Consider the following 72,089-nt stretch of genomic DNA (forward strand, 5'->3'; position numbering starts at 1 on the left):
CCAGCAGAGGGTTGAGTGGGTGAAATCAACCATTTTCATCTCTGGTACAAACAGGTTAAAAAGCTATGGAGTTGGAGGCAGTAACAATGCAGTATTCCTGTGATTTATCATCAGAATCTTGTGGCATGGCCTACACTGGTACAGTAACTGTTTGTATTCACCAGTGATCTTCGATCAATCATAGGCTTGGTACTCTTGAAAGCCTTCAGGCTATCTCCGGTGTATGGGGATGGGTTGCGTACAAGGTAAATATGTCAGGAAAAGTAAGTTGGGGCAGACGCTTCACGGAAGTTAAGGGACAAAATAAAGCTGAAGGTAATAAATAGGGATCGCTACCAATAATTGATGTTTTTTCCAAATATCGCTCTCTTTCTCTCTCATTCAAATGTGCAGTGTTGGGCGGTCATGACGGCAATGGCGGTCACAGTAGAAAACCGTCAACTCACTCGGACACAAATACGGCGGCAGGCATTTCAGAAGTGACGTATTTGGTAGCCATGAATATACTGTATATTCATTCACACAACACCATACCCACACCGCCGCGGCATGCCACCCTTTGTCCCTTATTTGGTAGTGAAAAAGTTGGCAACCCTAGTCAACACTAAAAAAAATGAGTTTGTGATACAATTCACATTGAGCGGGAACAGACTTCAGGGCCCACATAAAGTTCTAGGCCCCATACAGGCAGTTTATGGACTGCATTTATAGAGCACTTCTCTGCAGAGCACTCAAAGCGCTTTACAGTTAATGCCTCGCTTTCACATATACTGATGGCAAAGGCTGCTACAAGCCAGCTCACTGGGAGAAGTTTGAGGTTCCGTGTCTTGCTCAAGCACCCCTCGATATGCATATGCAAAGTATGCAATACACATCAAATATTACTTTTGCATTAATTCGCTTAATTCCCTTGTAGGGTCACAGCCAGGGACTGGAGTGTAACCTGACAGCATGCATCCCTGGACAGGTTGCAGGGCTGAACATACATGAGCCACAACATTGTTATTCATACCTGAATTGAGAGTCAGTTCAATTTGTGTAGACTTTGCATATCCAGAAACTTTTGGATATGCAAAACATGTGTTTGCAACCACAAAAACTCCAACATGCAAACTTCACACACTGAATAAGGTCAGGCATGAGGCAACAGTGTTAACCAATGATCTAGTTAGGATTCACTTTTCCGAAGATTCATGCCATTACAAGGAGGAGGAAAAGTAAAGAAAACATTGAGAGAAACAAAAGAAAGATAATGTACTTTATTAATTCCCGTAGGGAAATTCTCTGCTTTTAACCCATCCCAACACACACACACACTGGAAGCAGTGGGCATCCATGTAGCTAGGAGCAGTGGGCAACTGCCGTGCAGCACATAGGGTCCAACTCCAGTTCTTCTTCCCTGTTGCCTCAGTCAGGGGCATAGACAGAAGTATTAACCTATGCATATCTTTTGATGGTGGGGGGAAACTATTACCCGGAGGAAACCCATGTAGACATGGGGAGAACACGCAAACTCCACACAGAAAGGACCTGGGACGGCCAGGGGTTCGAACCCAGAACCTTGCTGTGAGGTAACAGTGCTAACCACTGAAAAAAAGTGCTGGAAGGCAAAGAGATCAAGAGAAACAGAAGAAGAAAAGGGAGGCAGAGGATCAAAAGAAAAAAAGTGCAAGAGAAAGAAGAGAGGAAGACACAGAAGAGAAAAAGCAAAGAAAACAACAGAAGGAAAAGCAGGAGGAACTCAAGAAGAAAATGCAAGCCAAGAAAGAAAAGGAGTGAAAATTTCTTGAGCAACTTATTTCATAAAAGGGTAGAGCAGACATGTTGACCCATGCTATCCACTGGTAGTGTTTAATCTTCTACACCATTTCTTAAACAGCTCACCCTTTTCTGCAAGACCAACCAATACAGTGGTGTGTTGACCTTCATAGAACCAAGGTTAGCATTCCTGAACTTGTTCAAGTTACTTCATCACATGTAAAGCAGCAAGTGTTGTGAACAATGGAATCATCTTTCATTAGCTTCTCTGTCCCCTCCATAACCAGCAATATCATGCATCAGCATCATCTAGACATCCCTACTACTACTTTCGGCTGCTCCCATTAGGGGTCACCACAGCGGATCATCCATTTCTATTTCTTCCTGTCTTCTGCATCTTCCTCTGTCACACCAGCCACCTGCATGTCTTCCCTCACCACATCCATAAACCTCCTCTTTGGCCTTCCTATTTTCCTCTTCCCTGGCAGCTCCATATTCAGCATCCTTCTTCCAATATACCCAGCATCTCTTCTCCACACATGTCCAAGCCATCTCAATCTTGCCTCTCTTGCTTTGTCTCTAAACCGTCCAATTTGAGCAGTCCCTCTAATATAATAATTCCTAATCCTGTCCTTCTTCGTCACTCCCAATGAAAATCTTAGCACCTTCAACTCTGCCACTTCCAGCTCTGCCTCTTGTCTTTTCATCAGTGCCAGTGTCCAAACCATATAACATAACTGGTCTCACAACCATCTTGTAAACCTTCCCTTTAACTCTTGCTGGTACCCTTCTGTCACAAATCACTCCTGATACTCTTCTCCACCCACTCCACCCTGCCTGCACTCTCTTCTTCACCTCTCTTCTGCACTCCCCATTACTTTGGACAGTTGACCCCAAGTATTTAAACTCATATGCCTTCGTCACCTCTACTCCTCACCATTCCGCTGTCCTCCCTCTCATTCACGCATAAGTATTCCGTCTTGCTCCTACTGACTTTCATTCCTCTTCTCTCCAGTGCATACCTCCACCTCTCCTGGCTTTCCTCAATCTGCACCCTACTCTCGCTACAGATCACAATGTCACCCGCAAACATCATCGTCCATGGAGACTCCTGTCTGATCTCATCTGTCAACCTGTCCATCACCATTGCATACAAGAAAGGGCTCAGAGCTGATCCTTGATGTAATCCCACCTCCACCTTGAACTCATCTGTCATTCCAACCGCACACCTCACCATTGTCACACTTCCCCCATACATATCCTGCACCACTCCAACATACTTCTCTGCAACTCCCGACTTCCTCATACAAACCACACCTCCTCTCTCAGCACCCTGCCTTATGCTTTCTCTAAATCTACAAAGACACAATGTAACTCCTGGGCTTCTCTATACTTCTCAATCAACATTCTCAGAGCAAACATCGCATCTGTGGTGCTCTTTCGTGGCATGAAACCATACTGCTGCTCGCTAACCATCACCTCTCCTCTTAACCTAGCTTCTATTACTATTTACAATATCTTCATGCTGTGGCTGATCAACTTTATACCTCTGTGGTTGCTGCAGTTCTGCACATCGCCCTTGTTCTTGAAAATCGGTACCAGTATGCTTCTTCTCCACTCCTCAGGTATCCTCTCGCTTTCCAAGATTGTGTTTAACAATCTAGTTAAAAAACCCCACTGCCATCTCTCCTAAACATCTCCATGCCTCCACAGGTACACTACCGTTCAAAAGTTTGGGATCACCCAAACAATTTCGTGTTTTCCATGAAAAGTCACACTTATTCACCACCATATGTTGTGAAATGAATAGAAAATAGAGTCAAGACATTGACAAGGTTAGAAATAATGATTTGTATTTGAAATAAGATTTTTTTTACATCAAACTTTGCTTTCGTCAAAGAATCCTCCATTTGCAGCAATTACAGCATTGCAGACCTTTGGCATTCTAGCTGTTAATTTGTTGAGGTAATCTGGAGAAATTGCACCCCACGCTTCCAGAAGCAGCTCCCACAAGTTGGATTGGTTGGATGGGCACTTCTTTGAGCAGATTGAGTTTCTGGAGCATCACATTTGTGGGGTCAATTAAACGCTCAAAATGGCCAGAAAAAGAGAACTTTCATCTGAAACTCGACAGTCTATTCTTGTTCTTAGAAATGAAGGCTATTCCATGCGAGAAATTGCTAAGAAATTGAAGATTTCCTACACCGGTGTGTACTACTCCCTTCAGAGGACAGCACAAACAGGCTCTAACAGGTACTATTTAATGAAGATGCCAGTTGGGGACCTGTGAGGCGTCTGTTTCTCAAACTAGAGACTCTAATGTACTTATCTTCTTGCTCAGTTGTGCAACGCGGCCTCCCACTTCTTTTTCTACTCTGGTTAGAGCCTGTTTGTGCTGTCCTCTGAAGGGAGTAGTACACACCGGTGTAGGAAATCTTCAATTTCTTAGCAATTTCTCGCATGGAATAGCCTTCATTTCTAAGAACAAGAATAGACTGTCGAGTTTCAGATGAAAGTTCTCTTTTTCTGGCCATTTTGAGCGTTTAATTGACCCCACAAATGTGATGCTCCAGAAACTCAATCTGCTCAAAGAAGTGCCCATCCAACCAATCCAACTTGTGGGAGCTGCTTCTGGAAGCGTGGGGTGCAATTTCTCCAGATTACCTCAACAAATTAACAGCTAGAATGCCAAAGGTCTGCAATGCTGTAATTGCTGCAAATGGAGGATTCTTTGACGAAAGCAAAGTTTGATGTAAAAAAAATCTTATTTCAAATACAAATCATTATTTCTAACCTTGTCAATGTCTTGACTCTATTTTCTATTCATTTCACAACATATGGTGGTGAATAAGTGTGACTTTTCATGGAAAACACAAAATTGTTTGGGTGATCCCAAACTTTTGAACGGTAGTGTATGTCATCAGGACCAACTGCCTTTCCACTCTTCATCCTCTTCATAGCTTCCATCACTTTCTCCTTGCTAATCTACTGCACTTCCTGATTCACTATCCCATCATCCAATCTTCTTTTTCTCTAATTTTCTTCATTCATCAGCCCCTCAAAGTACTCCTTCCACCTTCTCAGCACACTCTCACTTGTCAGCACATTTCCATCTCTATCCTTGATCGCCCTAACATGCTGCACATCCTTCCCAGCTCAGTCCCTCTGTTTACGAATCGGTACAAGTCATTTTCTCCTTCCTTAGTGTCTAATTTCTCATATAACTCACCATACGCCTAGATCATCTAAACATCCCAATTTATTTTATTGGTAATGCTTTCAAAAGCACTTTCCTTAGTCACCTGTTTACATAGACTGCATCTATCTTTTTAGTAATATTTGACACTGCTATTAAATCGAGTGTCACTGTAATCACAATCTTTAACTGTTTTAAAGCTCAGGCCCAATGGCTCTTAAATATACTATGGCCAAAAATATGTGGACACCCCTTCTAATATGAGTGTATTTGGCTATTTCAGCTACATCCATTGTATCCAGATCCATAAACTCAAGCATACAGCCATGCAATCTCCATAGACAATCAGCCAATAGAACGGGTCATACTGTAGAGCTCAGTGGCTTTCAACCTAACACTTTTATAGGATTCCACCTTTCCAACAAGTAAGTTCATCAAATTTCTGCCCTACTAGATCTGCCCCAGTCAACTTTAAGTCTGTTATTGTGCAGTGGCAAGGTCTAGGAGCAACAACAGCTCAGCCATGAAGCAGTAGGCCACACAAGCTCAGAGAACGGGACTACCAAGTGCTGAAGCGTGTAGCGCGTAATAATCATTTGTCCTCGATTGCTACACTCACTACCCAGTTCAAAACTGCATCTGGAAGCAACTTCAGCACAATAACTGTTCGTCAGGAACGTCATGAAATGGGTTTCCATGGCCAAGCTGCTGCACAAAAGCTTACGCATCGGATGGAGAGGTGTAAATCACACCACCATTGTGGAGTAGCAGAAACCATTCTCTGGAGTGATTAATCAGGCTTCACTACCGGGCAGTCTGATGGACAATTCTGGGTTTGGCGGATGCCAGAATGCTTCCTGCCCGAATGCGTAGTGCCAACTGCAAAGATTGGTAAAGGAGGATAATGGTCTGGGGCTGTTTTTCATGTTTGGGCTAGGCTTCTTAGTTCTGGTGAATGGAAATCTTAATGCTAAAGCATACAATGACACCCTACAGAATTGTGTGCTTCCAACTTTGTGACAACAGTTTGGGGAAGGCCCTTTCCTGTTTCAGCATTACAATGCCTCCGTAAACAAAGTAAACTCCATGAAGATATGGTTTGCCGAGTTTGGTGTGGAAGAACTTGACTGGCCTGCACAGTGCCCTGACCTCAATCCATCTAGCACCTTTGGGATGGATTGGAATGTCAACTGCGTGCTCTTGTGGCTGAAAGAGAGCGATTTCCCACAGCCATGCTCCAAATCTAGTGGAAAGCCTTCCCAGAGGAGTGGAGGCTGTTTTAGCAGCAAAGAGGGACCATAAAAATCCATATTAATGTTTATGGTTTTGGAATGAGATATTCAACAAGCATATACCAGTGTGATGTTTGGGTATCTGCATTCTTTTGGCCATGTAGTATAGTGACACACTTACACCCGGTCATACAGTATACAATTATCAAAGGATGTAACTCGACCTCAAATCAGGTTCTTTAGAACTTGTACTAGTTGCTCTCTATTCTTAAAGGTGTTTCAAGTGTCTACTCACCGAGTTTTTATACCTAGCATAACAGGTGAACAAATTAACTGCCTGTCAAAATAGAAAACCAGCAGCGATGTAGGTCCTAAGGAAACAGACTGAGAACCACTGGTTTACATTATAGCTTGTTAAACAAGGTCAAGTTTAAGAGTCAAAATATGGCATTACAATCAGCAAGTCAGAGTAGTTATAATTTTTGTACTATTGAATTCAGTTCTGAAACCTTGTTACAATGAACTGGTGAGGACAATCTGTTTAGAAAGGGGTCTTATAGCAGAAGTTTTCCCTTGAGCAGATTTGAATTACATCCAGTCTCCCTGCCCTCGCTTTGTAAGTCACTTTACTTTAGGGAACTAGGGCTGTGAGTAGGCAGTACAAATGTTCTTAGGATCGTGACAGATGTAAAAATATCAGCAGGGCAGAATAGAGAAAACTGACACTCAGCAAAGGACATGATATTGATATTTGAACATTTTATTGAACAACTTCATAAACTTTTTCCATAAGTGTACTGCTTTGTTAACTTTTATCCAATCAATTGACTGAATCAGTGCAGGAACCAATGCACACACATGGTCTCAAGCACAGGCCACTTATTGGTCAGATTCGTTCTTTTTTTTCTTGTTGATATTCGCACCAGTTTGACCACAGCAGCTGATCATATGTACTAACAAGCAGTTCCATTGAATTATACACAATATTCAATATTCTTGTCCCAATTTAAAATATATAGAAGGAAAAACAAGTAAAACATACAAAGAAAAAAAAAGAGTAAAAATCAAGTTGAGATACATTATCAAATCCCCAGAATGGTGCCGAGTGAATAAAGAATGAATGAAAGTCCAGGGCTCTTCGTTTCAGTCCCTCGGCTGCATTTCCGTAGATGCACATTGGTTAGTTTTTAAATTAACTCTAAAATACTATGAAAACAATATGAAAGTCACACACTTGAGCAAACAGGTCTTGACATCTGATCTGAAATTCCATCTAGGGAATGTAAGGTAAGGACAGAAAACTGGCAGGGAGTTCATTATGGGAAAACAGGGAGTAGAGGTTTAGTGGACAAAATTAATTTATGCTTGGTTACCTGACAGAAATGATGACTTTTTGATACATGTGACACAAAAAATGTTGCTCTAGACGTTTCTTTCATTGTACACTTTGAAAAGACCATAGCACAGACTGCTTACACAGCCAAAAAGCGGGAAAGTGGAAAGCCAAACTTATTGCCACGTTGGACAGTCTTTTGTTACCACTGAGACGACGAACTCTTCAACAAAGTATCAATGCTATATCACCGGACACATAATTCACTTAATTTCTGTTGCGCTACCAAGCATAAAATAACCTTTAGGAAGGGGGGGGGGGTATTTCCCCATGAACTCCAGACCAGATGAGGGGAGAGGTCAGTTTCCCTAGTTAGATATGACATTACCTGGGAACCTTAATCCAGAAGACCTGGGGAAACTGCTGATTCCCTTACTGCATTTCAAATGTATGAAAAATTCGAGGATGACTATCTTTTTTTCCTCTCTTACAATTGACATTTTTACACGATTTGAATAAGGGGGGGGGGGTAAAAAAAAACACAAGAACTTCTACTTCAAATATTGGAACCTTTTTCAAATATGCTGTAACAAGTCAGCTGCCCAGGTGTTATGACCAGGTGTCTATGATCAAACTGAACAAAGCACTGAAAACAACAATAGCCAACAGATTCCATTAACCCTCATTTCAGGTTTCATTTAGTCCACTTTTTTTTGTTTTGTTTAAATCCATGTTTGGAGGAACTACCAAGGCTATTAAGTCTTAACCACAAACTTGTTTACTCTGCTGTGCAACTCCAAGGCGGATTGATGTGCGTGTGTTTGTATGTGTGTGTCTGTGTGTGTTTGCTTGCTGGCACCCACAACACTACTGGTGGGCACACTGCACCCCTGGACCGTGGTGCCCACCCTCCTCATCTGAGCTGTCGTTGTATGCTTCTCTGCGGCCCCCAGATGTTGAGCTCTGGCTGACATCGTAGTCCTGCAGGTCAACCTCCTCCGTGTCACCACTGATGACTGGTACCTCTGATCGAGAGGGCAACAGGTCTTCCAGCTCCTGCAGGGGGTTCAAGGGTCAATATAAAAGTTTAAAATAGTGGCCATCTCAACATCACGGAATTGCATTTACTGACAACTGATCACATTAGAAATAATTTTTCCTTGTTCTTGTAATAGAACTCAATCTGATAATCCTCATGACATTGCCCTATGGTTATCCCAGAAGTGACAATAATCACTGGAACAGAAAATGGAATGTGTATCTTTTGGTTATTCTATTTTCCTTTCAAAAACAGAAATAAAAATTCATTCTAAAATCCAAAAATGAAAATATGGAAAAAGTAATTTTGTCTTCCTGCTCAGAAATGACAAGACCAAAATTTACAAAGGCCTACATCCTAGGATGCAATGGGACACATCATCAGTGATATTTCCTGAGGTCCTCAGGTGTTTTGGGTCTTTCAACATCATACACCCTCTCTCAGGCGACCCAGCCATGGTTGATCAGCCCCAGGCTTGTGTCCCAGCAGCATTGGCCCACAGATCACTCTTTCTGATCCAAAGCCATCTGGAGCTCCTCTCTGCAGCCTCCATGAAGACTTGATGGCTTTCCTTTAAGCAGCCACAGTGATGCCAAGTAGAGTGTAGAGCTTGCACAGTGAGCAGCCAGCAAAGCATCTACACCCCACTTAGATGGGCTCACAACGTGCCTTCCAGCCTATCCTCTGACAGTGATCAACCAGCTCCTGGTACTTGGACCACTTCCGCTCATTTCCCTCCTCCATCCGGTCCTCTCAGGGAACCGTCAGCTCCACAAGGAGCACCTGTTTTGAAGAGGCTAACAATAGCTGCCTCTTGTAAACAAAAGAACACAAAAACTAGCCTGCCCCCCCCCCCATTTTCTTTAATGCAAAGCTGTGGAAGCCCCACATCCACAAAGCCTAAAGGTCTACATAAAACTAAAACAACACAAATGCCCAATCTCTTCGCAATACGACTGACAAACTTCAAGCCCATGTACGTTTCCAACACGAATTTAGAGATACCTGTATTCTGACTGTGACAGAGACATAGCTAGCTGAGAGGGACTTCGACATGGAGTTGTTGATAGAAGGGTTTGGTGTGTCCTCATGCACAGATTTAGATGCCCAAATTACTGGCAAAACAAGGGCTGGTGGAGTGTATCTCTACGTTAAAAGAAAGATGGCGTAAAACTGTTTTGGTTAGGGAGAGATTGTGCACCAAGGATACTGAACTGATAAACTATGATTCTGATAGCCCCACATTGGCCCAAGAAAACATGGTTTTCATGAAACATGAAGATCATTTCTCTTTTGAATAGGAGACCATGGTGCTTCTCCCTGTATGCAAAGACCTGTTGTCACAGGCCCAGGGCCAGATTTGGCACCTGTGCCTTGAAATCTGGGATCTGTGGGCCTGGCCCCTGAAAGGGAGAAACTGATTGTATTGTGTCAGTGACATTGGCAGGCAACCCAGTCACTGAGTGCCAGAGCAGCATCCACACAGGGGTTAAATACACTTAAGTTCAAGATTCTTTATTTGTTACGTCTCATTATAAAAGTATAAGAGGGTAAAATTCTTGCATTTCGGCTCCTCAACACTGCAGCAACAATAGCAATTAAATAACAACAGAAAAAAAGCAGTAATAATAATAAATAGTGTGTGATGTATGTAAGGTACTGTGTGTGTGTGTGTGTGTGTGTGTGTGTGTGCCCAATGCTTATTCGATGCTTGGTGTCATGAAAGGAATACAGTTCTGCTCCAGAGCTCTGTGGTGGCTATTTTGACATTTCTCCAGAAATTATTAGAAAGAGGCCTTTCCTTTTCCACTATTAAAGTCTATCTCTCGGCTATCTTTGCTTGCCAGGTGGGAACTGATGGAAAATCCCCCAGCTCCCACCCTCTGGTGATGCGTTTTATGAAGGGCATACAGCGTAAGAGGCCGATGCGCAAAACCATGATTCCCCATTGGGATCTTGCTCTGGTTCTAGATACACTGTGCAATGCGCCTTTTGAGCCACTGCAGTCTGGGCATGGATATGACTTCATATAAGACAGCGTTCTTATTGGCCCTGTGCTCAGCGAAGCGCGCGGAAGACATCCATGTGCTCCGTTCATCCTTCATGTTTATCTTTTGTTGTAGACAGCTTTAAATTGACACTGTGTCCTAATCCCGCATACACCCCTAAATTACCTGGCTTGTAATACAGAGCATTATCTTTTGAGCTGACGCCCCCCCCCCCCCATTTGCATCGACCGAACAATGGTGTCTGCATAACCTATGCCCGGTATGTGTGCTGCGCGTTTGTTGAGCAAACATGGGATTGCCTGTACTGACAGCCCAGGATGTCACACTCAGTCTGTGCTCAGCAGGTAGGTGATGTGGTTGATGTCATCACTGCTGCTGTGTCAGGGCCAGTTCGTCTTAGTCTATCTGCAGGGGTGTTTTGCTACATCCCCATACTTGTGTTGTATCAAGTGTACTGACAGTTTTTAAATCTGTCAAAGCACACAAAGCTGCTGGCCAAGACGGTATCCCATCTCGTGTCCTTAAGACCTGCTCTAGTCAGCTAGCAAATGTTTTTACAGACATTTTTAACCTGTCATTGTCACTATGTGTGGTTCCTACATGCTTTAAGAAAACCGTTATTGTGCTTGTAACCCAAAAAAAATAAAGAAAAAAATAATATGTATCCTGTCTTAATGACTACAGACCTGTTGCTTTGACCGCAGTAATAATGAAATGCTTTGAAAAATTAGTCAAGACATACATAAATCTTAACATTCCTGCCAACCTTGATCCACTAGTTTGGTTAAATAGATGCCATGTCATTGGCTCTGCATACTGTGCTGAAACACCTTGAAGGAAAAAAAACACCTATGTCAGAATGTTGTTTATTGACTATAGCTCTGTATTTAATACCATTCTAACATCTAAATTGGTGTTAAAGCTTAGGGACCTTGGTCTATATAATTCCAACTGTAAGTGGTTATATGACTTTCTAACAGGCAGGCAAGACATTGAGGCAGAGAGCAGGTACCAGCTACTCATCTACCATTGTTCTCAAAACAGGAGCACCGCAGGGTTGTTGCCTTAGTCCCTTACTTTACAGTCTTATCACACATGATCGTGTTGCCAAATATAACAGCATAGTAAAATTCACAGATAACACCACAGTAATTGGACTACGGATGCCCCCCGAAACCCGGTTCTAAACGGGAACCGGTTCTAAATTAGTAAAAACCGGAGCATTTTTAAGATCCGACGTTTTCGGTTCTGCTATCGGTAGTCGGTAGGTACTCGAGAAATCATGGAGTGAGATTTATATTGTGGCAATTGTGTTTTTCGAGGAATTTAAACGTCGCGAACATAATCTTGTTTGCCGTTTTCTCCATCTCTCTGTCTCTCTCTTACTGCGCGAGGGGCGGGGCTGTGCTGTGCTCCACACACTCGCTCACACGCGCACAGACAGCTCTGCTCAAGCGCTCATCATGGCGGAGAGAACTAAACGTTCAAAAGTTTGGGTATATTTTTCAAAAGTCGATGACAACAACGCTCGTTGCCACAAGTGCAACAAATCATTTGCCAGTAAGGGTGGCAATACAAGCAATCTGTCGAAACATCGTTTATCGAAACATGGTATTAATCTGCAGAAATGCGGCGTTTTCCACTGCTTTGCTCGTAGTGTTCCATCCACGTCCACTGCAGGTAAGCCGTATGAGCCATAGATACGGAGTTAGCTAGGCTAATAACGAATTATTACGAATAGGCCAATAAATAAAATATAATTGCTTAGCTAATTGTTTAGCTACAAATATATAAGCCATAGATACGGAGTTAGCTAGGCTAATAACGAATTATTACGAATAGGCCAATAAATAAAATGTAATTGCTTAGCTAATTGTTTAGCTACAAATATATAAGCCATAGATACGGAGTTAGCTAGGCTAATAGCCGGGGACACTATAAGTCAGGAGAGATCACGACTCCTGCCGGAGAAGGTAGATATATTGATTTTTCTGCAGAAGAACTGTTAGGATAATGTTCTAGGTTCTTGTTTGTTTGAACTTCCGTTAGCCTTTTGCTGTAAAAATTTATTTTTAATATTTTTTTTCTTTATCTACTTTTATTTTCTTATCTTATTTGTTGTTGTTGAATGTTGATTATAAAGTCTATAATTCAGACGCATTTAAAACATTGCTGCTGCTGTTGCTGCTTAATAAATAATATTTGTTTATATTTATATAAAGTTATATAATAGAATAATAAAGCAATGTCGATTCTGTTCTTAATTAAGTGTCTTTTTTTCTTGCATAATAATCAAAAAGAACCGATAAGAGTATCGATAAAGTACCGAACCGATAAGCAGTACCGATAAGAGTAGTAGTATCGATAAAATCCTAACGATACCCATCCCTAAATTGGACTGATAAATGACAACAATGAAGATGCCTATAGGGAGGAGGTGAGGGACCTATCCACTTGGTGACAAGATAATGACCTCTCCCTAAATGTTGAGAAAACAAAGGAGATAATTGTTGATTTTAGGAAGTCCAAAACAGTTAAGACACCAGTTTACATCAACAATGTCCCTGTTGAAATTGCCAAGAACTTCAGATTTTTAGGCATTCACATCTCGGACTCCTTTCTCCTGGTCTCTTAAAACCAGTTGTATCATTAAGAAGGCACAATAGAGACTACTTTCTGAGATGTCTTAAAAAATCCTGAATGTCCACAAAAACCCTGATCAATTTCTATCAGATTACCATAGAGCACATCCTTACTGGAAGCCTACTGGTGTGGTTTGGCAACCTGACTGGACAGGACCACAAAAAAACTGAGAAGGATAGTAAAAACAGCTTCAAAAGTCATAGGAACAGCACTGCCACAGCTTCAGGACATTTACACCACCTGTTGCAGAAGGAAGGCCCTAAGTATCATGGAGAACACCAGCTACCCAGCACATGGTCTGTTCTTACTCCTTCCCTCAGGACAACGCTTACAGATCACCAGAGCTTGGACCAGCCTTCTCAAATACAGTTTTTACCCCCAGGCGGTCACAATAATGAACAGTAGGCACCTTACATAACTTTCATTGATTTATTATTTTGTAGGATGCCTGATTTATTTGTTGTTATTATTTCTTTATATATCATTTTCAAGGCGGAGAGAGCCAGAGCACATGCATTTCATTGCATTTGAGGGTACATAGTACTTTTTTTTATGCATATGATAATAAAGTGAACTTGACCAAAAGGCAACTGGAAGTTATGCATACAACTAATGTTCCCTGAGGGAGGGTAACGGGGTATAACATAGGTCAGGCCCTCACTGCCCTTTTGGCTCGGTGAAGTGCAAAAATATGGAGGCGCAAGGGCTGCACAGGGTCTTTTGTAGCCTCGAGGGGGGGGGGGGGGACTTCCTCTGCCTGCGACAACCTAATTGGCCTTGACAGGTGTTTTGATAAAGGTTCTTCAGATTGGTCTCGCGAGGGCACAATCCCCATACTTGTGTGTTGTACCTCATTACCCTCCCTCAGGAACATTAGTTATATGCATAACTTCCAGTTTCATGTTGACAGACCCCTGATGGCTCTTTTTACAAATCCTACATAGAATCAATTGTATCTCCCCTTCATCTGTTGGTATGGTAGTCTGAATATTAAATCCAAGAATGCACTGGCTAAAATAGTGAATACAAGCTGCAAAATTATAGGTGCCCAGCAAAGTAGCCTGTCAATTCTGTATAACAGCCAGGTGGTGAAGAGGGCAAATTCCATCCTGTCTGATTGCATTCACCCTCTTCCTCAGGAGTTTCTTTTAGTTTTTGGGACCCCCCCCCCTTTCTCCACAATTGTATCCAGCCAATTACCCTTCCTGGTCGCTGCTCCACCCACTCTGTCGATCCGGGGAGGGCTGCAGACTACCACATGCCTCATCGGATACATGTGGAGTCGCCAGCCCCTTCTTTTCACCTGACAGTGACAAGTTTCATCAGGGGGATGTAGCACGTGGGAGAATCACACTATTTCCCCCAATCCCCGCCCCCCCCGAACAGGTGCCCCGACCGACCAGAGGAGACGCTAGTGCAGCGACCAGGACACACACCCACATCTGGCTTCCCACCCGCACACAGCCAATTGTGTCTGTAGGGAGCCGGAGGCAACAGCGGGATTCGAACCAGGATCCCCATGTTGGTAGGCAACGGAATAGACCACTACACTACCCGAACGCCCCCTCATAAGGAGTTTCAATCCCTACCCTCTGGCACCTGCTTTAGATTCCCTTCAGTCAAGACAAAAAGATACACTCATTCATCTTCACAGCCATTACCCTCAACTTAGGGAGAAGAAGGTAGCTTGCCCGTCATGTCTATGTAGGATGATGTTTACATTGATTTCTGATTATGTTGTCGCCGCCATTGTATTTTGATTGTAATGGTATGCTGGTCATACTTTTGTATGGGGATGACAGGAGTCATCATTGTATTTCTCTTATTGCTGTTCTGGTGATTATGCTTATGCACTGATGTAGTGCTGATGAGCCTGCATTACTCTGTCTAATATGATCTTATGTTTGTTTTCTTATGTTGCACCTTACACAGCAATATTAATTGCCCTTCGGGGACAAATAAAGTTTAAGTACAATTAAAGAACTTATTTTCACTTAATACTGATGTACTTGGAAACATCCAAGTCAGAGACATCGACCCTGGTGCTTATCTTGACATTTTAGCACAATCTATATGATCTATACACAAAGAAGTGAATTTCAGCTAAGTGCTGATTATGTGGTTATCTGTTATTACAACCATGGACTGTCATGGGCTTGGCTATGTGATACGATACAAATCACAACCCTTTGGCTACACCCTTCCACCGTCTAATACAAAATTAAAAAAAAAAAAAAAATTCTGCCATTGAGGAGCAGCATTTTAGCAAGAGGAGTATTGAGTGAGTGAGAGAGAGAGAGAGAGAGAGATACAGTTAGAGGGAGACCAAAGCTACATATTTTTGCATTTTTCATTAGTTGTAATTTGATAGTGGATTTTATTTTTTGCATCATTTGATTTTCTAGTTGTTTATAGAATTAGCACTCTCGCTTCCCTCCATGTTTACTGTTGACTTGAGCGTTGCCCAGAGTTGACCAAGCTATTCCCAAAGGTAAAAAACAAAAACAAAAAAAAACTGTGGGCCATGTTTTCATTCTGGCATTTTTTAAATCTTAGATGAGGCTGTGGTCCATCTAAACTGGGGTGTTTTGTTGACCTTTAATTTACCAAGCTATAGCCTAGTAGCCTTTATATACTAGTATGGAAGGGAAAAAGGTACTGTTGCCATCTAGTAGGTGCATTCAAAAGGATTTATAATCATACATTTTCCCATAAGGGCACTTCGATTGTGCATCAAAAATCGGAGAATTTTAATGAATCAGAAAGAAGAATAGATAGGATGCAACAGTATGGGTACATATTCTATGGATAAGATAGAAAAGCAGAACTTTTTACAGAACTGTACGACAGTGGCGGTCCTCTTACAATTGCATTGAACTAAATGGTATGAGAAGAGCATCTCTACAGTTGTATTGTTCCATTTATCTCTCAGAATATGAAGGCATCTAGACTGTAGCCAGCTAAGTTTGGCTTTTTTGGCATTCATGCTCGCTTTTGAGCACGTGGGCCTCCCATAGCTTCCAATTTCAGAAAAAAGGGCTATTTTCCTTTGACTTTATTGTAGTTGTATATTGCCACTTGTTTTTTATTTCTAATTTATGTTTCTGAAAGGAAAACAGAATGACCAAAAGATACACTGACTTAGGAAGACAAATAAGAGACAGTACTGTAATAAAAAAATGTCGAGTTCAGATGAATTGGGGGGGGGGGGGGGGGAGACGTGTTACTGAACCACTGTTAAATGTTAAACAAGCTACACATTTATAGCCAGAGAAAGTACTTATCAAACCAATCTCAATTCTTGGGTTTTGAGGTAAAAAAAACAAAAAACAAAACAAAACAGAAATTTAAGTCAGTTAACCTCAAGGCACAGCGTTTTCGGTTTTTATTTTTCAAAGCCATCCAGCATGCCGAATTTCGCCACAAGAGGACGCTGTTACATAACCTCACATGAACAGGAACAACGTTTGGATCCGTGGAAACATAAAATCCGGGTGAAAATCAGTTTAAATTGATTTGCTCCTTTTAAAGAATCTGGGTATTTTTCAGTGAAAATCAGTAAAAACTGAAAACGCTGAGCCTTGGTTATACTTGATACAGTGGGCAAGTAAACTGATCAAGTGATGAAAAACATTCAGCACAGCCTAAAACTGTTTAAGCCTTTACAAATTCTCCGATACATAGGTTAAGTAATTAAAATGAACTGTAGTTAGTTCTGAAGGAATATCTTGCTTGACTACGCCAATAAATACAGATGAATATCTTCTATAAAGCGAGACTGTATGTTTGTATGTTCGCTTAAAACTCCAGAAATACTCACTGTAGAACAAAAAGAAAAGTCTCTTTATAATCAGCACTTTCCAAGGATCGCACAGTTTGAAAATATTTCAAAAAACAAGTATAAAATTTGATTTATTTGCGAAATTGAGTTTATTCTGTGGCAAGCGCTAGCTCTTTCTTTCTGGTCATCTAAGCCTCTCTCGATTACCCAGGTTTGCTATCTCATGAACCACAGCAACACCTACAGGTCGATGATATATATATATATATATATCTTATTTTTATTATCTTTCCATATGTATAAAGCAAGAGTATGTTTTTATGTTGTTCAGTCATGCTTTTTCCAACTCAAGCTAATCTCCAAAATTAGGTCATTTTTATCAATTGCCGATTTGCAAAAAGTTGTACACGCTTTTATCTTTTCTCGACTTGACTACTGTAATGCACTTTATTCTGGTATCAGCAAGGGCTCACTCCACTGTCTGCAGTTGGTACAAAATGCCGCTGCTCAGCTCATTACAGGAACAAGGAGGCATGACCATATCACTCCTGTGCTTGCCTCCTTACATTGGCTCCCTGTTATATTTCGAATCGATTCTAAAATTTTACTGTTCACTTTTAAGGCTTTAAATGGTATCGCTCCTTTATACATTTGTGATTTATTGACTTGGTATGTCCCCCCTCAACCATTAAGGTCTGCAGATGGAGCCCTGCTAGTTATTCCCAGGTCTCGGTTGGTTACAAAGGGTGATCGGGCTTTTGCTGTTAGAGCCCCTACACTATGGAACGCTCTTCCTGCTGAGCTAAGACAAACTAAGTCTGTAGCTTCTTTTAAATTTCGTCTTAAAACTTTTCTTTTTATGAAAGCTTTTACAAATGTTTGATATTTGTTTTTATTTTTACTGTTTTTAATTTTACTCTTATTTGATCTTACTCTTATTCCTGCTTTGTCTGGTTTTAGCTGTATTTTTTTTTGTGAAGCACTTTGTAACATTTTTTTAGAAAGGTGCTATATAAATAAAATATAATTATTATTATGTTCGCTCAAAACTCCAGAAATCTCTTTGTAGAACAAAAAGAAAGGTATATCTATCTATCTATCTATATATATATATATACACACACACACACACACACACACACACACACACACACACACAGTGGGGAAAATAAGTATTTGACCCCTTGCTGATTTTGTAGGTTTGCCTACTTACAAAGAATGCAACAGTCTATAATTTTAATCATATGTACATTTTAACAGTGAGAGACGGACTCCCAAAGAAAATTCCAGAAAATCCCATCATATGAATTTATAAAAATTAATAACCACCTGATTTAGAAAAATAAGTATTTGATCCCCTACCAAACAGCAAGTATTCTGGCTCCCACAAACCAGTTAGTTTTTCTTTAAGATGCACCCCTAATCCCAACTAATTACCCACATAAAATATACATGCATCACCTCGTTACCTGTATAAAAGACACCTGTCCACACCCAATCAATCAGATTTCAACATCTCCACCATGGGCAAGACCAAAGAGCTGTCTAAGGACACCAGGGACAAGATTGTAGACCTGCACAAGGCTGAGATGGGCTACAAGAGAATTGGAAAGCATCTTCGAGAGAAAGTAACAACTGTCGGTGCAGTTATCAGGAAATGGAAGGAACACCACACCACCGCCAACCTCCCTCGGTCTTGGGCTCCACGCAAGATCTCGCCTCGTGGGGTGTACCTGATCATGCGAACGGTGAGGAATCATCCCAGAACCACAAGGGGGGAACTGGTTAATGACCTGAAGGCAGCTGAGACCACAGTTACAAAGCAAACGGTTAGTAACACACTATGCCGTCATGGATTAAAATCCTGCAGCGCACGCAAGGTCCCACTGCTCAAGAAGGCACATGTACAGGCCCGTCTGAAGTTCGCCAATGAACAACTGGACAACTCAGAAGAAGCCTGGAAGAAGGTGATGTGGTTGGATGAGACCAAAATAGAACTTTTCGGGCTCAACTCAACGTGTTTGCAGGGTGACGAACACGGAGTACAACCCAAAGAACACCATCCCCACCATCAAGCATGGGGGTGGCAACATCATGCTTTGGGGGTTCTTTTCAGCCAAGGGGACAGGACAACTCCATCGCATTGAGGGGAGGATGGACGGGGCCATGTACCATGGAATTCTGGACCAACACCTCCTTCCCTCAGTGAGAGCGCTGAAGATGGGTCGTGGATGGGTGTTCCAACACGACAACGACCCAAAGCACACCGCCAAAGCAACCAAAGAGTGGCTGAAGAAGCACATCAAGGTTCTTGAACGGCCTAGCCAGTCTCCAGACCTGAATCCAATCGAAAATCTTTGGAGGGAGCTTAAATTTCGGGTTGCCAGGCGACAGCCTCGAAACCTGAATGATTTGGGGCTGTCTGTAGGGAGGAGTGGGGCAACATCCCTGCCGAAATGTGCACAAACCTTGTCAGAAACTGTAAAAACCGTTTGACATCTGTGCTGGCCAATAATGGCTTTTCTACTAAATATTAACATAATGTTTGTCCAAGGGTTCAAATATTTATTTTGGACCAAAAATATGCAAATAAATTCATAAAATTCATACAATGTCTTATTCCACTTTTTTTGGTCATATTCTGTCTCTCACTGTTAAAATGAACCTACGCTTAAAATAAGACTGTTGCACTCTTTGTAAGTGGGCAAACTTACAAAATCAGCAAGGGGTCAAATAATTATTTTCCCCACTGTATATATATATATATATATATATATATATATATATATACGTATATAAAGCTAGAGTGTATGTTTGTATGTTCGCTTAAAACTCCAGAAATACTCCTTGTAGAACAAAAAGAAAGCATCTTTACAATCAGCACTTTCCGAGGATTGCACAGTTCGAAAAATATTTCAAAAACCAAGTAACATTTTTTATTTATTTGCGAAATTTAGTTTATTTTGTAGCAAAATTTGGCGTCGTTTTGATATTCGATGCCATACGTTGTTATGTCATATCAATCAAAGGAATTTTTCAACCTCGACGCCAAGCTTATTAGTGCAGATCATCACCCTGGATTCAAGGTTGCAAGAGTGACAGTGGTGAGCACTCTTAACTTATCACAAAGCACGTGACAATTTTTTGTTGCCACAAGACATGCAACGTGGTTTACCCTGAGGCGCTTGAGCACTGGGCAATTAATACACACATTGGCAAAGAAGCTTGATGAATGGATTGAAAATTATTTGATAATTTTGATAATTTTCCTTAATAACATCCATTTATTCGACATTCGTTTATCACATGTATCATATCATAAATTATGCTATATTTCATCATTGATTATATCGTAAAGATCAGATCATGTTGGCTGTTTTGGTGAGAATATTTTTCCCGGGCAACGCCGGGTACCTCTGCTAGTTATTAATAATCATATGCTTGTCAGATTGAGAATAGACTACTACTCTTCTGGTGATATTTAAAATTGTATAATGGACTTGCTCCAGAAACATCAATCAGATACTGCCAAAGTATGCACTTGGGAGAACACTCTGAACTGCAAACTCTTTTCTAAACTTATTTCTTTAACAACTAAGACACATTTTATTCATCTCTCATAGGCCATTCTTTTATACATATCTTGTATGTTGCACCATGTATATTCTATGTATTGTTCTTAATCCAGGTTTATTTCCATGTATTTGTAATAAATTATGTAAAATGCATTGCCCTTATGTAAAAAAATGTGCTATGTAAACAACGTTTAATTGATATGTTACCAAAACACTTGAGAATTTATCACATAGGTAAAACTATGGCAAAGAGATGAATGCAATATTTCAGCCATTTTAACTTAATTTACAAACTACATCCAGCCCATTAGAAAGACAGTTAATTTTTTCAAAGTTGGTGATGTCATACCATGAGTTTCTCGGGGCTGATCCAGTTGTTGTCAGGGAACTGGACCTCAAACTTGATATACAGATCTCCCTTTTCAAAAGGGTTGCGGTACTGGGGCATACCCTCCCCTCTCACCACCCTCACCGAGCCTGGGAGGGAGAACACAGTTTGAAAAAAAGATTCAAATACGTATTTCCATTTGAAAAAAAAAACTTGACATTTTCCTTGTGAAGATCTTGACAGCAAAATGACAGAATGGAAAACGTGTCATGTGAAAGGGGACAGACTGTGCTTGTTTAGTACCATTCTAGCACCAGTGCAACTGCTGAATGGCCAACAGTGGAAGACCAGTTGTCACGGGCAGCAGAAAGGTGCATGCAGCCCCTGAATCGATAGCTATAAGTTAATAACATGTTCCTACAAAATCATTACAGGCTCAGTGTTAAAGTCACAAACCTGAAAATTGAAATCATAAATTTACTGTATTAAAAACATTTGTTTTTTTGCCAAATTTACTACCAGTAATTGTGATACTAGCAATTACCTTAGCATTTCACCACTTCAAATCCCAGGAAAAAAACCCAAAACACTTGAAATGATGAGTCACCAATGTAACTCTACCACAAGTGTGCTAACACTGCAAATTGGAACAGCGAGGATGAAAAAACAGGTAACAGATTTTGAGCTAAGAAATGGTAGCATATTTGTGCTGCAAAGTGAGCGAAAAACATATAGGACCCTTTTAAAAATATTAGATATGAATAAAAAAAAAAAAAAGAACACACGACCAGTGCCCCATTGTTCATATGTGAAATTTAGTGACACTTCCCCAGTACACTCAGCACACAAGTTTGCTTCAGCTTCAAAGTTAATTTCATTGCACCTGAAAAGATAATGTTAAAAAAAACTCTCTCTCTCTATACATATATACACATACACACACACACACACACACACACACACACACACACACACACACACACACACACACACACACACACACACACATATTAGCACCGTCTAAATTAACACGTTGATTTGTGATTAATTTGAAATATTTAACACGTTAGCAAGCAAGTTTATTTATATAGCACATTTCATACACAGGGCAATTCAATGTGCTTTACACAAATAAAAACAGAAAAGGAACAACCTATGAAATATAATTAAAAGAGTAAATAAAAAAAAAAATAGGAACATCCATCAATCCATTATCCAAATCACTTAGCCTGCTCTCAGGGTCGTGGGGATACTGGACACAATCATATATAAAATAAAATTAAAAGGGTACAAAGTACATAAAATGTACTTTGAATTAGTAATTAAAAAGAGTAATATAATTAAAAGACAGGTACTATAAAAAGAAAACACAAAGTAAAAATAAAATAAAATAAATAAAAACACAAGTCACTTCCCTGCCAGGAGTGACTAGAGATCTACTTCCAGAATTAAAATGCAGTTGGAATGAGGTGCAAGTTTTAACGCTCAATCATAGGCACAAGAAAAAAGAAAGTTTTTTTAACCTAAATTTAAAAATTGCTATATTTGGGGCACATCTAAGATCTTCTGGTAGTTTATTTCAGTTGCATGTAGCATAACAGCTAAATGCTACTAGAGTTCAAACCAAACCATGTTTGGTTTGAACTCTGGGCTGAACTAAGTGACCTGGGTCCATGGATCGTAAAGCCCTACCCGGTTTATATTCTTCGAGAATGTCAGTGATGTATTCTGGGCCTACACCATTCAGTGATTTGTAGACAAGTAGCAGCGCTTTAAAATCTATTCTGTAACTAACTGGAAGCCAGGGTAAAGATTTCAGGACTGGAGTAATGTGCTCTGGTCCTGGTTAAAACTCTAGCAGCAGCATTCTGAATAAGCTGCAGCTGTTTAATTGTCTTTTTGGGAAGACCAGTTAAAAGACCGTTAAAGCAATCAATTCTACTGGAAATCAAAGCATGGACGAGCTTCTCTTGGGCCATTTTGGGATACCAGACCCTTCATTCTGGCTATAGTTTTAAGATGATAGAAGACTGTTTTAGTGATTGCTTTGATATGGCTGGTAAACGTGAGATCTGAGTCTATTAAAACGCCAAGATTTCGGACTTGGTCTTTGGTTCTTAGAGTTCGAGACTTGAGTTGTTCATTTACGATAGTTCTCTTCTCTTTGTTGCCAAACACAATAATCTCTGTTTTTTCCTTATTTAATTGATGAAAGTTTTGGCTCAACCAATTATTTATCTGTTATCCGTTAAAAAAATGAATGCAGCTGCGTCTTGTGGCAGCTGTGCGAGACTGTCAGGGATTTGGTTGTGTGCTCTCCCTCCTGCTTGTCGGCACACAGAGAGCTGTCTTTTTCCTCCCTTCACTGGACTGTTAGTTTGTAACCTTCATCTCCGGTTTCTAAAGCAGTAGGGTTTATTTGTTCCCAGCCCTCCTCCCCTCATGGAGAATATTAGATATTCTACTATGCTGTGCCATTGGGGTGCATATTAGGATTGTCAATCTTCCTCTACAATTCTATTTGAATTTATTTATTATTTTTAATATTTCAATTATATTTGAATTTTTAATGGTCAAATTTAGCCTATAATTAACATTAACTATGTACCTATACACAATGGTGGGCTGTCAGGGCCATCAGGGCCTTCTCTGCTGGCCCTGTCAAAATCAAACAAGTATTTGTTTTTCACAGTTAAATTGAAGTGTGCCTGAAATGTGTCTGAATTCAATCGTTTTCTCCTGGGGCTTAGTAGGGATTTCTTGTGTCATCTAAATGCATCACAGCTTCTTGGACCAGCACTAGCTTGTATCGCTAGCCTTTCGTTGAAGGCCGAAGCTGCAAACTGGTTACAATTTTGAGTGACCGTATCATCTACCAATCAACTTTTGATGTGTAGTGACAGAACACCCCAGGGCCCTGCGACGTGTCGGTGCCAACCCTGGTGTCATCAACTTTGAGCTTAAGCCTTTGGCGGTTTGTGAGCAAACCAAGAGCAATGGCTGTCACATTGACAGTAACTGACAATCTTGTTACTGATCTACTTAGTGGTTTTTGAGAATCTGGTAGGATTGTCTGCATTTTTTTACACTTTCTCCCAAATGGACCGAATTACTGGATGAATTTTGTGAGAGAAGGCTGCCACGAGTCTCTCAAGTGAGGTGGAACTTCAACTCCAGGTTGGTGTGCACATTTTTCTTACTGAATTGAAGGTGGTACACCGATAATATTGTGGAATTGAAGGTGGTACACCGATAATATTGTGGCTATACTTTATTTAATCTGTTGAAGTTGCGTGAGTGACCGGTGAACACTACATCAACTGTGAAAACTTATTTGTATCTCTGCCAGGCGGTATGCGTTCAGTTGAGTGTGTCTGTCCGTGGCTAATCTCGCAAACTACTGGACCTATCAGCCTAAATTTTTTTGTGCAGTTATGACTGTGTAATCAAGAACCTCTCGCGGCTGTGGTGATTAAAAACCTTCGGAAAATGTTTGCTCTCGCATTCGCCTCTCCGTCTCACTTGCTTGACCAATGCTGCTCTCTGTCGCTGCACACATGCATCAGTTGATTTAGATCGAGCAGCGACAGTGCCTATTATGTATTCGGGTACGAGTGTTGAAAGTAAACAAGACGATCGTATTTTGCAAATCAGCAAATAATTTACTGCTGATCTCAGCACAGGAAAACTGGAGGAACACTGGACAAACCAAAAAGAGTTCGCTTTATTCACCTCGCGGCCATGTTTGTTAAATTGACATCATGGGGGGAATAGATGCGGAAGTGCCATAGACTTCAATGTTAAAACGCAGCTGTAAAAATACTATTTCAAGAGTAGGATTAATCACAGTGGGAAATCACCTCAGCAGCTACAATAAAACATTTCCCATGGCTGAGCTAACATTTTTTAATTGCTTTAGCATGAATGTCATTCGCCTACATTCATTTTATACCATGAAAACCACAACAGTTAAACATATCTTAAGTCTTTTAATAAGGGCCCCTTCAGCTGGTAGGCAAAAAAATGGGGTGGTTTGTCGCCAAATCCGAGCACCGGAGAAGGGGAGATATGCCTGGCGGATATTTGCACTCTATTGAGGGCACTCTTAATTTTTGTTTATGCACCATGTGGTGTGCATGTGCAATCTGGTTGCTGAGTGACAAAGGAAGATCTGATGGCGATAAAGCAATAGCTGTTATAGCGCACAATGGTGTGCATTGTGGTTGATGGAAGATCAGCTGTCTTGTTGGTGCTGATCCAGTAGTGCCCTGAACCCCAATAAGCGGCCTGTGAGAGCCAAATGTCTGGCCCGCACTGACCCATTGGTACTAACGCACCTGTCATAACGTGAAATAAAGTGTGCAACATGTGAAATAAAGTGTGTGCTGCTTTACTTTATTTTGACTTCACCCCATACTGTACACTTGACCTATGCTGTGCGGTAGAGAGCGCGTAGACGCAAGACGTATTCTGTGCTCTCTACGGTCCTCGACTAGACAGAGCCACTCACCAGCTAAGTCAGATAACTGCCCTAAACCAAGAACACAGCCTGCGTGAAAAAGCGGAAAGTCCACCAGGAAAAGCATCAGTTCAAATCTGACTGATCACTTTTGTTTTATTTTACCGGACCATGCCAATGCCAAACCGACAAGCTTGATATGCACGGATGTTTGTGGATTAGCCTTCATCTTATATGTGCCCGTGACACAATTTAACAAAAAAAAGTGTTTGTCTGGGGCATCTAGGTGGCGTAGCGGTCCATTCCATTGCCTACCAACATGGGGATCGCCGGTTCAAATCCCCGTGTTACCCCTGGCTTGGTCAGGCATCCCTACAGACACAATTGGCCGTTTCTGTGGGTGGGAAGCTGGATGTGGGTATGTGTCCTGGTCGCTGCACTAGCGCCTCCTTTGATCGGTCGGGGTGCCTGTTCAGGGGGTGGGGGAGAATAGCGTGATCCTCTCATGCTCTACGTCCCCCATCGCGAAACTCCTCACTGTCAAGTGAAAAGTGACTGGCGACTCCACATGTATTGGAGGAGGCATGTGGTAGTCTGCGGCCCTCCCCGGCTCAGCAGAGGGGGTGGAGCAGCGACCGGCATGGCTCGGAAGAGTGGGGTAATTGGCAAAGTACACTTGGGAGAAAAAAAAAAAAAAAAAGGGGGGGGGGGTCCAAAAAAACAAAAAAAAAAGTGTTTGTCTGCATTTCAAATGTTAGGATTGTAGCTGTAAGATCAATGAATAGCTGCAATTAAGAGTAAGAACATCATTCTATAAAGAACTAGGACTCACCTGGCTCAATTACTTTGCCAACCGGGTACTTGACTACTATCTGTCTGCCGTCTAAGTGTTTGAGTGTAAACTGAAAGCCACAAAGTGCCTCCACCAGGCCAATCTTGTGGACCATGTGCAGGTCACTGCCATCTCGTCTGTACGTCTGGAGAGGAAAAGGAGAACAAGTTTGAGAACATACAGATTGGTCATTTCTCATTAATTTGCAGTTCTAAGGATACATTTAATATACAATGCCTATTTTATCTCAGTGAGAGAGTAGAATTAAAATTCTCCGCACTCCCAAGTTGCAAAATTAGTCATAGCCAAGGGCTACAGAGATAACATGATTCAATGAGCAACTACAGACCATATGTCTAACTAACCAGCATTAGCCATTATGCTCTAGGCTAATCACTATTATGACAAATTATAATGATTAATCTTATACATACTGATTTAGTTCAGGCATACATCTTCTATGTTAGTTAGGACCTGGGGGGTATGCAGCACTGTCTTAACTGCTGATTCAGAGAACTGGTTAGCACCATCAGGAAAAGGATCAATATTGATCAACTGTATTTCAGTATGAGGTCAGGGAGACACTACATTCACCAAACACATTTACACAGACACACGGTTGGGTATCGAGAACATGTTCCAAATTTCCAAGAACCAGGTATTTGTTAAACACGAGTTTCAAAGATTCTATTGGAATTCTGAAAGTATACTTTCAGAATTCAGTTACGTTCACACAACTAGTGAAATGCACTGAATATTAAAAGGATCTATAAAGAGTTTTTGTCAACTGCCAGGACCTACTGACCCCATCATTGGTCACATTATATGTCAACACAGCATGTATACATACCAGTGGTACACAATCAAGCAGCTTACACAACCTTATTTCGCCAATTATCACATCTTCAAACACACAGGGGAGTACTAATTAGAGAAATTTGTTGGTGTACTGCTGGATTGGAATGAAAACCTGCATATAAATGTTCCTCCATGGCACATGATTACCACTGATGTAGACTACTTAAGATGCAGCTGACTGGAACAGACAAACTTATAAGCAAGTTTCACTCAAATTATTGACACACTAAATGGTAATTATTGCAGTAAGAATTGCATGAAAAGGAGGAAGCGCCTCAAGTATGACCAATCATTTACTGCAGCATGATTTAAACCTGAAAGGATGCAGTCTTTTGTGTTTGTGTCCCCATCATCATAACGTGCCAAGTTCAGCTTGGTACAACGCCACACAAACAGTAGACATCAAACGGTAAAATACTGAAATAGGGAATGAACGTTATGTTCTTTAGTTCTTGGATAAGAGTTCACAGCGCAATATTACATTTCCTCAAGTTCATCCCCAGACAGCTCCTGGTAAGGAAACACAATTCACGATTAGAATTAGGGGCAGATGACCGTGAAGAGTGGATGAATGTCACCAGGTGGTGACAGGATTTGTTGAGAAGGGATGACATTCCTTCTCACCTGTTCCCAACCCATCATTTAGATAGGCAAAATACATGACGGCAAAATACATGACACACTGCCATTTATGGGCTATTTATATCCCGTTACTTGAGTTAAAATTGACAATCGCCATATATTATGACCGCAAAATTAGAATTTTAAAATAATAATAGTTTCTAGGTATAGAGAGATAACCAACTACCTCAAGCCCTAATATTATACCAAGAATGATTTTTGCTGTTGAAACATTTTAGTTCCTTCCACAGAAATTATAAGAATCGGAAACATGATTCAATAAGTGAAACCGGAATTAAAATCGAAATGATAGGGGTGCCCCAGTGGCTCACCTGGTAGAGCGCATACCACATAAGGCTGAGTCCTTACCGCAGCGGCCTGGGTTCAAATCTGGCCCGCGCCCTTTGCTGCATGTCATCCCCTCTCTCTCCCCTGCCTTTCTTGTTCCTCTCTACTATTGCTATCAAATAAAAGGCGGAAAATGCCAACAAAAAAAAAAACCCAACAACAAACAAACAAACAAAACAAACAAACATCTAAATGATATCCTAACCTACATTTTACCAGTTCCCAGGGCTCCAAGCTGAAAGCATAGAAAAGCAGTCAGTCTACTTTTCCTCATTTTGACAACATGGCAAATCTGCACCACAGCCGGGTCTCCCTGGCACAGACACAGACAGGAAGCCGATGAGGGCACAACAGCCTGTTATCGAAACAAAGACTTCAAACTTCAAAACACCGGGGTTAAACTCCATTGAAAAAGACTAAAAACACATCTATTTGTGTGTGTGTGTGTGTGTGGGGGGGGGGGCTATGCAGGTCTGTGTCCACACGGCCTTCAGCTCTCCCTCATGTTCTGGTGTGTACTTGTTTGGGGTGTGGAATCAATTTCTGTCCTGAGTTAATTAGCCTTATTCAGGACAGCTAGTTCACACTCCACTCTGCCAGACATATCTACCTTTTATTAGCCACATTCACTTTGTTGATTTCCTGCCAGCCCTAGTTACCAAACTCTGAACATAGCTCCACAATACACTTGTCCATCCACTGCACCAATCTCACCAATCACCATAAAGACATAACCGTTTTACCATCATGAAACTACTAGCTGTTAGCCAAATACATCTTGATTATCAGATACAATGTGATACGATTTCAAGATTGTGAGAAAACAATCACACTATGTCTATACCAAGTTGTGCTTTACAGAGGCCTGTGTTGCAGAAAAATTTGGTAAATCTCATTACCACTGGAGAACCACTTGCCTATCCTTTAGACAGCAGCCGTGCGCACTAAGCCTTTAAACATGGGACACAGATTTTCAGTCTCAGTCCTTCAAAAGTACAGGTCATTATGGTTGCATTACACATTTGTGGAAATGGCCTAGTGAACTAAAAACCTGGCCCATTTTGTTTTAGGAGGCAATTTGATTCTCTGGCTGTCTGATCAACTGCCTTAATCTCTTTGTACACAGGTCAACAAAACGTGCTCATTAACATTAGCAGTCAAACTGTAATCAAAGTTTGGGCAAACTTTACATGATTAAAATATTGCTTGTACAACAAAATTCCTCAGTTACCTAGGACTTGTGATTAAAAAGGAGAAAAAAAACAATTTAGCAACATATGACTACATCACTGTATTGCATCAGACCATGCAAATGCTACAAAGCAAATTCATTAATCATGACTTCAGGGGGAAAAAAAAGTTTTGAAAATTCAAAATGCATCTTCACAAAAGAAACGCATTGGTGTTTTTAACCATGTACATACTGCTTAATAAAGGACAGTAAGACAATTTTCTTGAGTGCTGTACCCAATGACACTGGTATTGAAGAGATGAAATGAAACACTTTACTGACTGAACTACATGATAACCATGGTATTATGACCGTAGTGCTTCAGTAAATATTTATTCTACCATGTTTCTTAAAAAGGTGCTTTAAACAATATTCAGCATCAGCATCTCAGACATAACCAAACAAACCTCCCCCCTCCCTTTGCATTCTTGAATATTATTTTGCTTGATTGAATTATTGATTTTAACAGTCTAGAGTTATTTTATCAACATCGATAATGTATTCAGCTTGGTAAGGAGCCATTTCTTCCATCTGCTGAGTGACCCAAATCAATGTAATGTAATTATTAGCTTCTTAGCTATCCTGCTAACGCTAGCTACCGCACATGCACTAACATGCACACATGGCCGGAACGGCTTCCAAAACAAAAAACAGAGAAGAGAAGATTACAACACACACAAGACGGAGTGTGACTTCATTCTCTGCTCAGGATGCTATTGTGGTTAATTTTCACAACATTCTTACTGTTAATTTTGAAAATTATTTTAAAACCATTCTGTGCATCCATTAATGGGATATTCAGCTTATGCTTTAAGAGAAACCTACTTTGCATAACTGACCTAAAAAAATTAAGAATTAAAAAGGAATTTTCAATCACTTAATCTCAAAGCAATATTCTTCATGTATACAAATTTGGGGAAGCAATAGTGGATCATAAATTTATAACTCACATATTTCACCTTCTATTGTACACAGCTCTAGCAGCATTGCTCTGTCAAGACAATCTGGTCAACAACACTGACCATTAAGCCAGGTGACAGATCTGAAGCTCCACACCTCACCAGCTGGACACTTCTGTTCAGGCACAGCGGTCATTCAATTGTTCTAACCAGCACCAATTTTACAATAACAACCACTTGCCTGTTGGTCCAAAAAGTCTATACCAGAGAAGGCAGAGAGAGAAAATCTGTTCTCATCAAAGGAAAGTCTTTTGGATTTAAACTTGGGAACTAGGGTTGGGCCGATGTAACATTTTTCAAACCAGTTTCATATTAAGCCAAACAACGAACCAGTATACCAAATTTTACCACTGGGAGTCGCACTTAACTCCGAAGCCGCTCCCAAGTGGAACATAATGAGACTGAATGCAAGTGTAGCGGCTCCAGTCCGGTTGGTGGCAATGCACCTCTAAGCTGGTTTGCCAAGCGCCAATAAACACTACATAAAAAGTGTAGTGTTAAAACCAGGGGTCTCAAACTACCGGCCCACGGGCTGGAGGCAGTTTTGTGCAGGCTGCACTATGTTTTAGATTTATTAAGAGATCCAGACTTTGTATCCATTTTGCATACTACTTTTGTGTTTTTTTTTCTTTTTAAACGTTTGTGTTTCTAGTTCTAAGTACTCCGTTAAGATTTCTTGTGAGGCCAGTTGCAGATGACATAGCATGTCAGTTTTGCAGCACTCTCTCACACACACGCACACTGTAGCCAGACAACGCGAGTACATAAACCCAGTAGGCTAGCCCACTGCGAAATATCTCATGTGAGCTTGCCAACGTAAATTGTTGTCACTGCTTGCAGATGTTTTGTAAAAATTTCACTTTCAAATGCCAAAAGAAAACTTGACCAGGAACAATGACAGTTCCAAGAGAAATGGACATGTGACTACTTCTTAACTGAATTTAAAGTTTCCGTCCTGAAGGATTTCAATCTGAAGCAACATTACACTACTAAACATGCAGAGTATGAGCGGTTTCAAAGGAAAGGAGGAGGAGATAAAGGCAACACACTTTCAAAAAAGTCTTGTTCTGTTAAAACTTTTTCACAAAGCCAAAAAGACTGATGCAGCTGTCGAAGCTAGCAATGTGGTACGTGAGGCAATAGCAAAGGCTGAGAAGCCATTTATGGAGGGAGTTTCTGAGAGACTGCAAGCTGCTGCAGGTACCCAATATCGTTTGCCCAGAGATGACACTTTTATTTGGAAACGCCAGTCTCAGCCCAAATACAATAGCAGAATGGATCATCTAGTTGTCAGGCAACATTTTACAGACAGTTGTGCACTAAAGCAAACAATTTCACGGACTATTCTTTGGCACTCTCGATGAAAGCACAGATGTAAATGACAATGCTCAGCTTACTAATATATTTGTAAGGGGTATCAATGACTGTTTTGAGTTAACAGAAGAACTGCTATTTTTATATCCAATGCAGGGAAAGACTAAAGCCAAAGATATAGTTCAGGCGCTGTGCAATGCAATTGAGGGTGCAGGTCTACCCTGGAATACATTGGCTGGAATCACCACTGATGGTGTCCCATCAATGACGGGAAGAAAAAATGGGCTTGTAGCACTAATTCAAAGAAAGCTGGAGGAGGAGAATGTAGATCCCGCAATTGCACTGCACTCATCAGCAGGCACTCTGCATCAAATTCTTGAAATTTGACTGTATTATGACTGTTGTGGTGAAATGCTTTAATTACATCAGCTCAAGAGGTTTAAAACAGTCAGTTGTGTGTGTTTCTGGAGGAAATAGATGCAATATATGGAGATGTGTTGTACTTCACAGAATTGTGCTGGCTGAGCAGGGGCAGGGTCCTGAAAAGGTTTTTTTTAATTGTGGGAGGCGATCAGAGAATTCATGAAAGAAGGTAGGCTACATGTTCCTGAACTTGATATCCCAAATTGCTTATGGATTTAGCTTTCTTAGTTGATATCACACAGAAACTTAACACTCTTAATTCAAAACTGTAGGGACCAGACCAACTTGTCACTAGCATTTGATAGTGTGAAAGTCTTCTATGCGAAACTCAGATTATGGAAAACACAGCTCACAGAGAAAAGATTTGTCCAATTCCTCACATGCCAGTCAATGCTGATGAGTATGTGATGGCCATTGACGATCTGCAACTGGAGTTTGAGCATCACTTTTCTGATTTTAAGACTCACAGCACCACTTTCAAGTTATTTGCAGACCCCTTCTGCTTTGATGTGGACAATGCTCCAAGCACATTTCAAATGGAGCTCACAGACTTGCAGTGCAACACTGAGCTCAAGGCAAAGTTCAGAGAAGCACAAGCAAAGCAGGAGATGCTTGGACAGTTTCTCAGAGAGCTTCCCAAAACATTCCCACAGTTGTCCAAACTGTTCAGGCAGGTCACGTGTCTTTTCGGCAGCACTTATCTGTGTGAAACTGTTCTCAACTATTAACTTTAATAAATCAAAGCACAGGTCCAGACTGACTAATGAACATCTCCAGGCTATCCTCAAGGTGTCCACTGCCCAGTCCCTGAAAGCAAATGTGCCTCACCTGTGTCAGCAGAAGTGCCAGGTTTCTGGCAAGAAGTAGGCTAAATCTGTAAGCCTAGGCCAGGCTACACTATGTACATATTTACAGTTGCGTTAAAAAAAATAGCAGTCCAACATCACTAAGCAGATCAATCACTGTTTTTGGTAGAAATTATATTTCTACATGGCAAATAACTTACTAGTAAGGGTAGCAGAGTAATAGAAAACCAACAGACCCAACAGTCATGACATGCATGCTGCTGATTCTGTGTAACTGAATCATTATTGAAAGGGGCGTGTTCAAAATAATAGCAGTGTGGAGTTCAATCAGGGAGGTCATTCAGCTGTGAAAAAACAGGTGTCAAACGGGTGGCCCTTATTTAAGGACAAAGGCAGCAAATGTTGTACATGCTGGTTCTAGTGCATTTCTCTCTGAAAATCTGAGTAAAATGGGTCGTTCCAGACATTGTTCAGAAGAACAGCGTACTCTGATTAAAAAGTTGATTGGAGAGGGGAAAACATATAAAGAAGTGCAGAAAATGATAGGCTGCTCTGCAAAAATGATCTCAAATGCTTTAAAATGGCAACCAAAACCCGAAAGATGTGGAAGAAAACAGAAAACTACCATTTGAATGGATCAAAGAACAGCCAAAATGGCAAAGACTCAGCCAGCTCCAGGGAGATCAAAGAAGGTCTAAAGTTACCTGTGAGTACTGTAACAATTAGAAGACGCCTATGTGAAGCCAAGCTTTCGGCAAGAAGCCCCCGCAACGTCCCACTGTTGAAAAAAACAACATGTGCTGAAGAGGTTACAATTTGCCAATCAACACATTGACTGGCCTAAAGAGAAATAGCGCAACATTTTGTGGACTGATGAAAGCAAGATTGTTCTTTTTGGGTCTAGGGGCTACAGTTTGTCAGACGACCCTCAGACACTGAATTCAAGCCACAGTACACCGTGAAGACAGTGAAGCATGGTGGCGCAAGCATCATAATATGGGGATTTTTCTCATACTATGGTGTCGGGCCTATTTATTGCATAACAGGGATCATGGATCAGTTTAGATTCATCAAAATACTTGAAGAAGTCATGTTGCCTTATGTCGAAGAGGAAATGCCCTTGAAATGGGTGTTTCAACATGACAATGACCCCAAACACACCAGTAAGCGAGCAGCATCTTGGTTCCAGACCAACAAGATTAACATTATGGAGTGGCCAGCACAATCCCTGGACCTAATCCAATAGAAAACTTGTAGGGTGACATCAAAAATGCTGTTTCTGAGGCAAACCCAAGAAATGCAGAGGAATTGTGGAATGTAGTCCAATCGTCCTGGGCTGGAATACCCGTTCACAGGTGCCAGAAGTTGGCCAACTCCATGCAACACAGATGCGAAGCAGTTCTCAAAAACAGTGGTTATACAACTAAATATTAGTTCAGTGATTCACAGGGAAGCTAAATCTTTAAAAAAAATTCAGTTTATACAGTAAATGTTTGAGTTTGTAAAGAAAAATGCAGACACTGCTATTTTTTTGAACAGCCTAATATCCCTTTTTCTTCACTTTCTGTAAAGGAATACCAAATTTGATAATTTTTTTTGTTCATGTTTTGATTTGGAATAGAACGTGCAGTGTTCCCAATGCATTTGCGTGTATGGAAATAAAAGCTATTGTAAGGATTTTGAGCTTTACTCACTTTTTTTTTTACACACACTGCTTTTATTTTGAACACAACTGTACCTATTCATATGAGGAAAAAAAAACAACTGAAAAAACGCTAAATAATAAAAAAACGATGTGACAGTTATGTAGCTGAACAGTTTTTTCTTGATCCCTATTGCACCAGCCCTCCTCAATAAGACCACCTGTCAAGTGGCCCCCAGGTAATTTGAGTTTGAGGCACCTGTTTTACACGTTGCCTTGTCGATGTTTTTTGGCTCACCTTTCATCGGCTTCGAATCTAAAATGGTGCCATATTGGCACAGTTTTCATTTTCTTTGACACTAACTCTACCATATCTCGTCTCTCTTGTCACCCCCAAAGTAAACCAACACACCGTGTGCGTCTTCCCCCCCAATCCACGTCTACTTAAATTTGACCTCCTTGTTGCTGGCCTCGGCTCAGCACCAACGTCATTTTACCACTGAATGGTACCAGCTTGACTCAAACTATGCACAGCCCGCCAGACACTACTGGCTCTGTTAGTCTGCTTATAAACAAACATATGTCAACTGCATTGTCATATTGTTTATCATAATACAAGTTGGATTTGGCGTTGTGACACCATCGGCACAGGCTGCTGAGGTAGGCTACTTTTTAATTTGCAACGTCCCTTAATGACTAATGCTGGTTCAGCCGGCTTGCATAAAATCAAACTGGTTTAAGCTCGTACACCAAATTGGGCAGGCAAACTGGAAACTGACCCAACTCTATTGGGAGCATTACTTTGAATAACATATTGGAAAAATTCCCCAACATGGTGGTGGAGGATGCTCTCTTGTGACAAAGATCATGGGTAGCAGCTTCTGGACTGACATAGATAGAATTTAGGAAGGGATGCTCTCTTGTGACAAAGATCATGGGTAGCAGCTTCTGGACTGACAATAGAATTTAGGGAGGGAAAAGTACATGAGCTACAAAAACATGTTGATCAAAGCAACATCAAAAAACTGTTCCAGTTGGGTCACTTACTATATAAATCTGCAATGTTTTGCCATTAAGTATTTCCCTTCTTTGCAAAGCCATTGCCTTCATACTTAATGTGATACTGACATCAAAATCTGAAAATTCCTATTGATAGGCTATGTTCCGAGTTGGAATGTGACCATGGAGAAATTCAGTGGCCAAAACAGCGCGGCCACTCGAGAGATATCTGTGATTGACTGTAGATGGTGTCCAATGACAAATTGTGCCAATGGATACGTAGACACCAGTCAATTTGCATATAGGGTGTGTCCGTAGCGAGATGCTATAAAACCACAGAGATGCCGTTCTTTCACCCCCTCCTGCTAACTACTTGGCTCGAGTTTGTGCTATTTTGCTGAGACTTTATTATCGATCTATATATCTATCTATCTATTTATCTATATATCTGTGATTCAAAACGTCACGCCACTGAATTTCTCTTTTTTTCTTGTACGGCATGTGATGAGCGGTACCAAGCCTCACCCACCCAGGAAGACAGTAACCAGTAGCTTTGAGTTCATAAAACCACACCTATTTTTGGTTATGAGTCAAACTCCCAATGTTAAAAAATGTGTTCTGAAAGGGCATGTCAGTCTCTCTTTAAGGTTTCACTTTTCTTTTGTTTTTGGGGGGGGGGCAGGTACTGAGACGATTAAAAAAATGAAGGTTACAAGTTTTGGCAGGTTTTTTCTGCCGTCAACCTACCTCATGCTCCTTTTCCTGCAAGACAAGTACGATATCTCCAGGCTCAACTCCTGGTGCTTGGTCAGCCTCCCCTCCAAAGGTGATCTTCTGGCCGTGCTTCATGCCTTTGTCCACATGTACTTCCAGAATCTTTACCTCCTTTATCACCTTCTTTCCCTCACATTTCTTACAGCGATCCTTCTCACTGATCACTTCACCTGGCATTAGGGAAAGCAAGTTAAAAGGGCAACATCAATCCCATTTGCAGAAAATGGCAATGCTTTGTCAGCAAAGCTTGAGAACAAAATATGTTGTTGTGACTGCTCAATGTAATGGTATGTCCCTTACCTTCGCCATTACAGTCTGTGCAAACAGACTGCATCTGTTGAACCATGCCTGGGGCCAGTTGTCTGATCATGATGCGCATGCCCCGTCCCCTGCAGGTCACACACTTTTGTACAGCGCCTGTCTTGCCGCCCTGCCTGCATTAACACAAAGACATGGATTGACAGTGAAAACCTGGATGCCCAGGGTTTATTAGCCTTGCTATTCCACAGTTTGCACAAAAGAGAACCAAAGTTCAGGGCTCCAGACTGCGAGTGTACGAGTTGAAATTTTATGTGGTTGCATTTGTGCAAGTGGCACGAATGCGCAATCTGCTAAATCCTCCAAATCTGGTAACAATCCATTTCGCTGTTACCCTGTTCCAAATGAAGCGGTCCATAGCTGATTATTTTAAAAAGCAAAATGAGGGGAGAGGAGGAGACTGGTGTGGCAGAAGAGCCAACAAGAGGTTCCGAATTAGACACCACTGATGATGAAAGTGTAGGCAGGGAGAGGCCGACTGAGCCAGTGAAGAAGAAAAAGTACTACTTTCAACCACAATGGCTAACACAGTACCCATGATTGCAGTATGAAGGGAAAGCTATGCTGTGTATTGTAAGCAACTCTAAACTTTTTACTGGGTTAAAACAGTTGAAGCTTGAAACTTTGAAGTTACACGACATTAACACAAAACATGCAGGGACCAATGCAAGACCTGAAACACTGAGCCCCTCCCAACTACTTTTCAGTGGTTACATGAATAATCACTGAACGGAGGAGAATGACATGGTCATCAATTTCAACACTGTCTATACATAGGGAAAGAGGTATTCCTGTACAAAAAATTCCAATACCAGATCACACCGATGAATGGGTTGAATGTGAATCCAATCTATGCCAACGACATGGCCTATGCCCAGTTTATATTAATCAGCATGCAAGGCATTAATACCATGCTATAAAAAAAAGAAAAGAAAAAGGTGCGGCCAAATAATGTGCTGATGCGACTAACTGAGTGGAAAAGTTAGTCTGGAGCCCTGAAGATGGTTTGTAACAAGCTCAGAAAGAAAGCCCACAGTGCGCTCAGACACACCCACACAGAGGACTGGAGGAAGACAAATCTTTCTCCATCTCATATACACTGTACTATAATTTTTTTGTTTTTTGTTTGCTTTTTTGTTTTAACCGAACAGAATTTGCGCCTATACAGAAAGCAATCAACATGATCCAACATGTTAAAATGCAATGCACACACAACTGTTGTCCAACATGTGTACAATAAAGATGCCCCAAGTTAAGCAAAACAGCGGCGATTGTTTTACTTTATTTTTACAACTAAAGAATACAAATCACCACAAATGTGGTGACATTGTTTGTCCTAAATGAGATGTGGGTTTTTCTACAACTTTGAAATCCAATCCAAACTAACGTGGAAATCTATGTGACAATTGCATTTCACTCTCCAGTAGCAATAAATTTGACACCATTGACTGATAGCACGTCAACAACAATGCCATGTTAGTTTTTTTTTTCTCGAGTAAGACTTAAATGCAAAATACTCATGTCTTTGTCTCATCATCAGTCGCTTCTCTGGGGTCAGGCCGCGGTGGCAGTAAGCTAAGTAGGGTACTCCAGATGTCCCTCTCCCCAGCAATGCTCTCCAGCTCCCCTGGGGAATCCCAAGGTGTTCCCAGGCCAGATTGGACATGTAGGCCCTCCAGCGAGTTCTGGGTCTACCCCAGGGTCTCTTCCCAGTTGGACGTGCCCAGAAAACCTCCTAAGGAAGGCGCCCAGGAGGCATCCTAATCAGCTGCCCGAACCACCTCAACTGGCTCCTTTCGACGTGAAGGAGCAGCGGCTCTACTCCGAGCTCCCTCTGGATGTCCAAGCTCCTCACCCCATCTCTAAGGCCGAGCCCAGACACCCTACGGAGGAAACTAATTTCAGCCACTTGTATCCGCGATCTCACCTTTTTGGTCACTACCCAAAGCTCATGACCATAGGTGAGGATTGGAAAGAAAATTGACTGGTGAATTGAGAGCATTGCCTTCCAGCTCAGCTCCCTCTTCACCACAACGGTCCAGTACAACGTCCACATTACTGCTGATGCTGCACCAATCTGCCTGTCAATCTCCCGCTCCATCCTACCCTCACTCGTGAACAAGACCCCGAACTCCTTAACTTGAGACAACAACTCATCCCCAACCTGGAGGGAGCAATCCACCCTTTTCCGGTAAAGAACCACGGCCTCAGACGTGGAGGTGTTGACTCATCACGGCCATTTCACACGCAGCAGCAAACCACCCCAGTGCACGCTGGAGGTCGCATTCTGATGAAGCCAACAAAACCACATCATCTGCGAAGAGCAGAGATGCAATTCTGAGGCTCCCAAAACGGACACACTCCTCACCTTGGCTGCGCCTTGAGATCCTGTCCATGAATATCACAACCAGAATCGGAGACAAGGGACAACCTTGGCGGAGTTCCAACACCCACCGAAAATGTGTTTGACTTTTTGCTGAGAATGTGGCCACAGCTCTCACTTTGGTTATACAAAGACCGGATGGCTTATAGTAGCTGCACCGGTACCCCATACTCCCGCAGTACCCCCCACAGAGTGCCCAGGAGTACACGGGTATAAGCCATCTCCAAGTCCATAAAACACAAGTAGACTGGCTGGTCAAACTCCCATGCCTCCCTCAGCACTTCCGAGAGGGTAAAGATTTGGACCATTGTTCCACAGCCAGGGCAGAATCCGCACTGTTCCTCCTGGATCCGAGGTTCGACAATCAGTTGGAGCCTCCTTTCCAGCACCCTAGAGTAGACTTTCCCAAGGAGGCTGAGCAATGTGATGCCCCAATAATTGAAGCACACCCTCTGGTTACCTTTTTTCGGGGCCTCCTATCCAGCACACCAGAGTAGACTTTCCCCAAGGAAGCTGAGCAATGTGATGCCCCGATAATTGGAGCACACCCTCTGGTCCCCTTTTTTATGTCTTTCATGTCTTTGTTTTGCTTTTAATTGTGGAATCATAACTGCGTGCATATGCTGGAAAACAATAACTTGCATGTTTTGCATTTCCACATACAAAATTTGATTTTCACAGATTTGCATTTCATATAAGCCCATATTCTGTTCAATACATTTGCTGTGGTGTTGAATATAGTATCAAACACTGAAATTCTCACTAGTATTTTATTAAAGTTCCAAATGATGTTATCCTGACAGCCCTAAATCAGTGATGATAAAAGCAGAAATATGGAAACCTTGACATTGTATAATCTCGCAAGTAAATAAGGATCGTGTCTTTACAACTTACCCATTACAAGTGCCACAGAGAACATTTTTGCTAAGTTGTAGTTTGGTGGTTTTCCCATTGTAAAGGTCTTCGAGGGACACCCTGTTGACAAAGTTTTGTAACACACACACACACACACACACACACACACACACACACACACACACACACACACACACACACACACACACACACACACACACACACACACACACACACACACACACACATTAACAGAAGTCTTAGTATAGAGGTTTAGGTTAGCCTTCTATCCAGCAGCCAGGGGATAGTGAATATGACAATATGTCAAACAGAAAACATTTTCACGACACAGTCTGTCATTAAATGTAAAGGTCCCAAAATATGGCCTTACTTCAGAGGATGGACCATGTCCTCTCCTCTCCGCCGACCTCCATTCCGACTGCGACTCCCTTGACCGCCCATGAAGCCAAAGAGGCCACCGCCAAAGATGTGGGAGAAAATGTCATCCATCCCTGCACCACCCCCACCTCCTTCCCGCAAGCCTTGCTCCCCATAGCGATCATACAGTTCCTTCTTCTCTGGATTGGTCAGCACTTCATATGCAAAGCTGATTTCTTTGAACTGTGTTTAATGGGAGAGATGAAGAATATAGCCAAAATTAACCAATGTGACCCATTAAAGAAAGTCCCTGCTTACCTTAGTGTATTTTACAATTATGTAAATGGGTGTGTTACGATATTGTGGATTGATGACCATCTAATTTATTTTCATCTTGGTATCTCCTGTATTCAGCTTTACACTTTTTTACTGGGTAGCAAAATAACTCCTCCCTATAACTCAAGCCCCTCAAAATATTTGGATGAGCGGCAAGTCTCATCTTGGATATGTAAATAAATACTAAATGATAGATGATGTATAAAATTCACAGTGGGCATGTGGTAATGCAGTTTGAGTAATTAATATTGAAGGCACAGTGGTACCACATAAATACAGAAATACAACATTCAAGAGTTCAGGAGGTATTGAGAAGGACTACCGCTTTAGGATATAAGCTATTCTGATGACGTGTGATTTTATTATTGATAGACCTGTACTGTCGTTGGGAAGGCAGTCTTATGAACAGACTGTGGGCTGGATGGGAGGGATCAGCCACAATCTTCCCGTTTCCTAGCTCTGGAGCTGTGTAGGTCCTTGATAGAGGGCAAGTGGCAACCAATGACCCCGAGTTGTGCGTACGACTCTTTGTAGTCTGGCCTTAGAGCAAGCAGGTCCAAGAGTCAGACCAGACAGTAATGGATGAGGTCAGGATGTGCTCTATGATACCCTGTAGAACTGAACCACAATGTGTAGGCAGAAGTGGAGTCTCTTCAGCTCAGATAAGAAGAACATCTGCTATTGCGCTTTCTTGACTAGGATGGTGATGTTTTCCCATTTTAGTGTGTTGGAGATAGTAGTACCCAGGAACTTGAAGGATTTCACCTCGGTGACAGTAGTGGCATTAATTGCCAGGGGGGAGTGGGTTGGGGCATCTTTGCAGTAGTCCATAATCATCTCTACTTTTTTAAGTGTTGAGCTCCAGCTTGTTGCTAGCACACCATGACACAAGGTGGTCAACCTCCCTCTGGTAGTTTGATTCATCGGTTAGTGACGAGGCCTACCACTGTGGTGTCATCTGCGAATTTGAGGATTTTACAGATTGGTCAACAGAGGTGCAGTCATTGGTGTACAGGGAGGATAGCACAAAGCCTTGCTGGGCACCCATGCTAACTGTGAGACAATCAGACAGGTAAGCGCTGATTCTTACATATGACCTCCTGTTGGCAAGAAAGCTTGTAATCCACCGACAGATGGAGGAGTCAATGCTCAGCTGGGTCAGTTTGCTATGGAGGAGGTCTGGGATAATGGTGTTGAAGGCTGAGCTGAAGTTCACAAACAGGACTCTGACATAAGTGTTGTTTGTCCAGGTGCTGCAGGATGTGGTGGAGCCCCATGTTTACAGCATCCTCTACTGAGCGATTGGACCTGTATACAAACTGCAAGGGCTCCATAAGATGTTCAGTGGAGGCTTTGAGGTAGGATAGGACCAGGCGTTCAAATGTTTCCATAACCATAGTAGTGAGTACAACCAGTCTGTAGTCGTTCAGACATGATGATTTTCCCTTTTAGGAATCGGGATAATGACAGCTGATTTGAAACAGACAAGGGACTCTGCATACGTTCAAGACTGGTTGAAAATGTCTGAAAAATTTAGCCAGCTCACTGGCACAGTATTTAAGGGCAGCAGGTGACACCATGCCTGGGCCTCGAACTTTGCGGGGGGTTTGTCTTTTAAAGAGGGACCGGACCTGATGCCCGGAGATGGAAAGTGGAGTGGTGAGTGTGAGGGGAGAGAGGCAGACTGAGCATGCAAGGTTGGGGGTTAGCTGAGGGGAGGTGAGAAGTGGAAGGGTGAGAAGTGATTGCTGGGGTAAATAGGGTAGGGGAGGATTCCTTTGGGATTTGAATCTTGCGTAGAACATTTAATTGTCCTGGGAATTTAGGGTCAATGGGGCTGGGCTTTGTCTATAACCTGTAGTGTCCTGTATGTGGGAGTCAGTTTAATCACTACATGTAATGGTCTCCGTTGCGGAGTAGTGCACAGGGGCTTGTACGGCACAACTCTGATGGTAGAATAGCAGTGATCAAGAGTCCATTCTCCTCTGGTGTGGCAATGTACCAGCTGGTGGTATTTCTGGAATTCGGACCTCAGATCAGTGTGGTTAAAATTACCCATGATGAATATAGGGGAATCTGTTCCGCTTAGAGTTGCTTCTTGCACTTGGTCATTTTTTCCTTGATTTAAACGTAGTTTACACACTTGAACCCTTTGAGGGGAAAGGCAAAATCTAACTACTGCTCCCTACCAGTGGTTGGTTACGGGCCAATACATTCGCAATACCCCTCTCTTTAAGCCAATCAAAACAGCTGTGCAATCCTTACCTTGTCGCCAGCATTTGGGTTCTTGTCTGGGTGATATTCTTTTGCCAGTTTCCGGTATGCCTAAATTGTACACATAACAAAATTCATTTAAGTGGCAACACAACAATTGGAATACAAACGCCGAAATGGCTCACGTACCGGCTTTTGTTCTCATGTCGCCTCGAAAACACTGACACAGGCGATGCCTCAGAAACTAACCGCTGGATGTAGCCGACAGGTAACCTGCTAGCAGCTTTAGCAATCTAGCTAAATTAGTTACTTTACATTGGGGCTTTTGAACTCACTAATTCACCAGGTTTGCCATTTAAATTAAAATGTTTTTAAGTTTGGGCAAAAGGTTAATTTGCCTGTTGTTGAATCCCCCTATGGTGAAACCTCTGTCGTCAAACTAACGCAGTTCAAAATGTCCGACGACTATTAGCAAGATAAACATGTGTTTGCTAATTAGCATTATCTTACATAGCTAACATTCATAAAAACATTCTTTATTGGAAAAACTGAAACGATACACCAAATGTTGACATTTACAAGGTATCTGGTGTTAGATAGCACAAACCATCGAAAACGAATCCCTGGTAGTATTGTCCCATTTGTCTAAAAGTAAATAAATAAATGTACCGGTTTCTAGGAGACAGAAGCTAGTAATGGTAACGTCATGTGTTTGTAAAAGCTTCTGACTGAGTAAGAGCTACGTCTCGTCACCCAATAAATTAGTTTCCTAAAACTCCCCTTAACAATACTAGTCATCCTTTCAACCATAATTGTGTCAGAAAATTATAGAAGTGTCCTAGACACGGTTAACACACAATACTGTGGCAATAGAAGCCTGGCGGTTGCCATCACCTTTGTCACGCTCATGGGACAAACAGCTAGGTTTAGCACCTAGCGTGGACTTGTTACGTTCTAACCTGCAAGCTAACACTACGTTCGCTTGCGTTACCTTACTGCGTTTTCGCAGGGTAAAGACACGAATGCGTATCCGACTATAGTGAGTAAAACCAATTACGGCCACACATGTTAGCCAAAGGCAGATAGTCGGTTGGCTAAGCAATATACAGGTTTTTTAATACCCTGAAACGTATTAGCGACAATTTTAACTACTAGGCCAGCTAGCCGAACAGGTTAGCTATGTCGTAGCTAAAATTAGCTGGATGCTCATAGCAACGCATTTCCTGCTCGTGTTATTATTAACGGCTCAAAATTGAACACAGAAATAAATCTCGGTTTAACTCACGCTCTCCTACGGTAAATAATTACCTTCTTCAGTTCATTCTCGGTGGCAGAAGGCGACACGCCAAGAATGTCATATAGTTTGGTGTCGACAACATTCGCCATGGTGTTAGTCAGGATAGTCCTTCGGCCGGGTAGAGGATAGGAGAAAGAAAAAGAGCCGGCGAACCGTTTCTTTTTCCTCTTCTTAGCCGCGCATTTCCGGCAGACGAGGCGCTCTGTGTCATGCTGCATTCCATTCAAAGTCCGAGATCGGAACTTTTCAATTTCAATTTAATGAACTCCAAGCGTTACAAGTGCACGACGCCAAACGTAAACAAAACCATGGTCGACCGTGATAAACTGGTGTTTTTAATGGGACGTATATAAACATTTGAATTGTCAGAAGTGCAGGAATAATTTTTGTATAGATATAACTTTCAGAGATTGTTCACCATAACCATCTACTTAATAACAATTGTCGACATATTTTGACATCAATTCACATGCAGAACAGGTTTTCCTGTATGGTAGTATGTATTGTTGTAATTAAATACGGGCAAAAATATACGTTACGTTGCCTTAGTTGATGGTTTACCACTAACACTGTGTGCCTCCATGGGTGCTCCCATTGTTGTGTGACGTCAGCCAACTGCTTCTCCATGAAGTCGGGGTAGATGGATTTGCCCCGAGTAGAACGCCGACTTTGAGTGGCGTTCCATTGTACTTTTTCTGGTGGAACGTTGGAAAAGCATGATTTCCGAGTTGTCTGGAACGCAGCATCACTGCTGCCTCATCCCGTTCGTTGGAGATTTACCGAGAAGTACAAGACATCTTATTTAAAATCCCCTTTTGAGTTTGCTAGTTCACACATTATCTGTTATAATTGCTACTGATAAGTAAAGCCTGTGACATTTCAGACTAAATTCGCAGTCTGACTTATTTGTTGTGTATGAGGTCAATCAGACAGTGGGATGGATGGATGGGTTACATTTATATAGCACTTTTCTAGCGGCAACAGCCACTCAAAGCGCTTAAATATAATGACTTTGTTTGAATATCATTAGTGTAGTCACAGCTGTTTAAGATGTGTTCAAGGCAGGGAAACACAACGATCCGTAATGCTTTTTGGGGGGAAAAAAGTCAGAGTATAGCAACATTCAGTCTATTTTTTCAGGTATTAAAAAGTTTGTTTTATTATAGTTAATTTGTAAAGAAAACCAATCACTGGAAAACCCAGTCAGTTGTCTCTTGGAGACTATGACAACAATTCATATTTGATGTAACTTTATTTACATTCCTTAGATGGATAAGTAAAGTCTGCGTGTAACAGAACAAAGGCAGTCTTATAAAGTGTCTTCTCCAGGTGTACAGATAAAGCTCTGTTGTTGACTGTTGTTTGACAGCAGAGGAATGTATGGGAGACTCACTGGGAGTAGCAAGTCCGTACACACTAATAGGAGAGATGGCATTGGTGGGATGAGAGCTGGAAGACACAAAATAAGAAGGGGAAGAACAGAAAACTGCCCTATAAGAGAGACTGTACTGTACTGTTTGGTGTGCAGCATGTCTGTTCATGAACATATATTAAAGTGTGACAATACTGTAAGAGATTTTTGTCTCACTCATTTAATGTCAGAGTGGAATTAAATAATTGCCACGACAGAGACCATGTGAATAGGTAATTAACTTTTGTAAGAAAACTAGATGAGCAAGGGCTTTGTATGTCCAAACCTGAAGTTTATCTCCAATTAAATGTATCTGCTTACTATTGCCTTTACTAAGAGAGATTGGGAGCTAAACAAACCAGGGTTAAATACACTAATACAACTATTATCACCAGTCAAACCTCCTTCCATGTATGATACATACCAACCAAAAGTTAACATGATACATCCATGCAACTCTTTCTCTCTCGCTCTCTCTCGCTCTCTCTCAGATTCAAATTTGCTTTTATTAGCATGACAAATATATATTTGTATTGCACAGCATTTTCACATAAAGGACAAAAGTTAACATTATATATCCATGGGACTCTCTCTCTCTCTCTCTCTCTCTCTCTCTCTCTCTCTCTCTCTCTCTCTCTCACACACACACACACACACACACACACACACGCCCATGTGTGCACATACACAACTATGGAGATAACTTCACCAGCAAATGAAAATTTAGAAATAAAAAAAAATCATTACCTTCCAAAAATTCACTATAAAGTACTGAGAGCGTCTGTCTATCTATCTATGTATCTATGTATCTATGTATCTATCTATCTATCTATCTATCTACCTAAATCATGATGTCAGACTGTGATTTGTGTCCATATCTCGATGACGAAAGCTTGACCTCTTTTTTTTTTTAATTAAATCTTAGTGCATTGTGTAGCTCAACTAGAATCCAGACTCTATGCTACAGTGGTTTTTCTGAAGCCATCCATGCATAATAGTAAATGAGAATGTAGGACAAAAATAAGAGATCTTTTGTTTCAAATCTGAGCTACTTTGTCATGTATACTTGCATGCCTTTGGTATGTCACAGAATAAAGCAAAGAAGCTTTGAAAAGAGATGAATTATTGCCTATTCTGCAAAGATGTTCCAAAATCGCCTGGACATATTTGTTGGTACCACTTCGAAAAGATAATAAATAATTGGATTATAGTGATATTTCAAACTAATTAGTTTCATTAATTAGTATTACACATCTCCAATCATGCAATCATTCATTCGGGCTATTTAAATGGAGAAAAGAAGTCACTGTGCAATTTGGTATAATTGTGTGCACCACACTGAACATGGACCAAAGAAAGCAAAGGATAGTTATCTGAGGAGGTCAGAAAAGAAATAATAGACAAGCATGGCAAAGGTTAAGGCTACACGACCATCTTCAATCAACTTGATGTTCCTGTGACATCAGTTGCAAATATTATTAAGACAGTTAATGTCCATGAAACTGTAGCCAACCTCCCTGGGCACGGCCACAAGAGGACGATCGACCCCAGATTGAACAGGAGAGTGTGAATGGTAGAAAAAGAACCAAGGATAACTGCCAAAGAGAGACAAGCTGTAATCTAAGGTACAACATATGTAATCTTAGCATAGATGGCCTCTTCTGTCACAAACATTCCCAAATCCTCTGTGAATAGTACACATGGCAATTGAAACTGTAGCTAATGCTCACGCCCATATTTACACATGAAACTGCTAGTTGGTTTCACTTGTTATGCAACTGTATTGTTTATAAGGGTGGAGATACCTGCAGTCAGTTTAGACTGAAGAGGTCACTTAGATGATGAATTGTTTCACTCTCAAACGTTGTATCCAGATGAACTGATTCAACCTTCTTTGATTTTCATACCTGGATTATTGCGTATGCATCAAAATATTTTGAAGCCTAATGTTTGGCTTTAGTTTAGTCCATTGTTGGAGCCAGAAAATCCAAGTTTTTAGCAACAAGATGGACCACATAATAGGTGAAGCCAGACTGGGACTTCGGTGGCAGACATGTTGACAGACCTGTCAATCAAGGCCCACATGCCCCTAACATGGCAAATTTTTTAATCCTTAATATCTTCTCAACCAAACATAATTTTAACCACATTCACACTGTTCTAGACTCTAAATTAACAATTAAGACCTCGACTTGTTGTAGAAAATATTTATTGCATTTGCATTTGTAGGCAGAAGTGTGGAATTCTTTTACTGACTTGCTTACATACGATCAAAAGTTTTTTGGGACCAGCCACAGAGTAGTTAGATGGGAACTGCAACTTAAAGCACTTCTGCATTGGGTTCAACTTCCACTCCCAGTGGTTGCCGCCATGTGTCCCTTTTTTTTAAGCTTAAAGGTTTACAAGCAGCTGAGTCATAGACAACCAGAACATTAGAATTGCTGTTTTTAACCTTATTTGAATGTGCTTTATCTTAACCACATGCATTGCTTTAAACAGGCCTATTGCAGTATACAAAAGGTGCAGGATATGGTACTCTTTGAGTGAGTTTTTAGTGTATGCGCATTTGTTTTTGTGTTTGTATGTATGTGTGAGTGTGACAGGGGGAAAGAGACAGGGAGGGCAAGATAGGTATTCAAGGATGTTGCATTAACTTTGCTAATTGAGTGCGATTCATTTAACAGATTTTGAATCAGCACACTGCTAACTCGAGTACTTACAGTTGGACTAATCATAGTCAAATAATTGGATTTAAACTGCCCTTGTCCAGTAAACTCTGTCCTATAAAGAAAATAAGAGTTGGGCAAAATACACTTTTTTGATTTGGCTTTAAGTCAAAAACCATTTGATCAGCTGTATTCTTTTTATTGGCAACATTTTCAGAAAAATGAAATTCACAAGCTGCCTTTTTTCATGGTGCTGAGTAGTTTGTGTCACCTTAATGCTTCCCTCTCTCTTATCTTAGCTGCTGCTGCTTCCATCAGACTTTCTTTTTATTTTAATGAAATGCAAAGCCCACACAGGGAGGGGTGGATAAGCTCTAGTTTAATTCAACATAATGAAATTATACAACCAGTGACTAAAGTCATAAAATGAGGCCCACATAGGCTACATGCCTGTTTCTTTTAGGGAAACAGGTTGTGCTTGTTTTACACACTCAGTTTAGGTGAAGGGGGTGGGATGGTGTTTTTCTCCTGGAGTAGTGGGGTAGGAGGAGTTAACCCTTTGAGTCAGTCCAGATTTTGCAGCTAAACACTCCGGAAATCGACACTCCTATCCTGTTGCTGTACAGCTCACAAAACAAACAGAGAAAAACAAAATCTTTCCATTTTATTTCTTAGTAAAATAACACTCTTTGTGAAACAAGACTGCTTGCAGCCAAATCTTATTTCTGTGTCAGTGTGAGGTAACCATGACAACTATATCATCATCACATCTTTTTCATCATCATCAATAACAACCCCCTCATTGTCATCACCACTCTGTTACCATCACATCATGTAAAAGTCCCTTAGAAAATCATTGGACCAACAATTGAAAGATTAAAGAGTTAAAAGCCAAGCAACATCATGAGGCAGGATATACATTGGTTTTAATAATATGGTACACAGACAAAAATAAAGACTCAAATAAATTATTAGAAGACACATTATATATCATATATCTGTGCATTACAGGTGAATAAATGTAAAAATGCAGTCTAGGACATCCAACTGTCTTTACCTATACCTGCATGTGAGTATTGTCTCTGTCTTCTAGGCAACCATACAGAGAGGGCCTGGGCCTTCATGTGCAAACCCTCTCTTAATATATATGACTAATGAGAGGGGAGCGATTAAATGGTACTGAGACTGGAGAGAAGAGCACCTTCCCTCCATCTACATCCATCAGGATGTAATCATTTGAAGGGATGAAGTCATTTGTTTCCTTAACTCTTCCCTGCTGGTTCTTCGCTTCTTGTCTTCGATACCTTCTTGGGTAAAGCCAGGAGAGAAGAACCCAAATGGTGCCCACCGCACTCACTCGAAAGTGAGGTGTGAGTAGAGAACAGAAGAAATCTCCTTCCTCCTCCTCTTCACTCACCTCACCTGTTTGTCCTCTCTTTTTCAGCTTAATAAGTAAGATGGGAGATCTCTCTGCATTGCTCTCTTCTCCCCATTCTCTTCTCCATCTAGAAGTCCATAGACATGGAGCGCTGTTGCGGGTCGACCACACTGACATTGTTACGAGCTTTGTTGCCACGGACACTGAGGGTTCCACAGCCGCCGGCCATTGGGCCTCCGATGCCACCTGCAATGCCACTAGCCCCCCCCAAACCCACTGGCCCTCCCAGCCCCATTGCCCCGCCCATCCCCACAGCACCTCCCATTCCTACTGCTCCTCCGATCCCTCCTACTCCCGCTGCTCCTCCAATGGCTCCTCCTCCTGCTGTCGTTCCGCCCCCTCCCCCCACGCTTCCCCCGCCACCGCGGACATAGATCTCGCAAGGGATCTCTTCCATGACGCGGTCCTCAATGACTTGCTGGTCACAGTCGTGAGTCTGTGAGTGCTGCTTGTAGCCATAGCAGCCTTTCTTGTAGCTGGCCGTGGAGTTGAACGTTTTCATGGGTGGTGGTTTGGAGAAGTCGTTGTGGTAGGACAGCTCCATGGAGCTCAGGGTGGTGCGGCTGTGCTTCATGCTGCCACCGCCGGTGGCAACCGAGGCCTGCGAGCCACAGTGGTGCTCATGAACACAGCGGGACATGGTGGAGGAGCGCCGCAGCTTTTGGAAGCTGTCCAGCTCTTCAGATAGGTCAGCCAGGTCTGAGGAGATCTCCTTATCACGTAGGGAGAAGAGCTCATAGTGGGGTGGGTCAAAGACCTCCTGGAAGCCTGCCTTGTTGAAAACGCCGGGCCGCCGGGCCACCACCTGTAAAAAAGAACAACAAGCAAGTGCACAGAGGAATATCACTGATAAACATCCAAATATGCAGTTTTCACTGTAATGTGACCCTGTAAAACAAATAGTGAAACACTTCCGCCGATGGAATACACTGTGAAGACATGAAAACAGTATAATAATGAGACTGAAATTCACCGTTGAAGGACTTGTTACCTTCTTCCTCGGTTGCTTCATCTGGACCAGGATGGAGATGATAAGGAGAACCAAAACGACGCCTGAGGAGACACCTATGACGGTGCCATGGGTTTTGGTGATCTGATGGAATAATCCTGTTGAACGCTTCTCTGCAGGGAAGAACACAGTAGAGGAGAAAAGGGTTGATAAAGGAAGGGAGGGAAAGAGTGGAGAAGTGAAATGAAAAGAGGAGAATGCAAACAGGAGAAAAAAGAGAGGAGAGAAAGCCATAAAGGTGGAAAAAGAAAATATAAAGCTTTTATTCCATTTAATTTAAAACAGCACTGCCCAGCTGTCAAAAAGAAAAGAGGATAACCTTACTCTCACCTTTACAGTGGTTTTCGTCCCAAGGGTAGACACAGTTCTGGACCCCATTGCACACCAGGGAGTTGTTAATGCACATATTACTGTGGCAGAAGAATGTGTTGCTTGAGCAGGGTGCTGAAGGCAAAGCACAGAGATAATGGAATTAAAAAAAAAATTAAAAACCACAACAACTGGCTGCCCACTAGAGCTGAATAGAGGATGAATGAGCATTTCAAAAGGACCCAAGGCTGTAAGTGTCCGATTCCATGGAAATGAGAAAATAAACAAAGACAGCCTCTATTGTAGGACCAGATAAAGGGTAGTAGCCATAGATCACTCTTGACATTATTTCTCTGACAGGGACCGTCCTGCACAAGCCCGTATATGATTATTTTCTCTCTAGTCACAAGGCGGAGTCATGACTAGTGGTGGAGATGGGTGCTTCAGTGAGTTACAGCATCCATGTCATCGAGGGAGTGGGAGCTACGGTGATGTTGGCGGGGTAGAGGCAGCCAGCCAGGAGTAAAAGGGAGTCAGAGGTGGAGTGAGAGGGGCAGAGAGGAGGTAAGGGTAAATCAGTGACAGAAGGAGAGTAGGAGGTAAGGAAATGATGGAAGGGGAGGCCGGGTATAAAGGACAGTGCAGGAGATGGGTTAGGACAGGAACAGATACTTCCAGGCTGTCGCAAGGTGCAGATGGTCGGGCAGGTGCCACGAGACTCCTCACATTAGACTGACTGTTTGAGTAAAATGGACGAGACAAAGTGATGGTGATCAAAGCAGACTGCTGGGCTCAGGAGGCGGATGCACTACCAGACAGAAGCAAAAGGTTAAATTTGGGAAAGAGTTCCCAGCACGGGCAGAGGGCTTGGAAACAGTGAGGCTGTGGTTTAGGCCAGATAGCAAAGTCACACTTGCAAGCAATTCACCAAATGACCAATTTGTCTCCATTCATTTCTTATGGAACATGAATAATCATGGCCAAAGGCATTGTGGGGTAGCAGGCAGTGTGAAGCTGGCTTGTGATGTGACAAAAGGGGAGGTTCAAAAGTTCGATTTTTCCTAACTTTATGCAAATGTATGCTGTGTTCGCATTTTCAGAACCAGTCACATTCATCTAAAAATACAGCACAGGCCTTTCTGTAAGGTACAACCAGGACTCTTGAGGAGAAAAATTCCAGTCTGAGTTTCAGGATTCCCTGAACCACACAATCCATCTCTTTCTTACAGAAACACCCAGAGAGGAGATGCTGCATGGAGAACGGTAGAATTTGTCAGTTTCTCTAGTGTTGTACAAACAAATTTGATGAGTTGAACAAAACACAAGATAAATTGTTTGCTAGTTATTGGTTTCTTGTTTGCTAGTTATAAAACACTGAAATTCCCATAAACAGATGGAAAGAGATGAACATGAAAAAAACACAGGGATTCATTAATTGCAAGTGTGGCTTCACTCCAAGACTGAAACTTGCCCACAGGGAAAAAAACAAATCAAAACTATCCTGTTCATGGTAGTCTTTTCCTCATATCTTCAGAAATACAGCACCCATAACTTTGGGAGTAACTGCATTCTTTTGCTGCCTGGTTTCTACCCTCGTAGCTCACTCTCCAAAAAAGGACTCTGCAGAAAGTCTTTTGTTGCTAGACAGCATTAGCGGCGATGACACTATTTTATCTGTACTGAGTTAATTAGGCGACAATTTTAGTTTTCAATATTCTTTTCCTCTGGGTACAGGTTTATCAGAGTGTAAATGTGAAATGGCGAAAACAAAGGGTTACCTACAAAATAACCTGGTCAGTAGGTGGAAAGCACAGAAAGACCTGAGTCTGCTGATGGCCGCAGATTAGAAACTGCAGCAAAAGCGAAGCTTTTTGGCCTGTAGTGGAAAGAACCTGCATCGACAGATTCCCGAGGTGGCCCCCTGCACTAATTCTGACCCTCCGTCTCACTCCTACCAAATCCCCTGCACAAACACAGTACAACTCTGTCCTCCTTCATGCACACAAACCTGAGCCAAGCACAGACATTCAGATATATGCATAAATGCACATGCAGACATATGCTCACATGAACACACAAACTCTCATTCCCAGCTTATATCATTGCTGAAACAGATATCACACCCTCTCCTCCTCCCCGCTCCAATATTTTTGATGTTGAGGACTGTACTCTCTTCACATTCAATGCAGAACCCTCTGAACCCTCACACACCCCTCCTCTGCCTCAGGTTAACATTAAAGAGTGAGTGAACATTGTGAGAATGTGTGTGTGTGTGTGTGTGTGTGTGCATGCGTGTGTGTGTGTTTCAGTGTCCTTCCCTTTCGTATGAGTGCATGGAAGGGTGTGGCTCCCCTAACACCGAGCTAGCTTCCAAACCCATTAGTCGTTTCTCGCCTCTAAAACGCTGCCTCTCAGAAGGTGTCAGCCCTGCTTTATATCCACCCCTCTCCCTCTCACATCCCCTTTGCAGTCCCGAAGGATGACCCCCGGCTACAGCGCCTAGCTCACCGAAAGAACTAATAGTGCAAAAAACAAGCCAAGGCCAGGTCTGCTGGTATAACGTGTTTTTGTGTGGGCATGCAGCGGTGGTACAAGCATGCACCTGTGTGCATTTGTGTGTGAATGTGTGCATGCCCCATGTTTGTGCCCATGTGAGTATATTTACCCAAGCTTTGTTATAATATGTGTTTCGTGTGTGACAGGGCGTTAGTACACATTAGAGTAGACAGATCAAAAGTAGCAAAAGTCTCATCCGCTGTCTGACAAAGATGACTGTATTGGCTCCCCTTGACCTGTGTGTAAACTCTCAGCCAGTTGCTGACTCCGACCAAATAAAGTTTGGAGTTATTTAAAGGACTTAAGACTTCACTCAGATAAACCGTGTGATCAGAATTAATGAGGACCCAAACGATCTTAAGAGCTCTCAGGGGGATGAAAATAAAACTTACCGAATTTAAAAGGCCATTAAGTTCTGACTTCACCGGTTATGGGTTTTGCAGAGGAAAACAACATTAGCATTCAACCGAGGTTCAGGGAGTAGGCAGGAGAAAGCAACAGTTAATATCACAGTCTATTCAGGCATTTAATTAAAATATGACAGTGTGCTAACAGAACAACTGTTCCATGCATGGCAATTCCCGTTAACACATTACAGGCAACCTTTAGTAGCATCTGTTTAAAAACTTTCTTGCCCTTTAAAAACTATAAGGCTTTACAAATAATTGCTTCCAGTAACCTGTAAACCATATTCAGCATTTCCATTCTTCAAGACGAACAGATATACTCCTGTTTTCCTGTCATGAGTGACCTATACTGGGCAGAGTGCTTTGTTGTGAGCCGCATATTAAGAACTTTGATGATTTTGGTTCTTCAGAAAGGGCTGGGGAAAATAATTGGCTTTCTTGTATCTGCATGTTAAATGTGGCCCAATATAATTTATCTTATGTTGCTGAAATGGCACTTGACTGTCCATTAGTGACTAGTGAGGCAAACACAATGTAGGAACTATCAGATCAGCTCTGTGTTTATAAGTGAGTGTGTGTGTGTGTGTGTGTGTGCGTGCGTGCATCTGTGTGTGTGTGTGCACATGTCATGTGTGTGCACATGTGTGTGCATGCATATGTGCACATCATTTAGGTTTGAGAGGACAGATAATATCGTGGCTGGTAAGTCGTGACAACTTCTTTATTAGTTCCATCCGGTATGTTTTCGTGTGAAGAAATATTTTACGGATACTTTGCAAAGATTTTCACGTACGTATTTTCTACAACCTACAATACTTTAAACATACTGTATGACAATAAACTTTTGATTTACTCATTCACTGTTAAGTTTGTTGCTGTGCCCTTTATTCATCTCCGCTTATAATTTTCTGGGTCATAAAGTATCTTGCACCCTTTCCAATACTTTGTAAGGTTCCAACACACCTCTCCTGCGGACAGGTGCATGTCACAATATATGGCAGAAGAGCAGCACAGACAACTGCTGACAGGGTAGCTATGGAAAACAAGGATGGCAGTAAAAGATAAGTGGGCACACATAATTATTCAGGCATTCAGATATGAGCAGTTGGCCTAAATGGCCATGGGCAATGTTCTGCATCCCTGAAACTGGGAATCTTTGCATTGTTTGCAGATAGCTGATGAGGGCCAAGTCTACCTCTATCGCCTCCTCACTCCACACAGGACATCTGTGTTTGCTTAATGAAAAAACAATAAGGCTTAGGGGTGAGGGCTGAGGCCAGGTTTTGTTTTTGGCCTGATTGAGGTTCCTTATTCGGCTTTGCTTGCATGGAGGCTGGAGGCTTACATAGCGTTTTTTCCCCTCTTTTATTTATTTGTTTGCGTATTTATTTGTGTATTTACTTATTCATTTTTTGTTGCATTTTGCACTTTTATTAGACAGTGACAGTCGAGAGAGACGGGAAAGAAAGGGGAGAGAGAGGGGATGACATGCAGCAAAGGGCCTGGGCTGGACTCGAACCCAGGCCACTGTGGCGAGGACCCAGCCACACGTGCGCCACCAGGTGAGCCACTGGGGCACCCCCTTAAAGAAATTTTTTAAGAATATGACTGTGAAGCAAAGGAGATGCAGTTTGAACTGGCCTTCAAGTTTTGATCCAACTGAGGACTGTTAAACATCATCCCCCAGTATCAGTGTGATCTGTCCCTTTCTCATCTTTAAACTAGAAGAGTGCACTCAGTAGAGTGCAGATCCCTGCCACGTGTATCTCCCTGTCTCCAGAGCTGGGACTTGGTGACAAACTAGCTGAGGAGTTAGCACTCGGTTGCAGTATACTAAAGGTTTTTCAAAGGGTTTGAATCACTGCAACCATGAGAGGTCCTTGATCATACAATCATAAATGTGCACAAACATTATTAGGCTGACAGGCCCAGTAGTAGGAGAGATTAGCAGCGGACAGATACATGCACACACAGACTGCAAAAAAAACCAGTGTTTTTCCTGACATTATAAGACTTTTGCGCAACGCCCAAGTTGATTGAACGTGAAATATGGAAGAAAAAAAAAGGGTTTTATATGCAGCACTCAAGGCAAAAGAGCTACCTAATAAAAATATTTTGCCTGTCAGTCTGTGGATGTGCAGCCTTCTAGGCAGACTCATGTGACCAAGTCCAATATGAACTTGCACTTTCCAAAAAGAAAAAGTTTGCTATGCAACCATTTTGGTCTAACCAGGGCCATCATAGGAGGGATGTGAGGTCCCGTGTGAACTTGACGTGCAAGGCCCTGCTCAGTGACATGCATGCACATGAATCACGGTCACACACACATAGCTATTCTACTTCTACTGCACACAACTATTCTTGCTAGTTCTACTGCATGCAGTGATTCTAGTTCTTTACTGCACGCAACTATTATCGTTCTATGTTACACGCAACTATTCTAGTTCTACTGCACGCGTAATCTCAGTGCAATACATTTTTAACAAGTAGAATAATGCAGTAGCATCATGCACTTACTCTCAGCAATGACTTTTTACTATTATAGTCTTTCAAAGGGGAAAAAAATCAACTGTAAAACTATTGGCATTACATCATCAAGTCAGCTCAGCTGTCACTTTATTTTGGCATGTTGAGGTATGACAGTATATTACAATTCAATATTTCGGGTCTATAGTTTATATTTCATTCAGATGTTGGATCATTTGTCAGACCGGTCATTACACATAGCTTACGGTCACCATCACATTTACCTGCTAGCTTTGGACACCTGCTCAGCCACCACATATCTGGAAGTGTTGACAAATTTATCCAGCAATCTTTGCAGTAACTTATAAAATGTTTTCTTCTTTTTAATTTTTTCCTTTTCTCAGCACCCGACTTGTGTTTAAGAAATCGGTCACACTTTTGCAGCCGACATCGGTTCCCCTTCTTCCTCGCAGTGAGCAGCGAGCCAGAGCATGTGCTACATAACGACACAATAATTTTTAGATTTTTATAATTTGTTAGATTTTTTTCATGTGACACCGAGTATGCATAATGGAATAGATGCACAGGAATTTAATTATAGAAGCATGTTGGGTCAGTCAAGAACAGTCATTAAAAAATTATAGCTATATTTGAAAAAAAGAAACAAAAAACAAAAACACTGCAGGACTGCAGGCCACCCGCGAGCCCCTAGAGGTGCGAGGCCGTGCGATGGTTCTGGGTCTAACCTTAACCTTGTCTTTATTTTCATAGTATAGTAAAGCTGGGTAAACCGTTTACGATCACGCATGCACGACTCACATCTACAGTTAACTCAGATCGGGCAGTGACAAGAATATACAACACTTCCTGTTTTGACTGCAACCTACAGAAAGTTGTTTCTTTATAACTTCCACATTTTTATTATCAAAATTCTATTAACTTTTGATCATGTCGCTGCCCAATCTGAGTTAACAGTAGATGTGAGTCACACATGCACGAGTGTAAATGGATTGCCCAGCTTTATTATATTATGAAAATAAAATGAAAATAAAGACAGAAGTTATTATTTTTGGTTCATCCAGTGTTCCTCCAGTTCTACTGTGCTGAGTTCAGCAGAGAATGATTTGCTGACTTGCAAAATATGATTGACTGCTCATTTACTTTCAAGACTCATATCCAAGTACATAATGTTTTGAGACTGTCGCTGCCCGATCGAAGTCAACCGTAGATGTGTTGCTGTTACGGCCACGGGTGTGTCCGTATAGTTTTGTGTTGCCTCCTGTATCACTCTGACTCTACATTCAGGTATCTGCCAGGTGCTCCTCATCACCTAATCAACCGGTCAACGAATCATCCAATTTTCATCAGCTGTGCAGTCTCCCATTTAAACCCCCACATGTCTTCAGCTCACCGGCCAGCTAGTTTAGTTTGTGTGATGTAGTTACTTTGTGTTTGTAACGTCTGGCCCGTTTTTGGTTTAGTTTGCATTGTGACTATTTTGAGTTATGTTTAGTTGTTTAGCTCTTTTGGGCGAGGGGATCAAGGTAAGATGCCCATGGGCAAACACCCCATCACGTAGCTTACCTCTGTTAGACACACTAGGTTAGCAGCGGTTGCCACCTTTTTGTCTTTAGGTTTGGTGCTTTTCAGCACTGTCAAGGGTGGGTTACTTTTGTTAATAGTTTGTTTTGGCAACCGTTCGGTTCCCTTGTCCTGTCATTGTTAATAAATATATTTATTATATCTATACGTTTATGTCTCACTGTGTTGCACCCTCACCTCACTGTTACTCAGTACACTAATAGTTGCACCCTCTCCAGACCAAGGGTCGTAACAGTTGTGCATGTATGTACACGGCTGACTGATCGGGGAGCAACAGAGGGCAGCGTTGGTCGAGCAAGCTAGAGAATGATGAGAGGGAGTGGCGATAACAAGTACAGGCCCACCACATCAGGCCCAATAGTATGCAAGATTAGCCGTAGACAGATACACACACAAACACAGACACACGACCAAACACAATATTCCCTCCAGGCGACTGCCTGTCGGGGATAAAAATGTTCAAATATAGGACATTGTGGTGGGTGAGTCTGTCTGACATGCACATACAATATGAGCAGGAGTAGGTGGTTTGGATCAGACTGCCATCTCTCTGATCAGTGGGGGCGGTATTATTCATACTTTTTTTTACATGTGTGATGTGTCTTTGGGCAAATGTATTTTCATATGTAAGCTTTCAGGACCAGACACTTGTGAGAGAATTCAGTTAGTAGGGACACAATGTTAGTCTATTTCTTACAGGAAATGCAAATATGATCATATTTGCACAGAAATGTTAAGATTTAAGGGTGGCACGGTGGCGCAGTGGTTAGCTCTGACGCCTCAAAGCAAGAAGGTCCTGGATTCAAGCCCTGGGGTAGTTCAACCTTGGTGGGTCATCCCAGGTTGTCCTCTGTGTGGAGTTTGCATGTTCTCCCTGTATCTGCGTGGGTTTCCTCCCACAGTCCAAAGACATGTAAGTCAGGTGAATTGGCGGTACTAAATTATCCCTAGGAATGGAGGGGGGCATGTGATGGCCTGGCGGCCTGTCCAAGGTGTCTCCCCGTGACCCTGAGAGCAGGATAAGCGGTTAAGATAATGGATAATGGATGGATGTTAAGATTTAATCCTTCCTGAATCCTGAAAGATTCTCTTTCATTGAAATGAGGCCAGTTTGCTTAGGTCATTTTTTCACTCAAAAAACTTAAAAAAGTGTGCGGGTAGTCTTTAAGCAAAACTATATGGGCCCCTAGCAAACTGACCTGAAGACAACTGCATGAAATTCAGTTTTGCCGTTAAAGTTTAAAGACAAAAAGAAAGCTGCACTTACGGTCGACGAATGCGGTGAAGAGCATGCGGAAGCGGCTGAGGCGACTCTTTTCATCAGCCCACATGCGCACCACGCCGACCCCGTTGTCTAGCATGACATCATTGGCCACAGTGCTGCAGAACTTGGCCTTGAGGTTTTCGATGGCACTGCTGCCGTCATACACTGCCACGAAGTTCTTCTTGCACTCGTTGGAATGCTCCATCTGGTACTCCATGAAGCGCAGGTAGATCTGGAGACAGAGAGCGATTACAGGCCGTTCTGTTACTCTGTGCTCCGTTACATCATCTAATGCCTCTCTCATGGGTGAAACATTTACATGAATGAGAACAAGAAGCAGGGAGCAGCCTTTATGTTGTGCTGTTCTGTACTGAATGGAAATAGAAAATGAATAAAGCAGGCAGATTGTGAACTAGATATTAGAATCACAGGTATTTAATAAAAAATGAATCAAATCAAACAGAGTGAAACAATAGAAACATTACATCACTGTTAGTAGGTATAAACCAAATGAACATACTGTATACTCTCTGCCTTAAGTGTATGAGTTGCTGCAAGTTAGATGCTGCAAACAAACAAAAACATCTATCTGCTGCACACCACTGACCCTTCTCTGTTGAACAGTTTTGTATGAGACCAATTAGACATCACAAAGCAATAAAAGAAAATTCCCTAGCTCTGCGCAAATCTAATCTTGGAGTTGCTCTGGCTACCCAGAAACAATGAGATCAGCTTGGGCCACATAAGGCTGAAATTAACTCTGGCATATTCAGCTCACAGCCACCTGTAAGATGCAGCAGCTGTAAGTAGCAGCTTTCATCCGTTCCTCCTCTTGGTGCTGATTCTGCTGTATTCTGCATTATAAGTCAAGACAAGATAAATTATTCTTCTATATTGTGCATCAGCGAGGAGACTCAAAACTGTGCTATACTACAGCCCTAAAGCTGTTAAAGAAACACAATATAAAAATAAAATAACACAACTACTCTGCATGTATGCATTTACATACAAATGAAGTTATTTGTACGTTGTGCTTCGGATCAAATGTTCCCGGATATTGTCTCTGTGTATATTTGTGTGAGTGCATGCTTTTTTGTGTGTCCTATGATGAGCAACAGAGTAACCTGCATCACTGTTTTGTGCCCCAGAATGTTAATAGTTTTGTATGTGGACATTGTGTTAAATGTGTGAGGGTGCTCATGTCTCTTTGTCTGTGTGTGTGTATTTGTGTTTATTGTGGTTAATGAGTTGATTGGGTGTGCGGTGATGACCCATATAGCCATTAGAGATAAGCAGTGCAGCAGGTGAGCTGAAAGTCAATATTGTGCAGAATCACTGGATCCAGAGGATTTATGGTGCTGTCATTGGCTTTTGTTATACATATATATTATATTGCAATCTCAATGGTACTTTTAAGATCCTATCATGAATATTTCATATTATGAGAACCTGTCACACATTATGCCTCTCCTGGGGATATTCTAATCTTCTATTTAATGTGTGTTTGTGTCTCCCTCTACCTCTCACTTTCCTTCTATGTATGTATGTATGTATGTATGTATGTATGTATGTATGTATGTATGTGTCTGTCTATCTATCTATCTATCTATCTATCTATCTATCCATCTATCATACTCACTGCAAAAAAGCTAAGGTATTTTATCTTGTTTTAAGTCTCATTATACTTATTTAATGATAATTGCTAGTAGCATTTTCATACCCCCACTGACTGATAGTATTGCTTCTTTCAAGAAAGTGTGCTAGGTTTCATGATTAAAAACTTGTTATAAGGGATTTTCATTAAATAGGAAAATAAATGTTATACAAATTAACTTGATTTAATATAATCTTTCTTTTTTTTTTTTTAGAGTAAATGTCCTGAAACAACTTCTGTTATCATGAAACAAGTGCACTTTCTTGAAACGGGCAATAATATCCTCCAGTGGGGAAAGAAAATTTTACTAACAATAAAATAAGCTTTATGAAACTTGAAACAAAATGAAATACATTCAAAAGCTTGTCTTTTTTGCAGTGCTGTCTGTCTGTGTGTTTGCAATATGAGTCACTTCTCAAAGCCTTACGCAACAGTGAATTCAGACCAGGTTCTTGCACCAATCATTTGCCCTACTACTACTACTACTTTTGGCTGCTCCCATTAGGGGTCGCCACAGCGGATCATCCGTTTCCATTTCTTCCTGTCTTCCGCATCTTCCTCTGTCACACCAGCCACCTGCATGTCTTCCCTCACCACATCAATAAACCTCCTCTTAGGCCTTCCTCTTTTCCTCTTCCCTGGCAACTCCATATTCAGCATCCTTCTCCCAATATACCCATCACCTCTCCTCCACACCAGTGGTGTAGTACTCGAGTCCAGGACTCGGACTCGAGTCCGACTCGAGTCCTGATTTTCATGACTCGTGACTCGACTTGGACTTGAGCACTGATGACTCGGACTTGGACTCGCAAATTTACTGCATTCAGACTCGGAAGTTGGAGACCCGGACTCTGACTTTTTAATTGATAAAGACTGTTTTTGTTAGATTTTTTTAAATAATAGGCCCTATTAAAATATATTGATAGCTATATTAATACAGTACCATTATTCAATTTCGTGTAAGGGCAGGCACGTGTGTTCCACCTACATGCGGATTCACGTGGCGTGCATACCGTCATGTTCAGTAGCGCGAAGATGCCTAAAGAGACGCCCCGAATTGTGCTCTTTGCTTACACAGATTTTACAACAAATTCCAGCAAGATCACTGCTAGATGGTCGATATGTAAACGAACTATTGAGGAGAAGACCGGGACAACCTCAAACTTCAACAGATATCTGTCAAGGATGCACCCAGAAAAGTAAGTGATATGCAGTCAGTTGATGATATGGTTGGTGATCAGTTAACGTTAGCTAGCTAGCTATCTAGCTACGGTAACAATAGCCTCTGAAATAACTCAACCACTGGCCCAAGATGTTCGGTTAGGTGGTGTGGGTATATCATATCACTAGAACCAAGTGAGATTGTATAGGTAAGTTAAGTAACGTTACTGTTAGAATGCTAATGCAGCATTGCACAGAAAAGTCACAGTACGGTTCGCTTTCGGTACGAGCGTGCCATCGATCTCACTAATGAATTGGTAAGTAACACGCAGCGTCTTGGTGTTATAGGGAGATTAAAACTGATTTTTCTTATTTATCATTTAGCTAATTACCAAGTAGCATACACTTAACGGAAAAAACACACCACTCTGAACTACCGTGTTAGCATTAATCTTAACTAGCAATAACAAATCCGCACATTGCAGGTCTCCGCCATGAATATTCTCCAAGTGCGGAGAAGGAAGAAGTCTAGCCTATATGCATCCACAAATAATGTTGATAAAATGTGCACAACTTTACGATGCAAATAAAAATAATTGTAGGCTATTACTCGCTAAATGGACTAATTGAAGAAAGCTAATGTGGATGCCGCCACTGGTTTTCTTGAGAGCTGGAGACGGTACGAGATTTGACGGATGTGGCATTTCCCCCCCCCCCCGATGTACCGAAAACTACCGAACCGTATCGTACCGAACCGTATCGTGATTGGTGACACCGCATAGGCTACTGTAAATATGGGGATATTTTTCTTTGCATATATGCAGCATTGGGTGTGCCAAATTCTAAAAATAGACACGCGCGACGTAGCTTTTGAACAGTACTATGAACAGGCTCTGTCTTCTAACAAAATCACATCCTCCCTGACCCATACAGAATAAACATACAGACTCACGGAGGATAGAGAGTTAAAGCTCAGCTAGGTAGCATGTAACATACTTAAATCAATAATTAAATGACTGGGTTTTGCTAATTAATCCCTGTCCTGTTAGTCTCATAAATTATGTATCTTTTCTCATACTTTTCATTTATCCAGCTAGCTTACATTAGTTAATCTACTAATATGGTAATGTTAGTTATATAGATAACTAAATATGTAACTTAACTGGTTATGATTCAAACAACTATGTGTATAATGTGTAACATTTGTATTGTTATTGCATATTGTTATAGCTATAACGTTACACATTTTTTGCTGTGAGAAAGATTACTTGAAACAGTTTGGCATCAGCAAGCTAAAGTGTGTATCCTATCTTCCCCTAGGTTCTAAGAATACCGTGCCTCCACTGCTTCAGATGTGATGCCAGCTGCTTCAGGTCAGAAGACTATCACATCATTTTTAAATGATGGACAGCAAAGGATGTACGACCTCAAACATCCACGTCAGAAGGCTATAAGTGATGCCCTTGTAAAAGATCTAATCATTAAGTGCTGCTTGCCACTCTCCATCATTGACAACGAGGACTTCAAGCACTTCCTGCATGTCCTGGACCCTCAGTACCGGCCCATAGCAAGATCCACAATTTCCTCTGTGACCATTCCAGGAATGGTGGAAGTCAAGAAAGAACAGATAAAGAGCCAGCTGGCAGAAGCATCGAGTGTTGCTGTTACCACAGACATTTGGAGTGATCGAAAGCTGCGGTCATTCCTTGGAGTGACAGCACACACAGTGGCAATGGACAAAAAAAAAACAGGAACTCAGTCTTCAGTCATATCTTCTTTCCTGCAAAAGAGTGCATGGGAAACACTCAGGAGAGAAGATTGCAATGATGTTTGAAAGCTGTGCTGAAGAATACCTGATTAAGGACAAGATCAACTTTGTCATAACTGACAATGCATCCAACATGAGAAAAGCTTTCCAGGCCAGCTTTCCCCTAGAGCAGGGGTCAGGAACCTTTTTGACTGGGAGAGCCATAAAAGCCAAATATTTCTAAATATATTTCATTGAGAGCCATATAGTATTTTTAACGTATAATAAATGAAATATGTCTTACTTTTAATGCGACTTCTGGTGCTGCATGGCCTATCGAAGTGCCGCTTTATATGTGACCGTTTCATCGATGCAATGTTATCATTGCATATGAGACATACGGCAGATCCTGCTCTCTCCACAAATGCAGATTCCTCTGCGCACGCAGCCTGGAATGCACAGTAACCACCGTCTTTTTTTCTTTTCGCCCTCTTTTCCCTTACAAGGGTTGAAGCGGATAAACTAGTTGGCTATCTGATCAAATTGATTTCTTCACCTTTACAATGACCCGGACATGCTCGCGAGCCATTGGTTCCCGACCCGACCCACGGGTGACCCGTGACCCGTGACCCGTGAAATTTATCTTCAAAACTAATTTCTGTTTACTTTAAAATGACACAGTATTATTAAGAAATATCACAAGTATTTTAAAATCAGTTCCAAACTGATTTTTTTTTCAACTCAAAGTTGTCTGGGAGCCATATGCCGTCACCGGAAGAGCCATATATGGCTCGCGAGCCATAGGTTCCCGACCGCTGCCCTAGAGGATCCTTGTGATGCTGAAGCTCATGATCCCAGCACATTTGAGGAGGATGATGAAATATGGCAAGACCTGATGCCAGAAGATCAACAGACAGTCAATGACACTTTGGCTGAGAACTGTAAAATGCAGAGACTATCATGCTTCACACATTCACTGCAGTTGGTCATAAAAGATGGTCTGAAAGACACCAGTGGACTGTCAAGCACCCTAGCAAAGCTATCCCGTGCTGCCAACCTCCTCCACAGTGGCACCTCGTTTAAAGACTGCTTTGAAGCGTGTTTTGGTGATGCAACAATTCCAACAGCGAATGCCACACGATAGAATTCCACTCTGAAGCAGGTGAAGGCTTATGTGCATTTAGACATGCAAAAGCTGTCCAGTGTGTTGGAATCAGAGGGGCACAAAAGCCTTATCTTAGCCCCGCGAGAGTATGCTCAGCTTAAAGAACTGATCGAAGTTCTTGATCCGTTCTTAGAGGCAACCAACCTAACTCAGGGTGAGACTACTGTCACCGTCAGTGTGATTGTGCCCTGTGTCCTCACTCTGCGCTTTCACCTGCAGGAAATAAGAGGAAAAGCCAGATACTGTGGGCCTCTAGTGAGAGCTCTGGAGAGCTCCTTGAAAACAAGGTTTGCAGAGGTTTTCAGTGCAGTCAAGATACCAGGATGTGAGCCAGCTGAAGGAAGAGGCCCCACCAAATTTCCTTTCACCAATGCCTACTTCATAGCATCTGTGTTGGACCCAGCATTTGGCTTCCAGTGGCTAGAACATGATGTGCAGCTGGACAGTGACATCAAAGATGTGCTGAAGACTGAGATCAAAGGTGAGAAATGTTTTGATTAACGTTAGTTAAGTGATTAACTATTTGATTGTTGTGATGTTTATATCATTGAAGGTGTTACAATAAAGCACATAGGCGTGTCATTTGTCATGTAGGCCTAGTCAATAACATATTTGTAATGAGTCCCCAATGCCCCCTCTCATTTCAGAGTATATAAAGGCAGAGGGTGACAAGCAAGCGGTATCAACAGCAGATGCAGCGGAAGCAACAGGACCAGGAGAAGGTGAACTTTCAGAGTCTCCTCCTGAGAAGCAGTTGAGAATGTTCTCCCACTATAGGAGGACTCCCTCCTCCACCGAGAAGAAGCCGTCTGGCCAGGCTCAGTTGACTGCATACCTCGACTTGATCGCTGAGCAGGACTCTGACTCAGTCCCGTGCCTCAGGTTTTGGCAGCAAAACAAATCCAAATTCCCTACCCTCTATCAGATTGCCACACAGGTATTCTCTATCCCTGCCTCCAGTGCGCCCATTGAAAGGGTATTTAGTCACGGAGGCATTTTGATGAGGCCTCACCGTGCAAGGTTGAGTAGTTCCATGCTGTCAGATCTTATGTTTTTGAAATGCAACGTGTATGCTTAAAACTAGTGCCACCAGCCTTTTGTTCCTAACTATTCCTGAGAGACAATGTCTTTTGACTAGTTTTTATGAATGTATTGTATGCTGTGGAACTTACTTCTGTATACTGTTTCCACCATTTGCTAATATCATGCTATTCACAGCTATAAATGTGTTTTGAAGCACATCCAATGTTCAGAATGTCAAAGAAATTCAGACTGTTCTAAAAATGTGTGTGTGCATGCATGCTTGCGCGTGCATGTGTGCGAGTGTGTGGGTGTGCATTTGTTTGGCTATCGTGTCACAAAGTAAATAAACTCCCTTTGAAATGGTGACAGCTGTGTCATTTTTGTTTAATGTAGACCTTTTTTATTTGTATGTCAGATCTTTGACTGTGCTCGAGTGGATCACTGGAGCCATCTTGGAACTCGACTCAGACTCAACCTTGATGACTCGGACTCAGACTAGGGTAATAGGGACTCGACTCGGACTCAGGTAATGGGGACTCGACTCGGACTCGATTCGACTTTTCTTTGGTGACTCGGACTTGGACTCGAACACTGGGGACTCGAGACTTGACTTGGACTCGAGGTTTAGTGACTCGACTACAACACTGCTCCACACATGTCCAATCATTTGCCCATCGTGCAAAAAAAAGAAAGAAAAAGGATTGAGACGGATCATTTTTTGGCCTGTAAGACCTCATGACAGGCTGCCCGTCTGCAGTGTCATACAGGTCTATTCAAAAGACAAAAATTTTAATGGAATTGTGCTCTGCTGTCCTTGTATGTTCAATCAAATGCACAAATGATGGAAAAGCAACTATATTATCAGTTAAGAGAGGACTCTCTGGCTTTCCTTTGCAATTCTCAACACACGTCTGTTTATAAATTCAGAGCACTGCGGAAACTCCTGTTCACATATTTAGAGCGTCCCCCTCTTTGAGTGTTCACAATGAGCTACGCCCACCTGCAGATAAGGATATGCGGTAGTACATTTTAATGTCCATATTGACAGAGAAAATGATATCAAGCTAAACCAGCTACATAAACTCGGTGAGCTTGCTTCTCTAGTCAAGCAAAGGAACAACCTTTGACTTTAGAGACCAGCCCAAATTACAGCCGGAGGGTTTTTCAGTCATGATGTTAACTGTTATCTCCCCCATAGTGTAATGTGCCATGTAAATCTCACAAATGGGAGGGCATCCGGGTAGCATAGCGGTCTATTCCATTGCCTACAAACACGGAGATTGCCGGTTTGAATTCCCGTGTTACCCCGTGTCTGCGGATGGAAAGCCAGATGTGGGTATGTGTCCTGTTCGCTGCACTAGCACCTCCTCTGGTTGGTCGGGGTGGCTGCTCGAGGAGGAGGGGGAACTGGGGGGAATAGCATGATCCTCCCACGCGCTACATCCCCCTGGTGAAACTCCTCACTTTCAGGTGAAAAGGAGCGGCTGGTGACTCCACATGTATTGGAGGAGGCATGTGGTAGTCTGCAGCTCTCCCCAGATCGGCAGAGGGAGTGGAGCAGTGACTGGGACAGGTCAGAAGACTGGGGTAATTTGCCAGATACAATTGGGGAGAAAAAAGGGGGAACTTTTTTTTTTAAATCCCACAAATGGCAAATTTGCAAGTTCCTCAAATAATCTCTTTGTCGCCACACTTGTCTGTAACTTTGCATTGTGCAACCTCAGTCTTATAGTAACTGATGGCTAAGAGTAATGGGAGTACGTTTTATTGACAGCCAAATAGGTTTGGATTTTGTCTGGGTGGAATGTTTGACATAAAGACACAAGGACATCAGCATATCATTTCAAAGTACAATAAAGTAAGAGTATCAAACAGAATCTATGGCAGAAATGTTTTGTATTTGGTAGAAGGACCTAAGGCTGAAATCTGACAAATCTGTGATTGAATTATAAACAAGGTGTAGGAGTCATCATCCTTTGTATGAAATCAGCTCAGCAATAAACTGCTCCCACCGTTATGAAAATGGCATCCTTCGACTAAAGCTAACACAGGCAATCTAATTCATTACAAACTACATGGAAACACTGTTCCACTATCATATTGATTGCAGAATTGGTAGATTACCTGTCACACAGAAACATCACCACATCGTCATCACCGTTCAATCCTTTTTCCTGCTTGAGTAGGAACAACAATGCGGCACCATTTTTTGTCCCACCCGATCAAAAATGTCAACAGCCATGTATGGAGACTGTCTCAAACCACGGTGAAGATGCCAGTTAGTATTACGTAACCTGATTCCACGGTCCACATGGAATAAATAACCATTTCTTATTGGGGAAAAAAAAAGGATTCAGGCTTTAAGGTAGGTGTGCTTTCTGAACTGTATGGTCTGTTGTACTGACCTTGGACATAGGAGGAGCCCTGATGGTCCAGATACAGTCCAGAGCATCTCCAGACTTCACCTTCTCCTCCTCCTCCACCTGGCTGGAGCGGATCACCCCATCCCAGCCACCTATCTCAAACTGACAGTCTGATAGACAGAGAAAAGTAGTTGAGGATAGAGAGAGTAAGAGATGAAAGGGTTTATTTGAAGAAAAAAAAACATTTAAGTTAGACTAGAGTTAAGTTCAGAGGATTAGGACAGAGAAGGAAATAAAGACGGAAGAACAAAGACAAACAGATAAATAGCGCAGGAGAAAATATAAAATGAGACTTGTTCATGTGCTCTTTTGTTTGTATGCATGTGATTGTGTGTGTTTTCACTTATATATATATGTTCGTGAGAGTGTTTGTGAGGGTGGATGTGCATTGACTTCATGTGCACGTATACACATGTGAAGGTGTGTTTGCGTGCTCAGCATTCCTGTCAGTGCAAGATTTAGTCCCCAGTAAGCCTTTTGAGCACAGAGGGGGCCCTTCAAATGGCATTGCACAAAAAATGGTGAAATATTGAAAAACGTACCCGGGATGGGGTTTAGTAGTCCACCCACGTGCAGATGGAAATCTGGGTCTGAAAAGATAAGGTTGGGGCAGCACATTACTCTCAATCTACACAGCAGACATAGGCAAGAAAACATCAGATAAGATCCCATTAAGGCGGACCAGATAAAGAAGAGATAAAGAGAATCTGTTTGGAGTTAATATCTGTTGCTTGATGGAGGACTCTGATTTCTGGGCTTCTGGTTCCTGATTCCAGAAGTAATGATGTCAAATGTTTGTTGGTTAAAAAAAAAAGAGAGAAAAAAGTGCAACATTCCAACATCTGGATGTTCTACCAGTGTTGAACTTGTGGGTGTCCAGACGGCCAAGCCCACATTCAGGCAGGGGTTTCACAGGGAGGTGGTAAAAACATTGAAAGCTTGCTAGAAAAAAACAAAACAAAACAAAGTTGAATGCTGTTTTCCTCACGTACGAACCTAAAATGTACATGCAAACCTAACATTTCTTCTTTATGTCAAGATTTGTGAGAATGTGACTTATTGGTTTCAGCCCTCCACACACCATAGCTATAATCTTGGAAGTCCAAATACGAACTCTTGGAGTAAACACAGGGTAGCATGATCATTCACCAAATGCAGTTTCTTATTCCGAGCAAGGCAGACTTAAATAAAGCTTCTACTGTTAGAAAAATGCACACATCTGTAGCTTGCAGAGCATTAAAGTTTTTTTCTTTTTTTTTTGCCTGTGCAGATGGGAGTCCATGTTTCTTTAACTTCAATAGAGGCTCTATGGAGTCCTACCTGCAATGAACGTGTACTTGATGCGGAATCCCAGGCCTTCCAGCTCTTCATCACTGGTGAACTTGATCCACATGAAACGCCCGGTGGACGTCACCACGCCCGGGTTCTTGCCCCCACAGAAGCGGTTGATGAGCGGCGAGAACCCGAATGGGCCGTCGCGGATCTCGATGTGATCGAAGCGGCACTCAAAGGATGGCTCGATGTAGTAGTTCTTATCAAAAGCCAGTTGGATCCTTTGTCTAGGGAGAGCTTGGCAGTGGTGAACAGGTGAATGGGAGAGGTGCCGGGGAAACGGAGATAAGAAGGGTGGAAAAGAAAAGGGGGTGGGGTTAATAGAATGTTGCGACCTAAGGATCAAACATTGAATTTGTGTTCAGATGAAAATCTAGATTTTGCGAAGAATCGAAAACTGTGTCAAGTATGTGATGACCTGTAGGTTATGTGTTTTACCCAATCAGCTCTGCACAGACTCTTTTCATTGTTATCACACAGCAACATTAGTGGACTTTCAATTGACCAATGCTGAATAAAGGGAGAATGAACAGAAAGTCCAAAAGCTCTCTGTCTCACATAAATACATACACACATGTGCAACTATATACTGTGTGCGTGTGCATCTATGTATCATGTATACTACATACACATAGCCATGCACACACATACGCACACACACACACACACACACACACACACATTCACACAAATGCATGATAGTCTGATATGTCATAACCAGTGAACCAAAGCACGATGACCTCTTTCAACCCGCGGAGGTTCACAAACTCACTTGTCATGCTAATTTCCTTCCGCCTGTCCTGAATGGACAAAGCTCTTTAAAACCATGCCCACACAAGGTCAGTTCATGCATGCCTCGGGAGAATAGCGCTGCACTGGGTAGGGGGTTAAATCATCTCTAGCTAGACAGAAAGTGCATCAAATCAAAGAAAAGAGAGACAAGTGAAAATGACCGGATCTATACGCTAGGCCGTACAACTGTGTGGGCAAAACAATAAGAAATTGTGAATTTCGCTGCAGTGTAAAGACACTATTCTCTCTGTTCGAATTCAGCTTAGTTTTTTTTGTGTGATGTCATTGAATTTGAGGCATGTTGTGCTGCCCCTCTGCTTACTTGAATGAGCAGCTTGTATGCTACATCCCTTGTGCATTCAGCCTATTCTCTCTCTTTTTTACACATGCATGCAGTGATGAACACATGTATGACAGCTTGAAACAGTGAGAAATGAGTATAATAACACAATCTTCCTGAGCCGTTGAACTGGGGGATATGACAATAAATGAGCCTTACTACCCACAAATTATGATTTCAAAGCTATGTGATTACCACTTGTGTCACATGTGAGTGTCCCTCTTTTTCAATGAGAGATAGAATTAAACGGCTTCATCACTGAACCTTGGATATGAGTGTGACCCAAGTCACTCACTTCCAAATAATAGGAAATAATAGGTTCCATTTGTCGCTCCCTAGACCTTTTGTGATGCACAACACACATGAGTAATCTCCATTTGATTGAGTCAAGGACAGAGAAGATTACCTTTGTCCACAGGAGGAGCTCTTGAGCTATATGTAAAGTCTGTTGGGCACGCATACCAGACACATATCCCTCCAGCCAGGCCTCTCACCTGACCGTCTGAGCAGCTCATGAAAAACAGTTCTTCTGCATTTGAGTATATGGTAAAAGTGTTAAAGTCCAACCATTATCTGAACTGCTTATCCTGCTCTCGGGGTCAGGGGGGTTGCTGGAGCCTATCCCAGCAGTCATTAGGCAGCAGGCGGGGAGACACCCTGGACAAGCCACCTGGCCATCAAACAGGGCCCAAACACACACACACACAGACACACACACATTCATACCTAGGGACAATTTAGTATGGCCGATTCACCTGACCTACATGTCTTTGGACTGTGGGAGGAAACCGGAGCACCCGGAGGAAACCCACGCAGAGAACATGCAAACTCCACACAGAGTACGACCCCAGACGACCCCCAAGGTTGGACTACCCCGGGGCTTGAACCCAGGACCTTCTTACTGTGAGGTGACCGCGCTAACCACTGCGCCACCGTGCTGCCCTAAAAATGTTAAAGTAATTAACAAAATATGGAAACGAAACATCTGATATGAATCAGTTGATTCGAATCAACTTCTAGATAATATTTGCACATTGAAACAAAACCCAGGACTGCTTATTCAACTTTGTTAGCGAACGCATGCCAGGAAGCAAACGTACAGACAGTTAGATATTGCTAACCTGACAGAGCATCAGATAGAGCTGGGTTATATAAAAGGCTGTCTGTCAGGGGAACGGACAAAGGCTCTGAAAATGTGTCGATTCATCTTTCAGCCAAAGCGAGCGGAGGGCTAAAGGTCTGTGGATCAGGAGCTGGGGGTGGGAAGGGTTTTTGGTCCTACCTTCCAGGATGTAAACACACTCCTTGTTAGGAGGGTAGGTGTTGGGATAGTTTGGCGAGGTAAAAACCCCTCCATTGATGTTGCGGACCCATGTCCCGCAG

General features: G+C 41.9%; 2 protein-coding genes across 3 annotated transcripts in view; both read right to left on the reverse strand.

The window, feature by feature from the left end:
• Positions 1-6,925: 6,925 nt before the first annotated feature.
• Positions 6,926-44,088, reverse strand: dnaja2a (DnaJ heat shock protein family (Hsp40) member A2a). Its single transcript, XM_056278301.1, has 9 exons — positions 43,953-44,088; positions 42,696-42,755; positions 40,108-40,337; positions 39,756-39,836; positions 36,461-36,594; positions 36,134-36,330; positions 26,186-26,330; positions 20,916-21,043; positions 6,926-8,575 (listed from the first exon to the last, which is right to left on the reverse strand). Exons 1-9 carry the CDS (start codon positions 44,028-44,030, stop codon positions 8,387-8,389), a joined length of 1,242 nt encoding a protein of 413 aa, XP_056134276.1. The 5' UTR covers positions 44,031-44,088; the 3' UTR covers positions 6,926-8,386.
• Positions 44,089-49,352: 5,264 nt separating this feature from the next.
• The window catches only part of LOC130111668 (neuropilin and tolloid-like protein 2), a 26,964-nt gene continuing 4,227 nt past the window's right edge, over positions 49,353-72,089 (reverse strand). Inside the window, exons 3-11 of one of the 2 annotated variants that reach the window (XM_056278923.1) lie at positions 71,989-72,089; positions 69,563-69,811; positions 68,785-68,832; positions 68,225-68,352; positions 59,073-59,301; positions 50,796-50,909; positions 50,448-50,578; positions 49,808-50,261; positions 49,353-49,642 (exon numbers count right to left, since the gene is read on the reverse strand). The exon at positions 71,989-72,089 is cut by the window's right edge and continues 43 nt beyond it. In XM_056278923.1, the coding sequence (XP_056134898.1) occupies positions 49,524-49,642; positions 49,808-50,261; positions 50,448-50,578; positions 50,796-50,909; positions 59,073-59,301; positions 68,225-68,352; positions 68,785-68,832; positions 69,563-69,811; positions 71,989-72,089 (1,573 nt within the window). In that variant the 3' untranslated portion in view covers positions 49,353-49,523. Of the gene's footprint in view, positions 50,262-50,447; positions 50,579-50,795; positions 50,910-59,072; positions 59,302-68,224; positions 68,353-68,784; positions 68,833-69,562; positions 69,812-71,988 lie in introns of both variants that reach the window. The other variant, XM_056278922.1, reaches the window with a different exon arrangement.

This window comes from Lampris incognitus, chromosome 4, assembly GCF_029633865.1.
Source record: "Lampris incognitus isolate fLamInc1 chromosome 4, fLamInc1.hap2, whole genome shotgun sequence".
Classification (NCBI taxonomy): domain Eukaryota; kingdom Metazoa; phylum Chordata; class Actinopteri; order Lampriformes; family Lampridae; genus Lampris; species Lampris incognitus.

Excerpts from the sequence above, each read along its gene's own strand:
- dnaja2a (XM_056278301.1), bottom strand. The coding sequence starts at position 44,030 with ATGGCGAATGTTGTCGACACCAAACTATATGACATTCTTGGCGTGTCG. Across the intron at positions 36,331-36,460 it reads CACAGACTGTAATGGCGAAG|GTGAAGTGATCAGTGAGAAG; the intron begins GTAAGGGACATA and ends CCCTAATGCCAG. Across the intron at positions 8,576-20,915 it reads TCAGCCCCGAGAAACTCATG|GAGCTGGAAGACCTGTTGCC; the intron begins GTATGACATCAC and ends AACCCCCTGCAG.